At 44.9% G+C, this 72,089-nt stretch overlaps 1 long non-coding RNA gene across 2 annotated transcripts; it reads right to left on the minus strand.

Moving 5' to 3' along the window:
• Positions 1-22,771: 22,771 nt before the first annotated feature.
• On the minus strand, positions 22,772-38,849 carry LOC144367518 (uncharacterized). Of its 2 annotated transcripts, XR_013426980.1 has the most exons (8): positions 38,797-38,849; positions 38,504-38,596; positions 37,123-37,172; positions 36,622-36,975; positions 33,622-35,799; positions 29,292-29,410; positions 26,896-27,051; positions 22,772-24,147 (listed from the first exon to the last, which is right to left on the minus strand). It is a non-coding gene; the product is annotated as an uncharacterized LOC144367518 (long non-coding RNA). The 2 variants fall into 2 exon arrangements; XR_013426979.1 differs by having other exon boundaries at positions 33,622-36,975.
• Between the last annotated feature and the right edge of the window lie 33,240 nt (positions 38,850-72,089).

Below are 72,089 nucleotides of genomic sequence, written 5' to 3' on the forward strand. Positions count from 1 at the left end.
GTGCTCGCCTTAAAACGTGTAAAGTGATGGATATGCTAATTACCCGGAATTGATCACTCTCCAACGTAAACACGAATCAAAACATCACATTGTACTTCATAAATATGTACAAATATTATGTGTCAATCAAATGAGTTAAAAAAAAAACAAAACTGAAAAGAGATGGGAGATATTATTTAACCAGAGTTGAATCTGACCAAATCAAACAGAGAAGCTAATATTCTGGGTTTTTTTTTGGTTTGTTTCAATGCTTTGGCAAAAAGTCCCCAGTGGGAGTTCTCCAATAAAACAGCCCGATGCTAAGTGACCCAAGGATTTAATTTGAATGTAGATGCACCTGTTTTTCAGGAACAACGTTGCCGTGGCCCTGCCAACTGAGGTTCTGGTCTGGTTTCAAGCCAAGAGCAGGTACTGTGCAAACACGCTTGCCTCCATCAAAAGGGTGCTTCTTGCATAGACGGGCTTCATCCAATATCCTTTTTTTCTTTCCGGCTTCTGCTCCTTGAGATGGGAGCTGATTTAAGCTGTGAGATTGTGCAACCCAGCTTGCTCTGATGCTCCGGGGAACTCGGGGGAAGAGACCGCTGGCAGCTGATTAGGTCAGAAATGCAGCCGTATCAAACATGCCTATTGACAATCCGCCTTGAAAGCCAAGAGCTTCCCTCGCCTATTAGGCTGCCCCAGTCAGCCTCATTGCTGTGCAGACCTAATGAGGAGAGAGACTCAGGCAGGGCTCAGGGAAGGGAGCACCTCCCTCTTGCAGATAGCACCATCTGATTTACTTAGGGGCAGAGAAGTGGAGTGGAAACAGCTGCAGGACCCAGGAAAGGAAGCAGCCTAACTAGGCTCTCCTGTAGAAGCCCGGGCTTATTAGACTAAGGAGCAAACCAGATCCAGGATAGAAAGTGTAATCCTCTCGGCCAGTGTTTTTTATATAAGAAAAATAAAATGAGTTTAACTCCTGATTTCTCAGCTCTGTTTGGTGGATTTTTTTTCTTTTTCTTTTTAGGTACCGGAGATGGAACTCAGGGGCCCTCGACCACGGAGCCCCATCCCCAGCTCTGTTTTGGATTTTATTTAGAGACAGGGTCTCCCCGAGTTGCTTAGCGCTTCACCATGGTTGAGGCTGGCTTTGAACTCACGATCCTCCTGCCTCAGCCTCCAGAGCCAGCCACTGGGGTTACAGGTGTGTGCCACCGTGCCTGGCTGTTTGTGGGTTTTTGAAGTTCAACACGCAGTGCAGTCTGTCCCAGCAACTAACCCAAGGGGCAAGGGAAACATGAGGAGCTCCGTTTGCAAGATTTGCCTAGAAATAAATAGCATTTTAGGCACGCGTCTCGGTTATAGATGAGGAGACTTAAGCTATGGAGCTATGCCATTTATCAAAAGTCATAGAGTAAATGATACGGATGAAATGGAACTTGAGCCCATTGGATAAATAAGCTTCTCTATAACACCAATGCAGAGATCCCACCCCAAACCCCACCCAACTGATCAGAATGAGTGGGGACTGGGCAGAGGTATATTTTCAACCATTTCCCCAGACGGGGCTTACATTGATTTTTGGCAGAGAGAAAAGCGGGATGAGTGTGGAGATTCTCAAACTTTAATGGGCATGGAAATCAGTGGAGGAGAGTGTTCAACTGCAGATGCTGACTCCGTGGGTCCAGGGTGGGAGCCGGGATGCTGCATTTCTATACAGTTCACAGCGGGGGCTGATGCTGCAGGTTGGGGACCACACTTTGAGAAGCAAACTTTGGTATGTGAAAGAATCAGAGAATAAAGAGAAGTTGGGAGGGGGGGAATAAGAAAGCAGAATGAATGAGACAGAACTTTCCTCTGTTCATATATCAATCCCCAGACAATACAACTCCACATCATGTTCAACCACAAGAATAGGGTCCTACTTAGAATAGGTCACGCTCCATGCATGTATAATATGTCAAGGAACACTCCACTGTCATGTATACCTAAAAAGAACACATAAAAAATTATTTTAAAAAATCAGAGAATACGCTCAGATTTGTTCAAGTAGAGTAGGGCTGGGGCTTCTGCACTGCACCAGTGTTTAATGTGTTGGTTCTCAAACTTGACTGCCTATTGCAACTATCTGAAAATTTTAAAAATTCCAAGTTTTACCCCCCAGGAGGTTTTGACTTAACTGAACCAGAGAACCATCACTGTGAGCTTTAAAAGCTCCCCAGGAGATCCAGCATTCAGCTAAGTCTATGAATCACCCCCAGAAGCAGCTTTTACAAACTTGCCCAAGAAGAAGAGTAGTAGGTTCCCTTGGCATTACCCCAGGCACTGTCGATCTTCATCAGCGAGAGAGGAACCTGAGAATCTACCATTTTTACAAGCATCACAGGTCATTTCATTTATTTATTTATTTGAAACCAAGATGTCGAATTCAAAACACTGAGTGGGGAGCAAAAGGTGTCCAGAAATCATTTTTCGCTTTTCTTTAGGTCCAGAATGAATTTCGTCTGTCTCCTTGAAGACTGGAAACTTAGATTCCATCTTTTAAAACTTGAGCTATACTCGTGGTCAGGGTTTGGTTCCTGCTACTAACTAGAGTGGTGGGTTGAAGGATTCTTAGAACCTGTCTCCTTCTTTTACAAAATAAAGGCAGATATGGTTTGAGGTTGACTGTCCCCCAAAGGTTAAAACTTAGTTCCTGGAGTGACACTCTTGGGACATCCTTGGGGACATGCTCTTGAAGGGGACAGTGAGATCCCAGCCTCTTCCTGGTTTCATTTTGTTTCTTGACTCATGGTAAAAGCAGTATGATCCTGCAACATGTACACTCAGAAAAATGAGAAACTATATCCCATCTTCGTATGGAATATCAAAGTGCATAAAGGCATTTTACTAATTAATTCATGTATAGCTAATTAAAACAAATTTATTTTTTTTAAAAATAAGCAGTTTGCCCCACAATAAGCTGCTTGCCATGATTTGCCACCCTTACAAGAGACCAAAAGCAATATAGTCACCTGATCTTGGCCTGGACCCTTCAGAACCATGAGCCCAAATAAACCTTTCTTCTCTTTATAAGTTAATTGCCTCATGTATTTTGTTACAGTAACCCAAAGCTGACTAAAACAGGGGTTATGCCCCTCTGAAGACTCTAAGGACTTTCTTGAAGACTCTAAGGAATTTCTGTAAATTGTTGTAGGAAGAAGGTTAGCAAAACAGACTTCTATTATTTACCTCTTTGTATTTGAGGAATTTTCCCTCTCCTATTCTCTTACCCAGCTTCAGAAATTGACGTGTAAACTAGAGGTAATTCAAGAATGGGCATGCACGTAGGCTCATGATCCAAATAGAATGAAAAAAAAGAAAGAAAGAAAAAAAAAGAAATAAAGGGCCTAGTGGTGCTAGAAGACAGGCACTTTCTTATTAGTGTTGAACCTGATACCTTCGGAAGAGGAGCCATTATCTGTTCCTTGCCTTACAAGGGAGAGCCTGGATCACTGAGCCTGAGAAAGAAAGAAACATCATAGTGAAGCCAAAAGATGGAGACAAACCAAACTGGTTTCCCTGCTTAGCACCTAGATTCAGCTATGCCTGAAGACATTTGTTCTCCTGTGATGCGAACCTACTTGGATTTCCCACGGGCCCTGTTTGTGGAGTTGAATGTCCTTTTGCTTAGAATTAAATATGATTTCTCTGACCTCATACATTGAAGATGTACAGGAGGGATGATGTACAGATACACCCCCATGAGCACATGGAAACTGACTTAAAACCTAAACCAATATACATAAAATGGGTACATTAGAGAAGAACCAGGGGCTCTTGCATCCCCCGGGGACACTCAGCAATTCCTGGGGACTTTTTGTTTTCTGCTGTCACACCGGGTGATGGTCTCCAGTGGATTAGAACGTCCAAGAAAAGTACTACACAACTCATGATGTGCGCAAACACCTCCACACCCAGTACATCTGAACCCCCGATTCTTGAAAACTCCCAGGAAGAGACACACACCCTCAGCTCGGGGGTCTGACTGCGTTTGCAACATTTCGCCAAAATGAAATCTGTACGGGTGAGGTTCGGCATTCAGATCTGTTTTCATCCTCTTCCAATTTAGAAAAACCTGGTGCACGGTTAAAGATGACTGGAAGTCATATAAAATATGCAATCGTTCTATCATGTAACAGGGAGATTCGGAAAGTAAAAATAGACTTAGGCAGCCACCTGGGAGCAAAGTAAATGAGAAGGCTGATTCCTTTTTTTTGAATCCCAAGCCTCTCTGGACTCTTATTCAGGATACTGCTCTCTTCTCCATATCCGCTCGACTCTCCTCTGCTTCTGGTTGGGCAACGTCCTCCATGTTTGTTGGGCCAGTGGGTGAAGGTCATGGCCCCGCCAATCGTACACAGCCAAGCGTTAGTCTTGAGAGTCCCCAAAGAACTCATCAGTTCATGTAACTCACTAAGAATGGTTTCTTCCACTTGAATACTTCTTTAAAGTCACCAAAATGTGTTTACATACATCTTTCTGTTGGGCTGAAATGTGGTCATGTAAACAGGAGAGGTATCATTTGAGGGAACCTATCCATAAGGAGACAAAGTTTCAGGGTGCCTACGTCACTTTTCTGATATCCATTGGCTACTAGGAGAATGAACCAGAAAGAGAGCCTGGTATCTACTTCTGTTCTTATCCCATTGAAAAAAAAAAAATTCCTGTCTTCTTTTGTTTTAGATTATAGAAGAGTTTATGTTCTTACTAACTAGTGAAGCCATGAAAGCATATGAGGAAATACTTGGAATGCTCTCTCTGTTTCTAATTTCTGAAACATGGACTCTCAGTGATCCCTGGGGATCATTGAAAATATAAATGCTATGGCTTTACCCTCAAGGAACTGGGAGGGACCCGGGTTGGGATGCAGGTATCAGTGTTTTTTTTTAAAGTTCTCCAGGAAGAAAAAAAACATGTTAAGAAAAATTGTTCTTAGGAACTTCAGAACTGGTACACGACTTGAAACATTACGTCTAAAGACCAAAGGACTTCATAGAAACCCTGAACAGTGTTTTGTAGGTTTGCTTTTCACAAGGGTATTGGTGGGCAACTCCCAAAGGACTTGGCATCTACACGAGGGATAAATGCATATCGTCTGGATAGTGGAGAATGAGAAACGAATTTCTTACCATCAGAGAAAAAAATCACAAATAAACCTTGGGATATTGAGCTAACATCAGAGACATCACTATGCAGATAGATAGATAGATAGATAGACAGATTATAGAGATGAAAGCGTGCATGATGTGTCCATACGCCTTTATTCCAAGCTCTGTCTCTTGAGCAAACCCAGAAGTGGAGACAACTTTATAGCAATGAGAACATCTCTGAGGACCTTGGCCTTCTAAATATCATTCTCTGTGAAATGACTGATTCTCAAACTAGGTCAGGAAATATGCAAGGTGAAGTTGAAATGTTTTACAGTGTGGAAATTAAGGAAGTGATAAATAATAACAATAATGAAATGGGATACTGGGGACATAGCTGAAAGAAATCCCAAGGGCACAGAGCAGAACAATATGAGCCAAAAAATAAATAAGGTAGCATCGCATTACGACCCAGAGCATAAAGTGAATAGACCCAGTTTCATGCTGATATAAATAGATGATCGAATAAATTAATTGATTGATTAATAATTAATTAATTAATCCAAATGTTTTACAAACATGTTTTTCTATCCAGGAGGTCGAGTTAGCCCCTCGCCCCCTGAACATGGGCTGGACTTATCGACTAAGTAGAGTTTGAAAAGGGAAAGAAAAGTGTCAACTTTACAGTTGGAAGAGTTGGTAGACACCACCTTAGCCAAGTCACCCACTTAAAGTCACTGTTTAATGCCTATCTCCTGATAAGAGGTGATGAGACGGACACGTCACCTCTTCCAGTCTTTCCAAAGCCATAACCTCCATATGTGAGAAAAGCATCCGACAAGCCCAATTTGAGAGACATCTAACTGAACATCTGAGCCACGCCCTTCAAAACTGCCAAGGTTGGAAAACAAGGGAAGACGGAGAAATTGTCACAGACCAGAGACTAAGCGCGTCTGAGCACTGGAACAGCCACATGGCACTGTTCATTAGACCCAGAAGAGGAGCACCAGTGTGAGAAATTAATAAAATACAAATAAAGCCTAGAGTCGGTAAGTAGCTGCATTAGTCAACTTTTCGCCTCTATAACAAAAATACCCAACAGAAACCACTTGGAGCAGGAACACTTTATTTCGGCTCATGGTTTTAGAGGGTCAGTCCCTGGTGGGCCAACTCCATTGTTTGGAGTCCAAGATGAGGCAGAACATCATGGTGGAAGGCACGGTGGTCACTGCCCTGTTCAAGGTGTCCAAGAGACAGAGAGGGAAAGGGGAAGGTACTGCAGGAAGATGTAATGTCCCAGCACACACCCCCATGACCCAGCTGCTCCAGCCATATCTCACCTGCCTACCCCTATAGTCGTCACCCAGTGCATCCTTTCAAACTAGAATGGACTAATTCAGTTATGGCTCTCACGATCCAATCATCTCACCTCTCTCTATATATATGAACACGGGAGCTCTGGGGGCACACTTCATAGCCACAGGATAACAGCAGTAACGTACCAGTGTTGGCTCCTTAGTTCCGGCAAAGGTACCATAATTGCACAAGATGCTAGCAATAGGGGACTGGGGTCCTATGAAACCCATACAAGGTGGTCTTTACTGTCTTGATGTCTTGCTTCAGATCTAAAAACGTCCTACAAAAAACTCATAGGTTAGGCAGTGCAGCAATGTTCAGGGGTCAACGGACTAGATTCTGAAAGCTGTAACCCGTTAGCCCATCCTGGTCTGAACAGACTACGGGATGGTGACTGTAGGGAGGTGGGCCTGGCTGGAGGGTATAAGCCACATTCCCTCTGCCATGTTTTTGCCTTGAAACCTGCCAACCACAGACTGAGGCATCTGAAACCGTGAGCCAAAATAAACTTTTACTTCTCTAATTTTTTTTTATCAGATATTTGGGTCCCAGCAACAAAAAGCCGACTCATGTTCTTGGAAAAAAAAAAAATCTTTCCAAAAAATCTAAAATCATTTCAAAATAAAAAAAAAATGCAGTTTCACGCCAGGTACGGTGGTGTCTATTCCAGAGGCTCCGGAGGCTGAGGCAGTAGAATCAGGAGTTCAAAGCCAGCCTCAGCACCTCATCAAGGCCCTAAGCAATTTAACGAGACCCTGTCTATAAACAAAATATAAAAAGGGCTGGGGAAATGGCTCAGCGGTCAAGAGCCCCTGGATTCAATCCCTGGTACCAGAAAGATTAAAAAAAAAAAAATCAAATACAATTTCCCAGTATCAGCCTTTGTAGCAGCTGTGGAGACAGTAGGTCCCCAGTTGATTCTAATATTTGGTCAACGTTGGAAAAATCACCTCCGCAACCTGGTTTGAGAAGTTAACTTTTTAAACTGGTTTTTTGGAATTATAGGCATATGGATGAACAAATGGACACAAACTGGCTTTTTAAAATCATCTACTTGCTTTACATAGATCCCGCTCATCTGCCAGCATAACATCCCATAATAATATGAGTGTGCCACCATTTTTGGGATCAATCACTCTTTTCTTGATAGACACACAGTTGGTCACATTCTGTTTGGGACACGTCCCGCTCTTTGTTCTCCCAACCTGTGTGATGTCAGCCTTAATGCTCTGGGCTAGTATTCTCCTGGCGGGGGGTGGGGGGTTGTGATCCCTCCTCTGGCAAAAGATACACCTCCTCTTTGTGCCTGTTGGAAATCCTTTTCTGTTCCTAATTGAAGGGCGGCCCACACTTCTGCTGTTGGATTGACTCTTCACCCTTCTCAAACCTCCCGCTGAAAACCATTGTGTCCTGGGCACTGAAGTGTGGGCTGTTGTGGGTTGCCCAGCAACACAGGATGGAGAGCCTGGAGACTGGGAGAGGAAGCCAGGGCTGGTCAGGAGCCCGGGCCCGGCGCAGGGATGGGATGGGGCCGCAGAGAGGTCCCTGGCTGCTGGGGGACTCGATGGCCCATGTAAATCAGACCCTGCCTTTCCCACTGCCCGCCGACTCCAACTCAAATTTTGAGTTCCATTTTTTGCTTGGAATAAAATACATCCTCCATACCATCTCAAGGACTGTGTTTCTACTACTTGTCTGGCCTCATGATCTGCTGCTATCACTGGCCTTCCTCGATTGTGGTCACCTGGGTCACCTGCCCATGGAGGGACAGTCTTGGGCTCTGCCCCACCCAAGTTCCTTTGACTTCTATTTTCTTCAATATTTAAACAGTTGATGGGGCAGGGTCTCATCTCTCAATTCTCACCTCTGCGGTCACCGTATGCACAGTTCCTATCTCACCTCCCTCTCCTAGTAAACTAGGATCCGAATTCATCTCGTCTCTCGCACGTTATTTCTTCCCTCCTGACTGCGGTTTCCCAGTCTGTAAAGACCTCCGTTTTACGTGCCTTCGTCACTACGGGGAAGATCCACGAGACTGGGGGGGGGGGCGGGAACCTGACTCTTTGGTTGATTTCTGTCTCCCTAGGATCTGACACTTAGTAGGTACTTAATCAATATTTTATTAAATGTAAAAAAATAAATGTTTCAGGGACTGCGAGATTCTGAAATATTTCCCTATTTGCAAGCTAACAAGTTAAGCTGTCGGAGTTTTATGGATATTAATAGAAGACAGAAGGCTGGGCCAGGAAAAGCACCTTACTCGCAGAGAATAGTAATAATCGGAGCATCAACATATGGAAGGGTTCTCCGAGCCTGGCTTTGTATAGGGTGATGCAGAGACGTCTGCCCATGTGGAAGGGGGCCTCGTTCCAAGTGAGGAACCCTGACTCCATTTCAGGGAATCCATTTCTCTGATTCTCTGAGACCATCCAAGGACCCAATTCAACTCTGACACTAGCCGTGTTAGCACAAGCCCCCCCCCCCCCCAGGTTAAAGGTTCCATCCCACAGAGCTGACCTCCAGTTAGATGATGGCCACAGGTTTCAGAAATGACCCGTCATGAATCTGAGGGCTCTTGTCACCCTCTCTCCAGCCTGATGCATGGCTGAAATGGCCCACCAGGACTCAGGAGAGCAGCTCTGTTCACTTTTGAGTTTATTACAGAGGACACCGTTCACTCTAGTGGACAGGCTGTGGAGACGAAGGTAGAGGGTGGCCCGTGTCACAGAGCCCTTTGCCCTCTCCGGGGGGTGCACCACCCTGCCAATTTCTTTGATGCATTCACCAAACAGAGGGCTCCCTGAACCCCTTTGTCTAAACAAAGGAGCCTCTATTATGTGGGCGTGATTGATCAAACCCTTGGCCTTTGGTGATGGAACTCACATTCTGCCCCTCTCCTCTCCAGGAGGTCGGGGGACTGGGGCTAAAAGTCCCAACTCTTTAGTCCCTGGTCAGTTGCTATGGCAACCCCCCCCCCCTTTCCTGGTGCTCACCAAACTCATCTCATTAGCCTAATCCCAGGTATGGAAAGGGGCTCCCGGGGAATCACAAAGATGTTCCTACAGCTCAGGAAATTCCCAGGGTGTGCAGAAGCACAGAGTCAGGAACAGAAAGAAGACCCTAGATATCTATTAACCTTATGGCATCCCAGGATTTCTATTTTTCAATACCATCAACAAAGACACCCTAGGCACCAGAGAGAAATGCTATTTCTCTCTTCCAAGGCTGAGGACGATACAGACGGCCTTGGAAAGAGGTTCCAAACAAAGCCAGCCAGTCTTTCTGCTCCCAGGACTCGCAGAAATGAAAGGCCCAGGGAGAGCTCGCTGGCTCCCAGCAGAAGCCGGGCAGGGGCGGCCTTTCAAAGCCTGGGACCAACCTGTTCTGAATTATGTTGTTTTGTTGTTCAATTTCTATGTCTTTTTTAAAAATGCATCCGCGTATTGTAATAGTACACAGGTGTGGGCTTCTTTGTGATGCGTCTTACAGGCACATCACTCCATTTGGTCAGTTTCTTTAATAGCCCTGGAACGATTATAGTGAGTCCAGACTTTGAGTATTTCCCAAATATTCACCCATCTCCTGTGGAGTTTCTGCAGCAGGGATGGAGTAACCAACCTCAGAGATGCAGAGATACTGTCAGATGCACCGTCTGTGGTTCACACGACCAAGTTCTTGGGAGAGGGGTGAGCAACAGGTGATAGAAATAGAGAAGACCAAAGTGGACTTTTGATCCTGTCGCAGGTAGAGGGAGCTCTGTGGGGAGGGGATAGCGTTTCACTGGCTCTCTACTGAGTCCCCAGCACCTGGCCCTGTGCCACTGCACACAAAGTTCTTGTTTTAAAAATTATTATTATTATTACTATTATTATTATTATTACCATTATCATTGGTACTGCAGATTGAACTCAGGGGCACTCGACCACTGAGCCCCATCCCCAGCCCTATTTTGTATTTTATTTAGAGACAGGGTCTCAATGAGTTGCTTAGGGCCTCACTTTGGCTGAGGCTGGTTTTGAACTTGCAATCCTCCTGCTTCAGCCTCCCTAGCCACTGGGATTACAGGGGTGAGCCACTGCACCCAGCTATTAAAAAAATTAATAATAATAAAATATATATATATATATGTAAAATATATTTGTAGATGGATATGATACCTTTATTTTATTTACTTATCTTTTTATGTGGTGCTGGGGAAGGAACCCAGAGCCTCTCATGTGCTAGGCAAGTTCTCTATCACTGAGCCACAACCCCGGCTCCACAAAGTTTTATTCAATATTTGTTAAGCTAAGGACTGGCTACTGGAATTTAAAAATAACCCAAAGACCAGAAGGTTTTGAATCTGCTTCTAACCAGGTCCGGTTTTCATCAAGGGGGGAATCTTGCAGTTTAGAATTCTCAACAGCTAAATCACAGACCCTGGTTCCCAGGTCTCAAAGCGGAAAAACACACAGGAACACTCTGTTTTTGCCTGGGAACCAAGGGAAACCCGGATGTGGCCTTCAGCAGGCTCTGCTGCATGGCCCCAAAGATGGCGGGGGCCAGCGACATGGCCCAGGTGCTACACCGGGCAGCCTGAAGGAGAGAACTATATTTTTTTACCTGTATGGGTATAAAAGGTGGCTGGGTCTTTTTTCCTTTTTTCTTTTTTTTTTTTAAGTTTAATTATTAAAAATGATGAAAAGTCTAGAAAAAAAAAAAGCTGGGTTTAAGTACTGCTGTGAAGAAGGTAAATCGGCAAAAATCTGTCCAACAACAACCACAAAAGAACCCTAAGTGACTTCAGTTCTGCTACTTGCCTAAGAGAAAACTAGCATGTGAACTGCAACATTGTTTAATTTAGTGAAAAATTACCAACAACCTAAATATCTGTCAAGTAGGAAATAGCTAAAAATAAATAACAAATAAAAAAGAATAAAATGTTACATAGTTAACAAAATGGAAGATTTTTGAATGAAAAAGTAGTTTCCAGCATGATGTCCTTGATTTAAGACATGAAATGATTGTGCTTCATCTTCGCACAGGCGATGAAGGCAAGCTGACGATCATGGCTGACTTTGGTATAGGGAGAAGAGACAGGTACTGGGTTAAAGGCAGAAGGAAACTTTAGCATTATATGGAAAAGTTCCAGCTTTATGGGAAGAAAGCATAGACGATGCTCAGTGAAACCTGATGGTTAGGTGGATACATAATCTTTTAGTGTCGGGTATCTGAATTTGAACCCTGGCTTTGCCGTTCACGAGCTGTGTGACCTTGGTGATCTCTCTCAACCTCTCTGTGCCTTACTTTTCTTAGCTGTAATAGGATAACAGTAATAGCCCCCTCATCCTTCTCCATAGAATATTACAAGCACTGATGTATGTAAAATGCTCAGCACAGTGCCTAGTGCACAGGAAGCCATCTCTAAACGTTAGATCTTAATATCATGTCTTTCTAATATTATTTAAATTCATTTAATACCATTCAAGGAAAGGAGAGAAGAAGAAAGGACAGGAGGAAGAATGCTTGATGCTGCTCTTTCCAAAGTAAAGGCAGGCTTTGATCCGGGGTGTGTGTTGACAAAACAAAATGTCCTCTTGTATCCTCCCAGATGTCACCCTCTTCCTCCCTGGGTCGGTAATTATCGCGAGCTGGGAGCTGTTTCTTCAGCGCCTACCCAATCATGATGCGGCAGCCCAGAGTTCAGAGACAGGGGAATGTCTTTCTCTCTCTCTCTCTCTCTCTTTTCCTTTTTAACATAATCTAAATTTAACAAGCCCATTAAAGCAAATGTTTCAACAGACGACACTGAACGGATTACAATATTTAATAAATCCGACTCCCAAACACGGGCTTCTCCACACCAGGGAGGGGTCCCCGCTCTGCCACATTCGTTCCTTTTGTGCCAGGATCTTGTGGGGGTGTCATATGGGGGACCCCCCTTCGGGCTCCATCAGAGGGAGGAAAATAATTGGGATCACCTCTAAAAGTGCCATTTCTACTTCTCCTGAGGATGCTTGAGTTCCAAATTCAGGTCTTTTTCTTCATTTTTAAAATCCCCCTTGTGCCCCAAGAGGCCAGCTCAATGCAGAGGGGACCCCGCTCAGGGGGTTCATGGTCTCAGAGGCCCAGCCCACAGATGGCTGGCTCTTTGCTCAGGGCCAGAGGCGAGGCAGAAAGTCCTGGTGGAAGGGAGTGGTGGTAGGGGAGCTCAGGAGGTAGCAATCCAGAAGGAGGGAGGGAGAGGGGAGGGAGAGGGGGAGGGAGAGGGAGGGAGGGGAGGGAGGGGGAGAGAGTGGATGGGAGAGAGGGAGGGAGGGGGAGAGAGTGGGTGGGAGGGAGAGGGAGGGAGGGGGAGAGAGTGGGTGGGAGGGAGAGGGAGGGAGGGGGAGGGAGAGGGAGGAAGGGAGAGAGTGACTCTTGGGGACAAAATATACACCCCAGGTCAGGGCCCCAGTGACCTGCTCCTGCGGCCCTGCCCTACCTGCCCAGGTTACCACCCTATGGGGTTAACCCCTAAGGGCGGATTAATCTAAGGGTTATTTCCCAACTCCCACAACCCAGTCCTTTCCCCTCTCAACCTTCTTTCATGGACTCTCACGTGAGCTTTTGGGGGACACCTCACATCTAAACCTTGGCACCTTTGCACATTTTGTCGGCTCAGCTGTAAAACAAAGAGGTCTGATGGAATGAGGATCTGGCTCTGACTCCGGGGTCACAGTCCTGGAGTCACAGCTCTGCTGAGTGACAGGGAAGGGAAACGTCCCCCTGAGCGCTGGCCCTGCGTGTGCAGGATCTTCCTGGTGCAGGGGCTGAGCTCCTGAGTGCAGTGACCGCGGCCTTCCTGCTGGGGTCGGTGGGTGGAGGCCTCAGGGTTGGGGGTGTGTGTGGAGGGGGTCTCTGTGCTCAGGAAAGGTGGACTCTGGGAGGAGGAAGGGGGGACTGCAGACCGGAAGGGAAAGCGTGGCAGTGGGCCCAAGGAGGGTGACCTGAGCACCTGTCGTGGGGCGGAGGTGTGTCCCTGCATCTCTGGGAGCTGGGTCTCCTTTCTTGGCCTCCTGTGCATGACAACATGCAGCCCCCTCAGGGGGTCTGTGTCCCTTTCTAAAATAGTTGGGGCCTTTAAAGATCCAAAATGGACAGACAGATACAAGAGAGGGAAAATCAGCCTCTGAGAGTCCCAGTGCCGGGAAGCAGCCCCAGGAGACTCCCTGACAGCCAGCCTCCACCCAGCCTCCACCCTCCTGGGGCATCTGCCCTCCTTCCTGGGCCTGATGGGAGGCACAGAAAGGAACCTGCCAGGACCGACCCGGTTCCCCAGAGGAAGGGAGAGGAAGCAGAGAGCAGTGTTCCCTGGGGTTCCCTGCCTCCTGGTCCCCAGCTGCTTAGAAAACAGCCCAGGGGGTCCCTGCATCACACAGGCCCTGGCTCTCCCCCTGGTTCCCAGGGAAATCCAGGCGTCAATGCACAGGGAGGAGGGGTACCCTCCCTTGGGACTTAGCCACAGAACCATCTCTTCCCCTACTCCAGCTGCACAGGGGAGGGGCCAGGGGATGGGCTCAGGCAGAGACACAACTGGGACTGGACCTGCTAAGGCCACACAGGCTCCTGACTAGCCCAGCGGTTTGCACCCCAGGGTCTGATTGATGATGACTGGGGAATTCAGGACAGATTGAGAGCCCCCAGGAGAACCACAAGGAGGTCTCCATCCGGGCAAAAGACATTCGGCTGTCCCACCCAGGCACTGCCCTCCCCCAGGGACAGCTTCACAGAACAGCACACAAGGATATTAAAAAAAAAAAAAAAAAAAAAGGCGGTTTCTGTGGAAGCGGTAGTTTGCAGGAGTAAAAAGGAAATGATTCAACCCTTATAAAAATTGCCTTTTACTATTCTATACTTTTTATTTTGGGAGGCATACTAGAGATTGAACCCAGGGGTGCTTCACCGCGGAGCCACATCCCCAGCCCTTTTCATATTTTATTTTGAGACAAGGTCTTGCTAAGTCGCTGAGGCTGGCTTTGAACTTTCGATCCTCCTGCCTCCGCCTCCTGAGCCGCTGGGATGACAGGTGTGCACCAACCCACCTGACTTTTTTTTTGTTGTTGTTATAATCACTTATAGGAATTGCTCCATTGCATATCGATACAGTTTTAAATGCTGAACAGGTGACACCACACATGGTAAGACATTTTTTTAAAGCAGGACTCTACCCAGTCACATTGACGTTTCCATTCTGCTCTAGGGTAGGCAGAGTAGGAGTCTCCAGAGATGCCCCTCAACCTGTGGATACGCAGCCTCACATGGTCAAAGGGACTTTGCTGATGGGATTACCCCCCAGGACTTTGAGAAGGATCATCCGGGTGGGCCCAGCGTCACCACACAGTCCCTTCCAAGACAGGTAGGAGGGCCAGAGTGGGAGGAGAGGTGAAGATGGAAATGGAGGCTGGAATGACGTGGGAATGACAGGCAAGAAGCCTTCTCCCCTCCAACCTGCCATTGGCAGCTACCTCTGCTGACTCACTGGAGGACTTCCGGCATCAGAACCGTAAGAGGACGCGCACTCGTTTTCATCCACTGAACGTGTTAATCTGTTATAGCAGCAAGAGGAGGTTCCTACATACAAAATGTTAAGGATGCTAAATCTGTGGAGGTAAGTGCATGCGCATTTGCTCGGTTCTGTACTAATACCAAATCTATGCGGCTTTCTATTCCCCCCCCTTTATCTCCTAATAGTCTAATAATCCCCTAATAATGGAGGCCTTTCCATACCACTCTGTGCAGATAAGCTTTAATCTTAAATTTTTTAAAATATAAAATATAGGAAAAAAATCGAGAAATTCTTGAGACTCAGTCTGTTTTGCATTTTCGTTTTGAGCCGACCTGCTCTGTGAGGGACGCTTGCTGCCTGGTTTGCTCTGTCTTTGGTTCCCTGAAAGACCTGCAGGTAATTCAGCCACTGGTGACTGAGGGGGAGAGGGCTGCCTTCCTTCTGATACTCTGTGCACTTGGCTCTACCTTTAACAGGAGGAGGAAATAACTGGGCCATAAGAACTGGTGACTTGGTACCTGGACCTCACACACTTGTCCCATCTCTTGGTTAATTCAGAAATCATCAGCCAGGGCAGCGTGGCTGTTTCTGAATCCCAGCCATCCCGGGGTTCAAACCTTAGCTGAACCTTTACTAGACGGATAAACCTGCCTCTCAGCTTCGTCTTGCGATAGCCTCCGACCGTATGAGTCTCGTGGCTTAATGGCATTGAAGATTCAATTAGATGTGACGTCATGAATAAAGCACTCAGCACAGTACCCGTGCATTAAGCTGAACCCCAGGGGAGAGGATTCCCTAGGACTCCAACCAACCCTTCTACCTCGCCCCCCCCCCGTTATGCTTTATCCAGGTGAAAGGATGCACCTTAGCATCAGCAAAAGAAAAATAAATATATATCAGAGTCTAGAAAAATCCAAACCTGTCCACTGCCAGTGGATTAACACAAAGATCACTGAATTCTCCCCAAGATCCGTGACAACACCTGAGTCCTGTTGCCACCCAAGGAAATTCACTTGAGCCTCCATTTCCAGGAGTTGACAACGTCATTAGTCAACGCGACATGAAGCACCCACCCTACACGACTGGTCTTGAGGGCTGAGTATCTCGTTCCACCCCCCCGCCATATGCACACACATGATATGGAATTTATACAGTATGTCCCCAAATCTGCCATATGTAGGTGACCACTGCAAATCACATTGTTAGCAGCATAAACTAGCAGACAGGGCCCAAGATCTCAGGTATGCAGAGACTCGCTTACCAGGCAGGGTATTCCAGAAGCAGGTCAGAGGGCCACCCTGCATGTGTAGGGTTTGGGCAACTCAGGTCTACGGAGTTCACTATTTCAGCACCATGCTATTTAGAGTAGGTGAATAAAGTTGTTTCTCTGCTGTAAACTTCCCCGTTGACCCAAACACCATCGCTAGTAACCTAAGAATCAGCTGTCAACGTTGAGTCCTGCCTTTGGGTCAAGGGCTGTATTCAACATCATCTTACTTGGCCTTTACCATAATTCCACACGGTATCACCTGTTCCTTATTTCACAGAACGGGAAACCAAATCCAAAGAGGTTGAGTAATCTATTGTATGCTGTACCGCAGGTGTATTCAGACAAGATTTAAGTCAGGCCCCCAGCAACAGAGCGTGAGGCTATATCACCTCTACCTCACCCCCCGGCGTGTACTAAAATCGGCACCAGAGCGTGTGGCACTGCACTTTGGCACGGATGCCCAACATATTCACGAGGCTTCTCGTCCCTTTCTTAAAGATCACCCACACCAGGAAGAATTCTCTGGATCTTCACGTATAATTCAACGCAGCGCTCAGCAGAGACACAAGTAATCTGCACTAAGGACCACCAGCAAGGAATGGGGCATGAAGTCATGAAGTAGTGAATGCAGACGGGACCCCCCCACTTGCTATATTAGGGCCAGTGGACACTGTGCCCTTGGACAAGAGAGTGGGCACAGCTCTGTGTGCCAGCTGTCAAAAAAGCTAGACAAGCACCTGGACAAGCACCCAGATTCCTTCCAGGACTGAGAAGTGACACCCGGAGGTGGGGACAGGAAGGAATTACTGAGGGAGAAAGGGCATGGCATTTGTACAAGCTTTTAAATCGTTATTTTAAACGTTAGATGTTTGAACTTCTTGGACCCTGGGCCAAATTCCAAACCACCCTATCATTTAAAGTTCTCCTGTAGTGCATATTCTCACTTTGAAATACACAGAGAAAGTGTAACAGCAATTATTTCAAAATGCATAATAGCTGTTTTCCTACTAGGTATTATCAGCTGCTGAAAAGCTGAAATAATCTCTTATTCATCATAATCTCTCTTATTCATCATTTCCAATGTCCAAAATGGTACCTGGTACTTAGCAGGCTTTCAGTAAATATTTGAATGAGTAAATGAATACATTAATAAAGTAGGATAAGAGATGTCTTCTCCTGAAGCTAGTTTATTCACCCTCTGGGAACCCGCCCCCCAAAACACACACACACTTAAGGATGAAATGTTGTCTCATCAGATCAGGTGAGAAGCTAAGCAGACAGGTTTACAAACGGATTTACCTGATTATAACCTCCAACTCTGCAACTTACTAGTTCTCTAAACTCTACCATATGGATGAAGTATCCGTTATCCTAAATTCCTGGGACCAGAAGTATTTCAGATTTCCAATTCTTTTATATTTGGAAATACCTATATGTATGCTATGGTTTAGATGTGGTATCCTCCGAAATCTCATGTGTGAGCCAATGCAAGAAGGTTTGGAGGAGAAACGATTGGGTCATACTGGGTTATAGCCTTAACCTAATCAGATAACGGATCCCTGATGGGATTAACTGCGTGGTAACTGGTCACAGGTGGAGTATGGCTGGAGAAAGGAGTTCTTTGGGGGCGTGGCTATGGGGTATATATTTGTATCTGGAGAGTGGAGTCTCTCTCTGCTTTCTGGTCACCATGTGAGCCTTGTGCCTCTGCTATACTCTTCCGCCATGATGTCCTGCCTCACCTCAGAGCCCCGAGGAATGGAGCCAGCCACTGATGGACTGAGACCTCTGAAACTGAGAGCCCTAAATAAACCTTTCTTCCTCTTCAGTTGTTCTGGTTGGGTTCTTCTTTTAGTCATAGTAGCGAAAAAGCTGACTAAAACAATATACATAAAGATATTTTGGGGATGAGACCCAAACCTAAATACAAAATTTATTTATGTTTTGTATATACCTTGTTACATGCAGCCTGGAAGTAGTTTTATATAATATTTTTATTTCACCTACATTTTTTTACTGTGACCCATCAAACCAGGTCAGGGGTGGAATTTTCCTTTTGAGGCACCATGTCAATGCTCAAAAATATTTGGATTTTGGAGCATTTTGAATTAGAGATGGTCAACCTGTATTAATTATTGCATCTGTAAAATGACAATAGCATCTATCTATCTCACAGGGTTTGGAGAGTGAAAAGGCTTATTATTACATGGACTGTGTTTAGAACCGTGCCTAAGTCACAGGACCTGTGGCAGAAGTGTCTCCAAAGATGGCCACCACAACGTCTCCCATTCTACACACTCTTTTGCAAGGTGATCTTGCCATACCTTCATAAGGGAGTGGGGTCTGTGCTTCCTTTCTTTAAGTTTTGATTTGCCCTCTGAGCTATTCTGACCAATAGAATGTGGTACGAGAGAGCGGAGTAATTTCAATAGTGGGCCTTGGGGTATCTTCGGCGTCCATCTTTGCCTCTTGGAATACTGTGTTTCAGAAGCCAGCCTCCATGATGTGAGGAAGCTTATCCACCTTGAGGAGGCACCATATGACGTTGACTTTGGAGAAACAGGCAGTAAGGGGGGATCTATGAATAGAGGCCTGAAAGGCAATGAGAAAATCACTACAAAACGGTTCAGAAAAGGCTATATAATGACACAGCGTGTGGTAACACTTCACATATGGTTTGGTCCGGAGATGGAGAAAAATGGACTCAATAAATTCGTGAATCTCTAAGGAGATTTCCAAAAGAATGATGAAATTACTGGTTATTTCCTTTAAGTTGCCTATGATAAAGTATGAGGTCGGTGGTGGGGGGGGTGGCGGGGGGGTGGCGGGGGGATGGTCTGCAGAAGGAAATGTTCAATAGCCAAATTGAGAAGATACACTTTCAAACTAGGACTCATGGGTTTAGAAAGCAATTTCTATTTCTAGCTTCTCCTTTGAGTAAAGAAGTCTCAAAGTAAATAAAAACTTGGGGAAAAAGATCAAATCAAGGTCAATACCACTAAAGCCTGGCCTCAGGAACAAGATCAAGAAAGAGGGATGGCTGTAGGCTTCTCAATTCCTCAGGGAGGAGAAAAAAAACCTTGAGATTGTACATACTGGATTCTGGGACCACAGAACTCAGTCCCTTTCTGGTGAAAGGTCCAAAAGGCTAGTAGTTGTGTCACTTCCTGTCATTGAGCCTCGGTTTCCACATGTGCAAAATCTGAGCTGACTCTGGGACCTTATATGACCAATGAAATATGGTGCAACTTCCTTAATTGATCTTAAGGGGCCATAAGCACCAACCTATAGCTCTTGCAATATTGGCCTTGGCATCCAATTTCTACCCCAAAGAGCTGTGTGGAGAGTCTCTCACAGGGAAGAATGCAGTTTTCCATCGGAAGTTCTGCCTGAGCCCCCAGAGAGCATCCAACACCAGGTGCTTACCATCTGGGTGAAGCCATGTTAGAAAGTCTCGCTTTCCTGGTTCCTCCACCAATATCACATGGAGCTGAGGAAACATCTAGTCAAATCACAGAACGTTGGGAATAATAAATCGTCGCCTTTCGCCACTCTGTTTTGGTATTATGGATCTATGACGGTACTTTCGTACACAACCAAAACAATGAGGGATTGTTATTGTTCTTGTTATTATTATTGTGATTTCTAGTATTTAAAAAGATATTCCCACGGTGTTTCATTTTTCCTAGCCTTGGCTTAGGCCTACATTGGATTCAGGGATGAAATGGAAGCTCACTGTCTGCAGTTATCTCCTCAAATCCCCTCTTATGCAGTCAAGTCACAGATTAAGAGACACAAAGATGACACAAATACCCGTCAAAGCATCTGACGAAGTTTAACAAGGATGAATGCAAGGCCCTGAATTTGTATTAAAAAAATCCAGCTGCCCAAGGACAATGTGTCTTAGGAGAAATACACATTCTAAAAAATGTGGTGCTTTCTTTGTGACATTAAGCTTATAAGTATTGAGAGACTAATGAGACTGCCATAAAAATCTGAGGTTGTTTAGACTCTATTAGGAAAAGTAAGGCACCCCCAGATAAAGCAAGCTATGCACTTACTCTAGTGGGGTCAGACCATTCTTTACTCAAAGGAGAAGATGCCATCCAGCAAAGGCACTGGGAAAGTTGAAACCGACGAGCTGGAGTAGATGCAGGGGAGCGAGACAGGGCAGTTTGCAGAACTCAGGATAACACCTGTAATTTTCAATTAAGCAAAGCCTCAAGGCCCCTTTTATCCTTGGGAATTTTTTTTTGTAAGACATCCAGTGGATGTCTGAGACATCAGAGAGTATCAAACCCTATGTATGTAATGTTTTTTTTTTTCCTATCATACCTGTGAATACGTTTAACTCATAAATTAGGCACAATAATAAACTAGTAATAATTTACCTAGATCACAGCAACATCACCATAGGATTTATTTCTTTTCTTACTAAGTCAAGAACTTTCACCTTTTCACTTAAAGGAAGTACTTTACAGAGCCTCTTTGGCATATCTCAATGGCCAGCATCACAATTTTTATGCTTTAGGATCATTAATAAGCAAATTAAGGATGACTGGAACACAGACCTGGGATACTGCAGCACTCAATTTGAAGATTGAGATGGCTACTATGTCACCAAGGGAGGGTAGCATATACAGAGTGGATACAGTGGACAAAGGGATAATGTACATCTTGGGCAGAATGAAGTAGGATGGTCATGGCAATACTTAGAAGATCATGCAATTTAAAATTTAAGAACTAAAAAAGAAAGAGTATAAAAGAAAAGATAAAATAAAATCTTAAAACTTTTTGTTCCTGGCATTTACCATTTAATACTTTCAGAACATGGTTGACCACGGTCTGAATTCACAGAAAGCAAAACCACAGAAAAGAGAGGGCTACTGTACTTTCGAGTTAATGAGTGCATACATGCATAAATAAGTGACCAGGGGAATAAGCTTTAAAATTTGCAAATACAATTCTGTATTTTGCTTTCATCTACTCATTTAACAAATGCTAAATAAACACTGGATCTCTTGCACCTTTTTAAGTATTAGCAATGAAGCAATGAGTTGCCTACCATCTCGTATCCTGTATTTTAAGAAAACCAAGTAAATGAACAAGGTAATTTGGGCGATTGATTCATGTGTTGTGAAGCAAATAGATACGGATGATAGGATACAAAGTCCCCGGAGGATTGAGAAGTCTTTACTTGGTTATTCAAAGAAGGTCTCTCTAGGTAAATGACATTTGAAATGAGACTTAGCTAATTAGAAGAAAGTCACGCAAAAGAACTGGGAAGTATCTTCCTAGTAAGTAGGAACCTAAAGTAGAAAGAGTCCCAAGCATCAATCAAGTTAAAAAAACACGAAAGTTCATGTTGACCGGATCATGCATGGCATGAGCTGATATGGACCAGGTACATTTATGTGACTGTCCTGAATTTAAATGTCCCACATTCCTGAAATGTCCCCACGTCTGTCATGTTTCCGGTCTTGAAGACAAGTTTGGAGGTTGATGAGTGACTGCCATGCATGGAAGACGTGGGGGTTTAGACTTGAGGATCAGCCCTAGGAGGACCCTCGTTCCCACAGAAGCCACCTTTGGATCTCTGGAAGGCTGGCGGGTGGACTTTTGGGGGTAGGGTTAGGTTCAGGTTTGTGTGACCCCCAACAAGGTCACGTTCATGATCTCAACTGGCAGAAGTCACAGGGTGTCAGTCAGCTTAGCATAGGGCAAGAGTTTCTAATTCGTACCTAGGGCCAATGACAGGACCCACCTTGGTATTAATGAGAATCCCATCACAGGAAGGGTCCAAACACAGCCTGGGTACAGCCCTGAGGTCACTGCAGATGGACAGCTCACGGCTGATGCCAGATGAGAATTAGCGTTCCCCAGAGGGTGGGGGCATGCGCCACCGTTGGTAGCAGGGGTTCCAGCCTTAGATAACATCACATCAAGCAACGGAAGAGTTATTCCTTTCCATTTTCTTTCAATGATTCCATTTTTCGGGGTGGAGGGAGAACATCTCATTTGTCTTGAACAACTTACTAACACTTGCTTTGTAGCTCCTTTAAAAAAGGGGAAATAAATCCTCAATTGAAGAGACTTTGCAAGAGAGAGTACCTTGCCAGACTTTGGCAATGCTACTTGCCTTTCGCGTGTTTGTGCGTTCATTTGTGTATTTAAGGTGTTTGGAATTTGCATTTATGGCCGGAATATGATGATCACCTTTAAAAATAAATGATGTCATTAAAGAATCATGTTGACTTAAATTGAAAACACCGTGAATATAGGTCTGAGTGTAATATGCCGTGGAGCATAACCGTGGGGGAAATTGCCAGAAGAATGGTACGCAAATTCGTGACATTGAGAAAGCCCTGCCTGGGTCTTCAGTTCCTTCCCACTTTCTAGATTCTATGGAACAACAACAACAAAAAAGATAATCCGATCGCTTTACTTGTTTTCTAAAATAAATTCCACCCCTCTCAATAAAGCAGACAATCAGGATGTTCAGTTGAGAGGAATAGTTACCTAAGGATTTTTATTCCCATTCTTTACATTTTTTTTCTTTAGATATCAGGGATTGAACCCAGGAGCACTTAACCACTGGGCCACATCCCCAGCCCTTTTTATTTTATTTTATATTTATTTTGAAACAGTGTCTCGCTAACTTGCTGAGGCTGGCTTTGAACTTGTGGTCCTCCTCTCTCAGCCTCCCAAGTCACCAGGATTACAGGCATGGGCCACCACGCCCCGCTCCAGGTTTTTGACTTTAATTTCTGACTGTGGATCAGCTTCTATGAGGTGGCCCTTGGCGGCGACAGCTTCGAGGCCCTGGTCTTCATCTCCCAGAGGGGCACCATCTCCTTTTGCTAGAGGCAGGATGAGGAGGTGGTGAGATACACACATCCTGTAGCAGGACCCCCCCACCCCCGGGGGCTGTTCGGTCTTGCTCAGGCTGAGAGAGGACAGATAAAGATGTCCCTGTTACCCGCATGCCTTTGTATCCGAGTCTGTATGCCTCGAGATTTACACAACTCACCCGTTGGATCAGAGAAAACAGCCCAGAGCTGCTGTTTGCATTCTAGGTGTGCGACTCACTGGAGAAAAGCAGAGGTCAAGGGAGAGTCATATAATTTCATGGTTGAAGACTTTAGCCCAGACCGTCTACTTCTCGAATAAGGTGTTTATTGCTGTAGGGGAAATTTGAACTTTGTTGGACAAAGGAGACCAAAAGTCTTTTACTTTTTTTAAATACCATGTTAGTCTTTCAGCTGAGGGCTTATGGAGTCAGCCTTCTGAGTGTGGCTTTTCAAGAGTACAGGATTCAGGAGCTACCTGCCAGGAGAGAATCACTGAGGCTTAGGGAAATGTCTTCAGTCGGATCAACTGTTCCAAGGTCCTGGGCCAGACAATCAATAGCTAAGGCAATCAGGATCGATCGTAGCTCGAGCAAGGAATGGTTACATTGTTGCCATTAGGAAAATCGCAAGAATCTTTTCCAATGGTTGATTCTGTTCTCAGCTATTGACCACAATGATCATCAAATAAATAAGTAAAATAAGCACACCAAAAAAAAAAAAAAAAAAAAGAGAGAGAGAAAGATTTTGTTATCGGTATTTGTAAAGGAGCGGTGATTTAGGTCCTAGAAAACCGGCATCACTTATCATGGTACCATCTTGCCAGATTTCACAGAAAACAGGCAGAAGAAGCAGGTATGGTGTAGGGGTTGAGGGACTCATGGGCTTCCCTGTATATGGAAAATCAATCTCCCTAGGCAAAAGTAGATCAATGATCATGGTGTTTTCTTTCTAAAATACCTTAATTTCATTTAGTCACTTGATTTTTAAGTTTATGCCTGTGTTCACGTATTGATTTCCAAAATGAAACTCCATCTGCAACGGAAAGAAAATGGAATCAGGGATATTGGAGTGTTTTCCTTGTCTGAATATTACTTCCCATGAGGACCGAGAAAGTCGATCGACCGGCATTGATACCTGCAAAGGAGATGTTGACTGTATGATATAAATAAATCCTAAATAAATAATACGACATGACATAATGTGCCAGTGGATTAAAATAGCTGGAAAGACATATTTTTCTTCTCCTAGAGTTTGACTTCTGATAAGAAAAAAAAATGTGTAAGGAAATGAAAACATGCACAGAGGAATGGAGGTTAAAAAAAAGGTGGGGGGGGTGCCTGGGGTGTTTCCGAAGATGTGGTACAAATCAAATGTTGAAATGCAGAGCGGGGGATGGTGAGAGATGTGTATAAAAAGGAAGGAGGGAGCCAGGTAATGATGTAGATTTGTCAGGCTCCTTTATTTGTAAGTGGAAAAATACAATTCAGATTAGTTTAAGCCTACAGTTAATTGTATTGGCACATGAAAGTTCTTGATTCAGGTATGGCTGCATCCAGGTACCCAAAGGGCACCATTGGGAATCTTTCCTCCTGTATATCATGGTTCAACATCTCCCAAGTTTTTCTCGTTTTCAGACAGGCTGTCTGCCAGGGATAAAAGGGTGTGCATCAGAAACCCCATGCTCATGTCTATCATTGTACTTGAGGAAGCACCGTGGAAACAAATGCATTGTACGCACTGCTTGAACCAAACCTCAGACCGATGTGCTCATCAGCTTCTACTGGAGCTCAGGTTTGGTCGCCTACCCATCCTTTGGCCAGTAGAAGTAGCTCAGGTCTCACCCAAATACATGGATCAAGTTTGGGAAAAGCTGGGATTATTAAAGAAAACCTAGGAAAAGCAGCAAGAAAATAATTTTGGTCTCCTCTACGATCCCATTTATATACAATTTTACGAAATGGGAACCAATCCACAGTCAGAGTGGTTTCCTGCCCGGGGAAGGAAGGAATAGAAAGATGAATTACAGAGGCAGAAAGGGAAGCCCTGGAGGCGGCAGATACGTTCATTACCTTGAAGGAGTCCCGAGTCTATTCATATGTCAGGGTTTATACAGTTCCATGCCTACGTAGTGGTAGGTCACACCACGTATTAGTTTTGCTTCGAGAGCACAAAGGGCAGGAAAAGTCCTGTGGCCTGTGGTAGCCTGTCACCAAGCGGCCAGGAATGGCCCCCTAGTTCTCATTCAGGAGAATAACGGAGTCAGTGGTTTCAAGATCATTATGGAAACTGGGTGGAAGAACATGCTGGAATAAAAATATGGGAAATCCATCTCCCTCGGTGGAATAAATCTAGAATCCTGCTGGTTTCTTTCTAAGGTGACTTAATTTCATCTGATCACTTGACCTTGAAGTTCAGGCATGTGTTCAAGGACAGCAGCTGAGGGGCACCCTGAGGGCTTCCTGCGACCCACGTCCTCTCTCAGGACACCTTTCCCTGGAGCTGTGCTGTGCAGCCACTTCAGGCCGGGTGTCCCGGACAGCACCCCACCTCAGGTCCGCCACCCTCTCACCCGCTGCCACCTTTCACCTGGCCAAAGCTGGGGAGCCCAGAGCACCCAGCCCAGCTTTCAAGCAAGACTCCCCTAGAAGATGCAGGAGCTGATGCCCAGACGTGTGGAGCCCAAGGACAGAGGCTCCCCTCCTCCTCCACCCCTGGTGGCCAGTTCCTGTCGCGCTCTGATCACGTGCTCAGAAGGACACAGCACCTAGCCCTAGTCACCTGCAGCAGTGACCACATCATCGATTTCTCTCCCTTTCCCCCTCCCTGGTCTTTTACTTCCTGTTCCCTGAACCACGTCCCAGTTCTCAACTCTCTGTGAAAGTAGCAAACTCCAATATCTAGGGATTTGGGGGTGTCCAGAGAGGATGATCCGTGATGAGGACAATCTGAGTAATTCCCAATGGTGCCATTTGGGTACCTGGATGCAGCCACACCTGAATGACTCAGACTCCGCACGGACCGTGTGAGATCACGTTCATTTTCTATTGCTTCTGTACAAATTCGCACAGATTTAGCAGCTCAAAGCAACACACCTTTAGTCTCTCACAGATAATGCCAACCAGCAGGAATATAATGCAAGCCACATAGTCACGGTTAAATGGAGAATTAATTGAGAGTCTGAACTAAGGTTATTCTGTCAACTGGAGTGAAGTGGAGGAAGGGTTATCCAAAGAAGAACTGGTGGGGTGTGGTGATCGGCCTTGAAGATAGTGGGAGTCACACACACACACACACACACACACACACCCAGCTTTCCAGGAAATCAGTGGTACCTATATAGGTATGTATATGTATGTGTGTGTGCATGGAGAAAGAGAGAAAATGTGTGTGTCAGTCTTTGGGAGATGCCAGGATTATTAAAGGAAAACTAGGAAAAGCAGCAAGAAATAACTATCATGTAGTATGATCCAACTTACATAAAATTCTACAAAATAAGATGTATTGGTGGATTGATTGATTTGGGGGCACACATGAAGTGATGTATCTAGGAGACACAATTCTGAAGAGCTAATATTTTAATTCTCTGGACATTTAATTATGGAAAAAAAACTCTCTATATTTTAAAAAAAAATGCCACAGTGATGATATTCCACTTATCCCAGGACATTCAACAAGTCATCTTCGATGCACATTGATATGGAAGGTTGTAATGGGATGGTGGGATTCAGGCAGAGCAGTGGTGGACAGTTCATCTTGGCACTATGTCGTCTACATCCTCACCTGCAAGGGCCTAAGGCTGGGTCTAGTGATCATCTGTTGGCTCATTTGCTCTGGTGGTTGATGAGGACTGTCGGCTGAGGGCTTCCTCCCATCATGGCCGTGCTCCAAGGCCCTTGGGGAGACAGCGCTGCATGCAGTATCTTTTGGTCAGGAAAGCTACAAAAAACCCCACTTATGTTTAAGTGACTTATCACAGACTCCGTATTTTCACAGAGGCCTTTCAGTATCACATCACAAAAAGACCATGTGAGATCATGTTCATTTTCTATTGCTTCTGTACAAATTTGCACAAATTTAGCAGCTCAAAGGAACACACCTTTAATCTCTCACAGATAATGCCAACCAGCAGAAATATAATGCAAGCCACATAGTCACCGTTAAATATTCTGGTAGGCACTTTGAACACAGTAAAAATAGACAAATAAAATTAATTCTAATAATTTTTGTTTAATCCAATAGATCCAAGACTCTTATCATTTCAACATGAAATCAATACACCAGTTAGCAAGATATTTCACATTTTCTACACTCAATCTTCTAAAATTCGTGTTTTTCAGTTACAACACATCTGATATTGGGTTAATGGCCATCAGATTGGGTGGCTAGACAACTTGTTGTTTGAAGTTTTTCAGGTTTAACCTCCAAAAAAATCTAAATAATAGTGGGACATCACATACACCATCAAATCCCAAATTCTCCCCTCTCAGAGAGATTTGTTTTTTTAATTTTAAAGACTATTTTTTCCTGCTTCTCCCTTGGAGCACACTCTTCCTCAACCGGAGGTAGGTTTACAGGTAGGGAAGAGGCGGGAGACAGGGAGCTCTTGTTGGCTGACTTTCAGTGAAGGGTCCTGTATCATTTGCCTTAACTCTTCCTACTTGTGTTCCGACTCTACAGACTGCGTCGGGTAGAAGGTGGTGGATCAGGTGTGAACAATAAAATTTCTCTCCTTTTTTTTTTTTTTCTAACTCTTTGTTGCTGGTCCCACTGATTGAGCACCCCTAATCCCCAAATTCAAAATCTAAGAATACTTCAAAGTCTAAAACATTTGGAGCGCCCACGGGACAGAACAAGTGGCAATTTCCACACCAGGAAACATTTCTTCATGCCCCAAATGACTTCAAATACTGCATGAAATTACCTTCAGGCTGTGTGTACCAGTGACATAGGAAACGTAAATGTATTTCACCTGGAGATTTGGATTTTATTCCCAGGATATCTTATCATGTCAATGTAAATATTCCAAAGATCTCAAGAATCTGAAATCCAGAAATACTTCTGGTTCCAAGCGTTTCAGATAAGGGATGCTGGACGATGACATCCTCTTTGAAGGGCAGGTCCTCAGGAGGTTGTTTGCTGGACAGGGTTTTCCTTATCAGCTTAGTGGGCTGCCCCAGGGCCTTTGAACATCCACCTTTGAACATCAACCCTTCTAGCTGATCCCACACTGGAAGGATTGAGTTCTGGAAGGTCAGTTCTTTTCCCTTGTTTCTCTCAGGTGCTTCCTCCTCTGGCTATTTGGAAAACCCCCTACTCATTTTAACCTGATACAGATGGTATTTTCCTTGGGAAACCTTTCCCGGCCCTGCTAATCCCTCTCTCTGATGTCATTTCCGAGTTCCCTTGTACCACTTCTTACAGAGCCCCTGGTGCTCTTCGCCATGATGGTTAATTCATCTCTGCGTCTGTCTCCCCTCTGCATTCTCCATGGAAAAGCCCAGACTGTTCATCTCTTTATTTTCCGGTGATTGAAAGGCTTTCCCCCACAGTAGATGCTCGGTCACAGAGGCTGCTTTGGTTCATTGAGGAGAGAAAAGCTAATTGGGCCATGTGGGAGGATGACTGTGCCACCTTGGGTTCCTCTGTCCCCTGAGCTGGAAGACAGGATCTGCATGCTTTGTGGACCTGGGTCAAAGGAGCCACATGCAGTTCAAAGTGGATCGGGGCTGAATGCAGGGCTGTGGGAGGTATTTGAGGACACACCTCTTTAGTTAGATAAAGGGGGCCTGTTCGGATGCAGTGGGGAGGGGAATCCATGACAACGTTCCTGGCCCCTGAGCTTGAACAATAGTCCTTTCTCACAATGGAAAGACGGAGCCCTCTAAGAAGTGATTAATGTGAGCTCCTGCTGAGAACTTCCAATTGATCTTGGCAAAGAAAATGTCATTTCTCTGCCTGTCCCTGGGTTTCAGAGAGAAGAGACGGGAAGGAAAGTTTCAAACGAACCAAAGAGTCGACACAAGATGTTTTCAAAGGAGGCAGAGGGTCCGGCTGGCCATCCCAGGGTAGAGAGAGGCACACCTGTCCCCTGGGTCTTACCGGTTCCTCCCCACGCTTTCATTGTCTGCACTACCCTGTCATCTGGCCGCCTGTTGTCATCCTTAATAAGGACATACCTGGTCCTCCGAGCGGCACTCTGATCTCACAGGCTGTTGATCCCGTGCTATGGTGGCGTTCAATCAATTTTCTAGGTATTTGCAGGGTACCTGCTCCTCTCCCGACACTGTCTTCAGCCCTGAGAATGTGGAAATAAATCTGACAAGGTCCCAGCCCGGAAGAAACTCATATTTTAATGAAAAACCCACATATGAAAATATAAAAATTATTATCTACTGTCAGAGACACAGTAATAAAGATGCCTATGAGACATATTGGGATAGAGAAAATACACGTATTCACTGCGTCTCTGTGTTCACGCACTCAGCGCCTGGGTATTAGCAGCAATCTCGGGGTCCGTGGAGCTGTGGGGTGGCCACAGTGAAAAGAATACTCAAATTTGAGGCGTGAAAAGATCCCTGGGCTGATGAATGCTTGGACGGTTCGGAGATCTAAGGAGATACGGTGTGGCTGGAGCTCGGGAGACAGAGGGCACGCGGCATAAATTGAGGTTGCAGAAGAGAGCAGAGGGCACATCCAGATGAGCTCTGCAGACTGCACCAAGGAGTTAGCGTTTTTTGGGTTTTTGTTTGTTTTGTCCCAAGGACTAAATCCAGGGGCACTTAATCACTGAGCCACATCCCCAGCCCCCCACCTTTTAAATATTTTTATTTAGAGACAGGGTCTCGCTAAATTGCTTAAGGTCTCCCTGAGTTGTTGAGGCTGGCTTTGAACTTGCAATCCTCCTGCCTCAGCCTCCCAAGAGCTGGGATGACAAACATGCACCACCACTCCCCGCTAAGCCGTTGGGTTTTTATTTTTTGGTTTGTGTATTTTTCCTAGGTGGAAGGTTGTAGGTCCGGGAATAACAGCATGCAATTTATACTCTTGAATGGCCATCCTGGCTGCCGTGTGTGGAGAACGAATTTATTGTTGGGACTTCAAGTTTAGAGATAAGTCAAGACTGGAGAAAGTTCAGTTGGGAAGCGGTTGGAGTAGTTCAGGTGAAAAGTTATGGCGCGTTAGTATAGGAAGTGACGGGAACGAAAGAAGGAAGTGGGAAAGCACGCTCCAGACCTGCCCTAGGGCAGGATGAGAAATCACAGGATAGAAGGAGGGGAAACAGAAGAATCCAAGAGCCAGGTGTGGTGGCCCACGCCTGTCACACATCCCAGCAGCTCGGGAGGCTGAGGCAGGAGAATGGTAAATTTGAGGCCAGCCTCAGCAACTCAGTGAGGCTTTAAGCAACTTAGAGAGACTCTGCTTAAAAATAAAAATTAAAAAATTAAAAAGGGTTGGGAATGTGGCTTATCTTACCTGTTTCCAAGTCACCGGGAAAAGCAGAATTACACCAGAAATATCACAACCACTACTAACACCATCTTTACCACCACTACCACCATCTCCATCGTCGACATCACTGACATCACCAGCATCATCACTAACATCACTATCATCACCATCACCACCATCACCATCACCCACACCATTACCACCATCACCATCATCCCCACCATCATCACCACCATCATCATCACCTTCATCATAATCATCACCATCACCACCATCACCATCACCATCATCCCCAGCATCATCATTTTCCAACCATCATCACCACCATCACCCACACCATTAGTACCATCACCATCACCACCACCATCATCACCATCACCATCACCATCACATCACCATCACCAGTCACCATCATTATCACCACCACCACCACCATTATCATCATCATCACCACCATCACCACCATCATCACCACCATCACCAGTCACCACCATCATCACCACCACCACCATCATCATTACCATCATCATCACCACCATCATCACCATCACCATTACTATCACCACCATCATCATCACCATCACCATCAGTATCACCACCATCACCACCACCACCACATCACCATCACATCACCATCACCACCATCACCACCATCACCACCACCATCACCACCATCACCACCATCATCACCATCACCACCATCACCATCACATCACCATCACCACCATCATCACCATCACCATTACTATCACCACCATCACCACCACCATCACCACCATCACCAACATCACCATCACCACCATCAACACCACCACCACCATCATCATCATCACCATCACATCACCATCATCACAATCACCATCACCATTACCATCACCATCACCACCATCACCTCCATCACCATTACTATCACCACCATCACCACCACCATCACCACTATCACCACCATCACCAACATCACCATCACCACCATCACCACCATCACCACCATCACCACCATCACCACCACCATCATCATCATCATCATCATCACCATCACATCACCATCATCACAATCACCATCACCATCACCCCATCATCATCACCATCACCACCATCACCTCCATCACCATCACATCATCATTATCACCATCACTATTTTCATTTCATCTTCATCACTTTCACTCTGGGTGACATCATAAGGAATAATAATTTACAATGCATTCTAGCTTGAGGGTACCATTAACTCACTTGAATTTCTCAAGTAGACTCATCAGTTTGAATTCTCAGCCTCTAACTGCGACTACCTGATTTTCACATCTTCCCCCTCAGCTGTCCCTGGATGGTCAGTTCCTGTTGTCCTTCCGATCTCCTCTGTTTCCGTGGGCCCTGCTTCCTAGTTCCACTGCGTGGCGAGACATGGCCCACCTCTCTCCTACAGCTCTGGTGTTTAATCATGCCTTGAGCATCCCCTGCATTCCAACCAGCCCTTAACCTTGGATCCCCTTGAGGATTCAGTTGTTCTGATTATGAACGTCACCAAATCTTGCAGAGGGCAACTGCTGTGATTCCATTCTCCGTGTTTCATCTCCTGAAGAATAATCATCCCTCGCCTTCGAGCCCCTGTGATATCTTATCCTCTCTCTATTCAGCAGTCAGCTCGGTGAATAGCCTCACCCCCAACTTCAAAGAAAAGACAAAGAAAACCTCGTAGTGTTCCCGCACCTCCTCTCTTCAGCAGCTTAAAATCTTTCTTTGCACCATTCTTTTTTATGAGCTCAGTTTATCTTTGTATCCAACTGGCGTCTTTTCTCAGTTATCAATAACGGATAACAAACTAGTTACCTGATGGTTACTTCTTTTGAATCTTTTACTAAGAGCTCATCCGAGACAGCTGTGTTGGGGAGGCTTTAAATTCTATTCCGACTGAATCTGGTATCGATGATATCTGCTCTAACGGTATTTGAGGTCACCACTGCTTTATGCTCTCTCTACAGAGTAGACTTTGGGGACTTGATCACTCATTTCTCAGTTCTGATGAAGATCATCCCGCCCTATTCCCTACGCAGTTCTTTGCTGGGCAGGGATGTATTCTTGTTAGGTACCTCTGCATCCCTCCCCTGCACAAGTGTGATGATAACACACCCTATACACTCACTGGGGACGTCAGTCTTTGAAATCACAGCAGCATGATTTTAATAGGTAACAAAGGGAGCTACATTGTTTTTTAAATGCCACCAGATATACTCTTATACTCAACTCAGTTTTTATCAGAATGCCAATTAAGAAAAATCCTATGCAGAGGTTACTTTAAAAAAAACACCACTTATGATTTTTAGAAAATTTCCAAAGATGTACGTGGGCAAAGCCAACCACTCAATTGCCAGGAATCTGAACGATGCTGTACAGATTCCTGCAGAACAGCTCTCCTCCAAGATGATGCTTTCGTGGTCTGACTCTAGACTTTGTTTGAGAATCATTAAAAACAAATGACCATATTCACATGTTCAAGTTTGCAATAATGGAACCTATTATTCTGCACAATTATTATGCACCAATAAAAAAAAAGGAATTTAAAGCGTTATTGTGACATTGTTCTTGAGACCACAGACACCTGCATTTTAAGGATCTCAGGCATAGATTCCAACTGGATCCCTACGTCAGGACGATTTTTACTTCTGAAAACTTGTCCTGCATTTTGATTTCTCAGCCTTGTGAGTAACGGAAACACCCAAGCTGTCCCCAGCAAGGCCCAAAGACAAATATGTGCCTTGGCCATTTCTGGGCTGCTGTAATGATACTGAGTTCTATGGCAAACCCTCGGTTATATATATTTTTTCCCCACTAACTTTCACTCCAACTGTAATCTGCAAAAACTTTATGGTGTTGCACGAACTGCGAGAGCCATCGGGGATCCTTTCTGGAAAAGACGGAGGCATAAATAAAGAATGTCTTAGTTTCCAGTGTCTTTGAAATGCTGTGTCCCCTCGATCGCCGTGGAAGGATACCGATAAGGCCCAGGAGAGGATGGCCCAGGCACGCAGAGGCCCTGGGTTTTGATTAGAACTCTGAACTCACCGTTGGCGATTTCTGGGACTGCGTCTGGTGATGACATCTCACTTTGAGATGAGAGAGACGTCCCGGATCCTGAGGCTCTTGCTCTGCATATGGATGTTTTCCTCTCGAATCGAAGGAAGCAGAGGTCATAGCAAGAGGGAGGGTTTAGACACTAAGTCTGTTGTAGCCCAAACAATGTTGTGGATCAAAGAATGACTCTGTGCTGGTGAGGAGGGACTCATCCAGGGACAAAGGAAGTTGTGAGTTTTTAAACCAGTCTCCCAAAGCAAAAACAACCGGAACCGGGCGTGGTGGTGCACACCTGTCATCCCAGCGACTCAGGAGGCTGAGGCAGGAGGATCAGGAGTTCAAAGCCAGCCTCAGCAATTGGCGAGGCCCTAAGCAAGTCAGTGAGACCCTGTCTCTAAATAAAATATAATAAAGGGCTGGAGGTGTGGCTCAGTGGTTAAGTGCCCCTGGGTTCGATCCTCAGTACAAAAGACTGCGAAGGCTGAGGCTGCTGCTCAGTACCTCCCGTTGGATAATGTCTTGAGTTGCAAGAACATTTTTTTTCCCCAGAGAGCCTAGTCATGATCTAGAGGAATCTCTAACATCTCACAAGCCACTCTTTGAAGAGAGGCATGCCGAGTCACACCAGGCTGTTGGTGACCCTGCTTTCCTTGGGCACTTGCCCCATGTTTGATGGCAGGGGGAACTCTCTGGTGGGCAAGAGGAAAGAAACATGAGCTACAATCACGGCGGTCGGTCCACAGAAGCCTTTCTGCGTGAGTGCCGTGGTTTGGCTGTGCCCTCCAGAGCGCGTGCGTTGGAAACTCAATACCCAGTACAACAGTGTGGGGGGCTGGGGACATTAGAGGCGGTTGGATCCCGAAGACTCTGTCCTCATGAACGGAATCATGCGGCTATGATGGAAGTGGTTCCTGATGGAAGAAGGAGCTTGTCCCATTTCTGTCTCTTTCTGACCCATGCCCTTGCCCCTCTGCCCTCTGAGATAGGACGATGCAGGTCTTGGCCCCTCGATCCGGGTCTTCCTGACCTTCAGAACGGTGAGAGATGAATTTCTTTTCTTTATACATCACCCAGCGTCGGGCACTCTCTTGTGGCAACACAGAACAGACTAAGACAAGGAGCAACTCAAATTCCTCTTGTCAGTAGGAAGAAAGGCTCTAGACTAAGTTAAGGGCATATTAAGGACAAACACGATTCCTCTGTATTACAAAGGGAGGACAAACCTGGGTTTGGATCCTGGTTTTTTTCCACTTCCTAACTTTGTGAATTTTTAGGAGAACTTGACTCTACTACTCTTCAGCATGATCATTTTTGTTGGTGTTCGTTTATTTGTTTGTTAGCAGCACTGAGAATGGAACCACCAGGCTTGGCAAACACTCTATCATCACCGAGCCATAGGCCCAGCCCTTTTAATGTTAATCTGAGAAAAGGTCATCGCTAAGTTGTCCAGGCTGGCCTCGAACTTGCGATCCCACTGCCTCAGCCCCTTGGGTGGCTGGGATCACAGGTATGGGACACCATGTCTGCTAACACCACCAGTTTTGAAATGGAAAGGGCGACAGCACCCGCCTCCTGGGGTACGTACACTTGCTATAGCACAGCACCTGGTGTGTGCTGAGCCCACGTGCGTGTCTGTGGCTATAATGTTGAGAAATCATTTTTAATCTTTTTTTCAAAATTAGTAACTGAGGCTCATCAAATTGGGACAATGTTTTTCAAGTTTTCTCTGCAGCCCAGAAAGCCACAGTTGTTCTTCCCTCTGTCTTGAACCTTCCTTCTCCTTATCAGGTCTCAGCTAAGGACTGTCCCTGACCACGTCTCTGGATGAACCCCAGCCCACCCTGCCTGCCCCGTCGGTTTCCCTCAGTGAAAACCCAGAAGCTTCTAGTTACTTCTTTGTTCTCCGCTGGGTCATGGACATATCTTTTCTTTAGAACATGGACTCCATGAGGACAGTCGCATTGCACTGTGTTGACCGCAGTCCTCCCATCGTCTCTTGTGGAACCCGGAAGGTCATGGAATTTCACTGTGTGACAAGAGTAACCCTAACAGGGGCTCTTGCGGGGTCCTTACCCACCTCGTGATTCTGCACGGTTTCCGTATATCCGGTCAACCCTCCCCATGGCCCGGGGAGTGGAATGATGATTGCTACGGCCACGGCCATTATTCCTGTTGGACGGATGAGGAAACAGGTCCGATCCTGCCCTGGCTGAAATGCCAGTCCCACGACTTTGGTCCAAGATGCCGAGCTCCTGCCCCTCATCCACACTGGCATCCATCCCCCACCCTCTTCCCCTTAGGCACGAGGGAGTGAATGGCCACTGCAGGAAGGGTCCCGAGACAGAGATGGCCTTTTCCAAGTTCCAAGCTACTAGGGATTGAGTTTCTTGGTCCCTCTCCAATTCAAATACCCGAATCCTGGCCCCTCAGGGGATGATACTGAGAGGTGGGGGGCTTTGGAAGAGGATGCGGTCAGAGGGTGGAGCCCTCGTAAATGGGATCAGTGCCCCTATAAAAGGGACCCCAGAGCATTCTTCCACTCTTTCCAGTGTGTGAAGATACCCCGGGAAGTTGGCATTCTGCAACCTACAGGAGGGTTCTCCCCAGACGCCCTGGCAGCCTGGTCCTGAACTTGTGGCCTTGGGAATGGAGAGGAATGAATATCTGTCGTTCCTAAGCTGGATCAGTCTGGGCTACTTTGTTACAGCCACCAGAACATGGAGAGTGGGCACTTTCACTTGGGATAGAAAAAAATTCATCACAGAGACCTGGCCGGCAAAGCTCGGACTCTCCAGACTTTGGCTCCCTTTACTGTCCCAGGATGGAATATCACGTCCCTCCAGGGCTCAGCCATCGGGCCAAGTCAGCCCTGGGACCTGACAGGTACCGTTCTGCCAAGAGGCTGCACGGTCCGTGGTGGGGCAGTGCATCCTCCGGGGCTTGGCTATTGACAAAGTGGTCAGCGAGGCCCTGGGAAATCCTCAGTCCTACCTCCTTATGCCTGGAAGTTGTGGGGGAGCAGGGTCAGAACTGCCCCATGTTCCCTTCTTTCTCCTTGATCCTCCTGGATAGTCTCGGAACCCCACAGAACTCAAAGACCTCGTGAGGGACGTGTCCAAGCGTGGGCTGGTTGGTTTTATCCCCTCATCACCACTCTTTTCTAAATGCCTCGTGGAATTGCTGGCCTGGACGCTGTGAGTGGGTTGCGGAAGGATCATCTCTTTTCCCTTTCAAGTCTTGGACGTTTTATTCCAATCGTGTCATCAGTATTGATGAAGTGTCGACTCTGTGCCTAATGATAATACCAATCACCTGCGTTTAGACAGTCCGTATGAACCCTTGAGCCTGCAAGGAAGCGCCAAGGTCACCAACGCGGACGGGCCTCCCGCAGCCTGCCCGTGCCCAGTATCGATTTCCTCTTATTGAATCCTCAGCCTCATGGGAGGCAAGTGGAAGTATTAGTTCTGATGTAAAGACGGAGAGATGACTTACCTAAGGTCACGTGAGAATAAGTGACAGAGATGACACTCCAATCACCGCCCCTGTAAAGTGACACCATGTGATGGATGGCTACAACCTGCCAGCTCTACCTGGGGTGTATTCGTTTGCTTTTACTCTATAATGAACCTTTTCAAAACTTAGTGGCTTAACATGGTGTCTTTTATTTGGCTCACTGTACTGTGAATTAGCAAATTAGGCTGAGCCCCATAGACGACCCTTGGGGTTTGGCTGAGGTCCCTGGGAAGCTGACCAGCCCAGGAGGGGCTCGGCTGATATGGTCCGTCCTCCAGTCAACTAGCCTGGACTTTCTAATGATGACTGGCAGAGTCCAAAATAGAAAGGTCACTGTAAATTCTTCTGAGACCGAGGCTCAGAACAGGGAGTCCATGGTTTCTGCAAACATTTATCTGCCAAAGCAAGTCACAAGGACAGCCCAGATTCAAGGAGAAAGGGTACCAACTCCATCTCTTAACTGGAAGGGAATACAAAGTCCTCTATTAAACAGTGTGGAAACAAGGAGGGGAAACATGTATAACCCTTTTCCAAAAAGTTGACTATAGAATTTTACAAAAAAGAAAATATTTTGTAAAAAAAAAAAAAACATGATTCTTACATTCATAACTTTTATATTATAAAGATTAGTGGATAAAGAAAATGTGGTATATATATATATACAATGGAGTATTACACAGCCATAAAGAAGAATGAAATGATGGTATTTGCTGGTAAATGGGTGGAAATGGAGACTATCATGGTAAGTGAAATAAGCCATACCTAGAAGTCAAAGGTCAAATGTTTTCTCTGATATGCAGAAGTTAGTTTAAAATAAGGGGGAAAGAGAGAGAGAGAGAGAGAGAGAAACCAAAATATGGGGATAGAGAAAGAGAGAGAGAGGAAATGGAGGGGTATTCCATCAAAATAAAAGAAGATTCAGGGGAGCAAAAGAAGGGGACTGAGGTGGGGGGTAAGGACTGTGGAATGGATCTGACCGACCCTTCCTATGTACATATATAAAATTCTACAGTGAATCTCACCATTAAGAATATCCAAAGACACTCATAAAAATGTAAGTAAATAGCAGAAAGATCTGTAGTAGAAGAAAGAGAACGGGGGAGGGAGGAGGCAGACTGGGTAAGCACTGGGCCCTAAACTGGAGCAAATCACACTCGGTGTAATTACACTTATATCAAAATTAATCCTTATATATATAGCTAATATGAATCAATAAAAATGGGGGGGAAATTTAAATGAACAAGTCCCAAGTGAGTATTACTTAAAAAAAAAAAAGATTAATGTGTTGGTGAGCTTCCCATTACTATTTAAAAAATACCAGATAATTAATTCATAAAGAGAAAACTTTATTTTGACTCACCGTTTTGGAGGTTTCCATCTAAGATGAGGGAACATTGTTGCTTTGGGCCTCTGGCAAGGCAGCTCATCACAGGGGAGACACATGGCCAAACATCTGTAACACCATCCAGTGAGCAAAGAGGAAGAGGAAATATTGGGGTCTCCCCAATCACTTTTGAGGACCTGCCTCCAAAGACCTAAGCACTCCCCAGTTAGGCCTCAGCTCCAAAAGGTTCTGCCACCTCCCTCCCTATGGTGCCACCCTGGGGACCCAGCTGCTATGGTTTGGATACGAGGTGTCCTCCAAAAGCTCACATATGAGAAAATGCAAGGACACTTGGAGGTGAAAGGATTGGGTTGTGAGAGTCTTTACGGGATCCGTGAATTAACCAGCTGACGGATTAACTGAGTGGTGACTGCAGTGGTGGCTACAGGGTACATATTTGTGTCTGGCAAGGGGAGACCTTTCTGCCTTCTGACAGTCACATGAGCTGCTTCCGGCTGCCACAGTTTTCTGCCACAATGGAGCTGCCTGTATGCAGACTGACACCTCTGAAACCAAGAGCCCTTACAAACTTTCCCCCACTATAGTTGTTCTGTCTGGGTCTTTTTTTTTTTGTCACAGCAACAAACAAACAAACAAACAAACAAACAAAAAGGTGACTAAAACACAAGCCTTCAACACATGGGTCTTACGGGGGACATTTGTCCAAACCTAGCAATCACATAAATCTCCCCAAATAGATGGAAATGACTCACCTATGAGGCTCTCTCACTCTGTTCAAGGACTAACTCAAACCGGGTTCAAGGAAAACAACAATAAAAACGAATTTAGTGGCTCACACAGAACACGGGCCATCTTGCCTCCATGGTGCCCTGGTGCTTTAAAAAAAAAAAAAAAATCTCCCACCTCTTGCTCCTGGCGCGCAAGCCACTAGTTTAGGGAAAACACCTGAATGAACCATCTGATTCTGGTAGCACTGGTGAAATTCCAGGGAGGATCCTCATTGGACTAGCCCGAGTCACGGGACCAGGCCTGGACCAATCACAGTTGTCAAAGGCCCGCAGCCCTCTGATTGGTCAGAGCTGGGTCCTGTGGCTGGTGGGGTTGGAGCAGGGGATGGGGTGGCTCTTTCAGAAATGCTCAGAAATGATTGTACAGAGGAAAATCCATTCAGCAAAGGAGGGGGACCAGGAGAGGTCAAGGGTGCCACCGCAGCCAAGAAGAGAGGGTCATATGCATGAAGCTGTTTCTCTAAGATGAAGTGACATAGTCCAAAACTCCAACTTGGAGGTCATGCACTAACCCCTGTTGTCACCCACCACAGGGCTGTGTGTGTGTGTGTGTGTGTGTGTGTGTGTGTGTGGTGCTGGGGCTCAAACCCAGGACCTTGTGCATGTGAGGCAAGCACTCTACCAGCTGAGCTCTATCCCCAGCCCTTCCCACAAGTCTGGATGGTGTCCTGATTCTTGATTTAATAACAGCAAGTTATAATAGAAGCAATAAGAGTCATCACAGTAATATGGACAGATGGGCGTATGTCTAAGCTCTTAGATAAACATATTTATCTTCACGGAAAGATGATTAGGTTGGTGCTACTATGATGCCCATTTTCCAAATCAAGAAACCAAGTCAAGGAGATTTTTTTTAAAAAAAATTGTGTACAAAAACACTTCTAAAACAGAGAGGAACAAATACTCAAACACTTGCCCAGTCAGCAGTAAACGTATGTAAGATCTCCTGTTGTATGTTTAAAAGTGTATGAATCTACACACTATGCTAAGTATGAAAACAGCTCAACTGGAATGATATTTATATAATATTCTGAAACTGGCAGAAATAAAGAGACAGAAAATAGATCTGTTGTCACCAGGGGTTGGGGGGGGGGCGGAGGTAGAGAGATTGATGACAAAGGGCACAGGGGGCTTTGGAGAATAATGGAATTTTGTATCTCATTTGTCGTGCTTGTGACCCAATGGAATATGTTTGTCAAAACTCACAGAACGGTGTACTAAAAGGTTGAATTTAATATATGCAAATTGTACCATAATAAAAAAACGGAAAAGAATAAGCATTAGAGACTGATCATTCTTCTCTATATTCGTGTGCATTTTTCTAGAAAACTAGTATTTTAATATATTTACCGAGAGATGATGAAATTAGCCCTGTAGGAAATGCCCATGGATTCTTGCCAACTTCATGTAAGGATTAAAGCCATTGACTTTGGACTCCTGCTGACTTTAGGTCAACCGTTGGCACAGTCACCAAAGAGTGCCACCTGTGGGCAAGTCACTTAATCTTGCTAAGCCTCAGTGTCGTTGCTACAAAGTGAGTGGGTGATGTGGTCCGGATATGAGGTGTTCCTCCAAAGCTCCTGTGTGAGTGTAGGAATATTCAGAGGTGAAATGACCGGACTGTGAGAACTGTGACCTAGTTTGACTGGACTGAGTGGGTGGTGACTGTAAGCGGGTAGGGCATGGCTGGAGGAGGTGGGACATAGCGGGTATGCCCTGGAAGGGTGCATCTTCCTGTGACCCCTTCCATCTCCCTGCTTCCTGGCCACTGTGTCCAGAATCTTCCCTCCGCCATGTCTTTCTGCTGTGTTGAGTCCAGAGCAAGGGAATCAACCCATCATGGACTAAGCCTCTGAAGCTATGAGCCAAAATAAACTTTTCATCCTCTAAGTTGTTCTCGTCAGGTATTTTGGTCAGAGTGATGCAAAGCGACAGGGATGGTGGTACCTGTATAGTGGGACACTTGCCTGAAAGAATTTTGTTACCAGTGGCTATTGCCATGGTATTGCATGTCTACGATCGATCCATGATCGAAAGTTAGCCGTCTGCAATCTCCCGTCAAAACATCAGTGACATTCTTCACCAGAGGAAAACAGTCCCCAAATTCATTTGGAAGAATAAAAAGACCCAGAAGAGCCAAAGTCCTTCTAAGCCAAAAGAACAATTCTGGAAGCATCACAATGCCTGACTTCAAACTGCATGGTTTTGGCACCCAAACAGACACACAGACCAGTGGTGCAGAATAGAAGACACAGAGACAAACTCCCAGAGCCGTGGCCGTCTGATCCTTAACAAAGGTGCCAGAAACGCACACCAGGGAAAAGACGGCCTTTTTAACACAGGGTGCTGGGAAAACCAGTTGTCCACATGGAGGAGAAGGAAATTAGACCTTTATCCTCACCCTGCCGATAAGTCATCCCCTTCCTCTAGCCCTGCTCTGTATGACCCTGGGGTTTCCCAGGCTCCCAGGGCACCTGGCTTCCGATGGCCCTGACCAATGGCAGGCAAGGACCAGAGACTGTGCACCAATAAGAGAAGGAGAGGCAGGGCCCCTCTGCTCTGTTCAGGTGGCTTCTGGGGCAGGGACTGTATTCTCCGTGGCTTTAGCTCTTCTGGGACAGATCTGCCTTGGGCATTCCTGACCTCTCTGAACAAGAGTTGGCAGCAAGCCTAGTTGCTTCTCTCTGGGCTACCACTTCATCCATGTTGGATTTTCACTCCTCAATCACATAGGCAAGGGGTTCTCCCTAAGAGCCCCTTCTCTTTTAAATCCTCGAAGTCATATCTGTTCTCCTGCTTAGAAACGCCCTGACACAATCCTCACGGCTGAGAGGTTTGCAGGCCTCAGTTTGGAAAGCATAGATCTGACTTGTGCTTTCTGGTTCACCATGAGCTCACTGGGGGGTCTTGGCCATGGTGGTCAACAGTCCTGTTTTCTCAGTTGTAAAGCCAGAGCGTTCTGAGTGGTGGTCACTAAGATCGGCTACTCTGCAGATCGGCTCTTCTAGAACTTTGCACAACGGCTTGGATGAACTTTTCCACCACGACTCTCGGGAACATAGGCCCGCATTCTCTTTACTGATAGCCTTTGATGATGTGGTCTGTCTGGGTGGCTCAGCCAATTGCTGAACGAGCTGGTCTAGATCCGGGTGGTGAGAACCTGTGCAGTGCTCGGGATGAGGGAGACCATCTTCTCACTGTTGCCTTGAGCAGAACCAGACAGACAGAGCATCCTCATCACCCCTGCCTGACACCTGGCCTGTCCTTCCTGCAGCCACGGGCACCAGACCTGGGCAGTGGCTGGTTCCTCAACTCCCGCATCACGAGGCACACGGCCAGCAACCCTGCTGGCTCAGCCCACGTCGCAAGTTGCAGAGGCCTAGAAATGAGGACATTCCACGGTCTGGGTTAATTAAGATCTCAGCTTCCAGCAGATGCTCGGGGGCCTGAGAAAGAAAGCCATTTCCTCCTTCCCAGGAGCTCCTCTTTCTCTTCCCGTCAAGACTTTCCCTGGAGACTCTGGGGGAAAAGAACACGGGTCCTCACTCTGTTCTCAGACCACGGCAGCGGCCATGGACCACAGCCAATAACAGTAACAGTGACAGCCTTCTGCGTCCCAGGCACCTGTTCAGGAGCATTCAAAGTTCGCACCTCATTTCATCTCCACCACCACCCAACGGCTAAATCCTGGGTTCCACATTTTTTTCAGCTGGTAAATGGCTTTAGAAGTTATGTCCCTGCTTAAATGCCTGTCACCTCATCAAAGAGAATTTTTCTGAGGACTCAATATAACATACATGTGTACTCAGGCACGCATGTGTGCACACGTGCGCACACACACACACACACACACACACACACACATTTCCACCTCACTTGCTTTGTCTGGGCGGTTTTTATCACTACTCCACCTAGAGAGCCATCCACTTTTTATTATCTGTCCTTCCCCCAAATTCCACTGGGGTAATGTCTCTTTTCTTCTTCTTTTGTGTCTCTAGCACCTATTACAGCTTCTGACACACAGGTGCTCATATACACCGGTTGCATGAACTCCTTGAGTAAACCAGTTCCCTCACAACAGCCATTATTTTTGGAAAGCATTCTAATCATTTATGTCAACTGTTACCATCTGTCCGGAGTGTTGGATCCAGGAGAATCGAGGCCTTGCCTAAAACAGTGCCTTCCATCCAGGAAGGGGTTAATAAATGTGTCTTTGGAACCGAGAGCTGGACTTGAACTCTGTTCTCTTTGATTCTCAGTGTCTGGTTTTGGCCTCCACTTCCAGCTTAGCCCTGGTCATTGGCATCACAAACACCCTGGAACAAGAGCCAGAGGTGACAGTCCAGTGTTCTTCCGCACAGGAGTCCAAGGAGTGTGTCCTGGTCTCTGTGCATCTTCTCCTCCACCAGTTCACAAAGCCCCGACAACCTGGCCCAGCTGGGGAGAGCGTGGACCAGGACTCACAGCTAACACTGTCCAGTCCCAGCTTCGTCATGCTGGGAAAGTCCGTGGAGGGACTTCCTAGTCTTAGTGCAGGATAGATCCAGGTGTCAATAAGGGTGGAAATGTGTTCATTCATTCCCTTAAGTTAACTGAGCACCTACTCAGTGGAAGATCCTATTCCAGGTACTAAGAGTCAAAAGGGGAGAAGGAAGACAATGTCCTCTTTCCCTTCCTGAAGTCTAAATCCCAGCAGTGGGGAAACACGCAGGTACATCCTTTTGGAGCAAAGGTGAAATCTGAAGATTACAAAAGTCAAAAGACATGTGCAAGTTCACACGGCTGTCTATCCAGGTCCCAATCCAGGGTCCGACACTCCTGACACCTCAGACCCGAGGAAGAGCGAGGCTGGAGCAGCCCATCCCTCATGGAGATGCCAACTAACACCCCCCACCCCAGAAAATAAGGTGGAGGTGAGGAAGGAAGGGAGAGAGGAAGGCAGCAAGCAGGAGAGAGACTGTGGGCATGCAAAACGTGCAAATGCACAATCTCTCAGAGCCCTGCCCCGGGGGATGCTGCCTGGTCCCATAAGTCGGAGAGTAAGGATCACCTCTCAGGAAGAGGCCGCTCACCAGGGAACCTCTAACTGCAGTCCCCCAAGTCTTAAGCCCAAGTCCACTTCATGACCCTCAGAGCTCGGGTCAGCCCTCAGTCCACTCCAGCTGTGGCCCCTCTACCCCTCAGGTTCCAGGATGCCCTGGTCTGCGAAGCCCCGCAGGGCTGCCCAGAACCTCCTCCAAGTCAGGCTCACTGCACCCCCGTTGCCAGGTTCCCAGCAGACAGCGCCCACAGCCAGCTGTCTGATCCAAGGTCAGACCCTGCTTCTGAACCATGCTGATTTTTGTCCTAAAAGGGGTTGGCGGTCCTAAGACCCTTTGCCCCCGAGCCTAATGATGTTGTCAAACCAAAACTCCAGAGACTCAGAAATCTCTGAAATGAAGGGTTTATTGAGTCATTCATTCCCTGCCAGAAAAAATGTTCCCATGACTTCCAGCGAGAGGTGGAGAATGTTGGCCAGACATGGAGCTAAGAGTGTTTTTGTAAACTTGGGGGGAGGGGGGAAGCGCTGGTTCCGTTGAACCTTGGACATAGATAAGAGGGGTGGTAAAACCTTCGCTATAGGAGGGCCATCACCATAGAGCATTGTGGCTTCTGTACCCATCGGGTGAACCTTCTGGAAAGCTGACATGTGAACAGGGGGGCTGGCCCTGGTGGTTAAGGTTTTAACACACACTCAGAATGTAAAATTCCCTTCTGTTCTTTGTGGCCTGGAGCTTGTAACGGATTAACCTCCTTTCATCTCTCCTCCTTTCCCTTCTCTGGCCATGTGTAATTAAATTTAAGACATCTCAAAATGTTTCTCTTATCAATCCTAAATCTGCAGAGATCCCTACAACCTTTGAACTATTTGGAAACAATTTGAGATTCGTAGACAGCTCTAAAAATCCTAAGAGCAGAATCCTGAAACATCTTTCATGCAATTTCTTGCAACAATAACCTCTTCTGAAACTGTGGTTGGATAGCCCAAGCAGAGTATCGACACAGCGAAGTCGAGATGCAGTGTGTATCCTTCACCGTGAAGATCCCAGCGCTGCTAGTCATATCTGCACCCACCCTCCCCCACCACCTCCTTCACCCCTGCAACCACCAATCTGCTCTCCATCTCTATCCAGTCGGCATTTCGAGAATGTTCTCTAAATGGAATCATACAATACGGAACCATTTTTTTTTATGATAGGTTTTCATCACTCACTCGGGGTATTTCTTTCAAGATTCATCCACATTATCACGTGCATCAAGAGTTCATGCATTTTTATCACGGGGTATTTTAGTATTCAAAGGCATAAATGCATGAAAGTCTGTTTGCATTTAAACACTGAAGGACATCTGGGTCATTCCAAATTTGGCTATTATCAATAAATTTGCTGCACACCTGCATGCACACAGGTTTTTGTGTGAATGTAAGTTTTTATTTCTCTGGGATAAATGCTCCGCTGAGTCATGTGGTAGGGTGCTAAACTGTGTTTAGTTTTTTAAGTAAGTGCCAAAGTTATTTTCAGAGTGGATGAACCATCTTACGTTTTCACCAGTTTCTCCAGGTCCTCGCCAGAATTGAGGGTTGGAAATTTTTTTTAAATTTTAAATTAGTCATTGTGACAGAATACGTTCATCATATCCGATTGTTTTCATTTGCACTTCTCTGATTGCCAAGAATGTGGACATCTTTCCATGGGCTCAATTGCCACATGTCAAGACCCCCTGCCCCATGTCTTTGATCCATTTTGTAGTTGGATTTCTTTTCTGTTCTCACTCTTTAGTATTGCAAGTTCTTTGTATATTTAGATACTAGTCCTTCATCCGATGTGGTATACAAACAGTTTCTTGCATCTGTATTTTGGGTTTGACTTCCTCTTAAAGGGCTTTTGCATAGAACAAAGGTTGTTAATTTTCTATGAAGTACTCTTTTTCTTTTAAGGATGTACTTTTGATGTCAAGTCCCAGATAGATCTGTTTGCCTAAACCAATGTCCCAAATATTTTCCCCTGAATTTCTATTTTTTAAAAAAAAATATCTTTAGCCAGGAGTAATGACACAAACCTATAATCCCTGTAGCAGCTGGGGAGGCTGAGTCAAGAGAAATCCCAAGTTCAAAGCCAGATTCAGTAATTGAGGAAGCCTCTAAGTAACTTAGTGAAACCCTGTCTCAAAATAAAAAACAAAAAAGGGCCGGGGATGTGGCTCAGTGGTTAACTGCCCCTGGGATCGACCCATACATAAGTAAAATAGCTTTACCTTTTACATTTAAATATATGATCCCATTTAAATAAATTATTGTGAAGATATGATACTTATGTAAAGCTTTTTTTTTTTTAGTTCAATTGCCTTTTCATAGAACTTACAGACTAATGCTATCTAAAGGTAAAATGTATGTAAAAAATATCTTGCTAGAATTTTGCTAGGAATTATATTAAACCCACATATTAATTTGGATAGAATGGGTATTTTTACCACCAGACTATAGGCTTCTTTGGGGGGTACTTATACAAATTCACTTTCTCCCGTGGTTACAGGGCTTTTCAAATCATCTCTTTTCTATTGAGTGAGTTCTGTTAGGTGGTGTCTTTCCAGGGACTGTTGACTTTGGTGTAAGAGGTCACGTTGCTGTTTCTGTGAAGTTCTTCCTGGTGTCCCCCATATTGTTCTGCTCTCTGTACCGTCTGCAGTGAGGACCCCTGTTTCATTCCTGATATCGAAAAATCATATCTACTCTCTTTTTTTTTCCTTGGTCTGTCTTGCTGGCGTTTTGAATCCCACCCATCTCTCCAAATAGGTAGTTCTTTTGTTGATTGATTTTCTCTTTCATTTTTCTGGGTTCAGTTTCATGGGTTTCTGCTCTTCTCTTGATTATTTCCTTTTTTTGCCTTAGACTTATTTTGCTTTTCTTTTTTCCATGTTCTCAAGATGGCAGATTAGGGACTTGAATCTTTTCCTCTCTTCTGCTCTGTGTACTTTGTTCTGTAATTTTTCCTCTCAGCATTTCTTGAACTGGGTGCCATGAATTTTGATGTGTTGTATTTTTATTCCACTAAATATATGTATTTATATTTCCCTTGAGAGTCCCTCTTTCATTCGTGACTTTATGACTCAGAATTATGTTGTGTATCTTCCAAGCATAGGAAGTCTTTTGTGTTGTTGTTTTTTGGTTTGTTTTGCAGAGCTGGGGATCCAAACCAGAGCCTCGCCCGTGCTACATAAGAACTCTACCATGGAGCTACATCCTCAGCCCTGTGTGAGCTTTTTCTGTTGTTTCTGTTATTGATCTCTAGCATCAATTCCCTTGTGATGAGAAAACATGCTCCGTAAGAATTAGATTATTTTGAATTTTTGAGATTTATTTTATGATTCAAGATGCAGTCTTGGTAAACATTCCATAAACACTGGAACGAGCGTGTATTCTGTGGTTGGTTGGTGGGATGGCCGGCAAATGTTGAATAGATCCTGTTGGCGGATGGTATTATCAAATCCATCTATAACCTTGCTTGTTCTCTGCCCTATTTCTTTATGAATTGTTGAGACCTGGTTGTGGAAACCTTCAGATATAATTGTGCACTTGTCTCTTTCTACTCTCACGTCTGTCAGCTTTTGCACTATATATTTTTGTAGCTCTATTTAAGGAATACATATTTAGGGTTGTTACTTATTAGTGTTCTGCCACAGTCCCGCTGCAGCAAAATAAGGGGGGGGGCGGTGACGAACAACTTGTGTAGATTGATACAGCAGGAGTGGGAGCCGTTTATTGTAGGACAACAGAGGTATTTATACATTCCACACAGCTTATCTAATTAACATAAACTAGATACAGCAGTCAACCAATAAGGAATCTCCACACTTAATGGCTCGCTGGCGCCATCTCACAAGCCACTCCCCCTGGCAAAATGCCAGGCGCCATCCTGACTTGTTTACATACTCTAACAGTGTACTAATCATTTTATCCTTGTACAATAGTTTTATGATATTTAATACTGTATAATATTACTTTCTGTCTCTGCTGAAGTCTACTTTATATGATATTAATATAGCTATCCCTGCTTGGTATTGTTTAATGTTTGTATGATATTTCTTTCTTCCATCTTTTTATTTTAATCTTGCTTACTGCATTGTGTTTAAAACTATTTTCCCATAGATGATACATATTTGGGTCATGAATTTTGTTTAAGCCATACTGCCATTCTCTGTCTTTTATTTGGCATATTTAAATCATTTATATTTAATATAATGATTGATATTTTAGGGCTTAAATTTGCCTTTTCTTTTTTCTATTTGTTTTTCGTGGTACTGGATATTGAACTTGGCAAGCACTAAGCTACATCCCAGCCCTTCTTATTTTATCTTGAAGCAGTTCTTGCTAAATTTTAAAGCCTAACCTCAAACTTGCAGTCCACCTGCCTCAATCTCCCGAGTAGCTGGGAATACAGGTGTGCACCACTGTACCTGGATTGTTCTCCATATTTTTATTATCCTCTATGTACATAAATTATCAGTCTACTGGTGATATTATTCTGCCAATTCAAATGAAATCTTATCTCTCTATAGGCTCATTTACCTCTCCCATTCATTAGATAATTATCTTAAATATTTCCCTTTTATACATTTAAAATGTTAATGTATGTTACAAGTTTTGCTTCTGTTAAATATAATTCAGAAAACTCAAGAAGGAAAATTTGTGTTATCCACTCATAATTTCACTTATCACAACTTTATTTTTTTTCTTATAATCTCATTCTTTATAGTTTCCTTCCTGATTAGATAACTTCCTTTTTTAAAAAGGTTCAACTGCTGTTGATAAATCCTCTTAGTTTTCCTTTATCTGAGAATGTCTTCATTTCTCCATTCCTGAGCAGCATTTTTACTCGACAGGATTCCAAGTTGACAGTTTTTTTTTTCTTTTAACTCGAAAGAAAATTTTGGGCCATTTCTGTCTGATCTCCGTGGCTGGTAAAAGAGTCTCTGTGGTTATGATTGTTTCCTACAGATAAGGAGGCAGATTTTTTTTTTTTTTTTGGTTACAAATTCTTTCTGGCTTATTCTATTTGGGGTTCACTCAATTTTTTGAATTTATAATTTTGTACCTTTGGCCAAATCTAGAAAATTTGCAGCCACTGTTTCTTTGAATCCTTTGTGCAACCCCCACCTGGGTTCCATGCACCTTGCTCCCTCATGATGGTCTCACACATCCTTGAGGATCTAGTCATTTTTTGGTCAGTCCTCTCTCTCTTGCTCAGATTTGGTCATTTCTCTTGTTCTGTTTTCCAGTTACTGATTCTTCCTGCTCTCTCCATTCTGATATTCAACCTATTCATTGAGATTTTTATTTCAGTTACTGTGTTTTTCAGTCCGAGGTTTTACATTCAGTTTTTCTTTGCATCTTTTATTCTTGGCTAATAATTTCTATTATTTTTTTCCCATTTGTTTTAAGCATGCTGTTTTTTTTTTCTCTCAATGTCACAGTATCTTTATGGAATGTCTTTAAGATCATGTGAGGCTCAGCTATAATTTCATATTCCTGAATCATTATAAAGACTCACACTGACTGAAGGAAGGCAACCTATTAGGACCCAGATTCTTATGATAGACAGAAAAAACAAAAATCTCCTCCCGCATTGTGATCCCTGAATCTGTGAAGACGGTACCTGGTTACTTGATATGTCAGAAGGGACTTTGCTGATGTGACTGATTTCGGGAGTACAAGATCAAGCCTTATCCTGGATTTCACGAGGGTCCTTATAAATTAAAGTGGGAGGCAAGCAGGTCAGATTCAGAGAAAGAGGTGTGAGAACGGAAGCCGAGGTTGGAAGGAGGGGTCTCCGCACTGAAGATGGAAGGGTCCCTTACCTGAGGAGGGGGATTTGGAAAACATGGGAGTTGGATTCTTTCCTGGGGCTCCCAGAGGGAACATGGCTCTGCCAATACCTTGATCCAGGCTCAGTGACCACCGTACTGGCCTTCCCACCTCCAGAAGTGTAAGACAATGAATGTTTGCCGTTGTAAGCTGCCGAGCTGATGGTGATTTATTCCAGCAACAATAGGAGACTAATAACAGTGCACCTTGACAACATTAAACGGGCAAGCTCTCTAAGAGACCATGATGAAGAGTGAGTGATTCACTGTCCGTTTGTTTGTTCAACAGTCATTGGCGATCCAGATACAGTCCTGAATGAATTCACCTTGAATCACGGGTGAATTCAAGCAAACATCAGTTTCCCCCGAATCTGCGCAGTGAGGAGGAAGCAGTGGGCTCAGGGAGGATGGCTGAGCGATGGGGGGGACTAGTGGCATTCATGGAGCAGCAGAAACTCCCAGAATCTCTTTCTATGCACTGGATTCATCTTTGCCCACGACCAACGTGTCCCTTTCTATTCTCCTTTCAGAATGACTTAGACCAGAGTTGAAGGACCTTCCGGAAGGTTCTAGGACAGTCATCCAGATGCCTAACAGGGCATCAGAGCCACCGTGCACCTCCCACTGCGTTCAGTCTGGTTCCACCATTTACAGCCCACGTGACCTTGAGCCCATGACTTGACCTTGTCGCCGTCCTGGAGAAAACAGGAGCACTTACCCTTGGGGGTTGTTGTGAAGAACAAACGAATTAATAAAATAGCCTCTGACCGATGCTAAGTGGCATCTGTGAAATTGCTGAGGTTTGAAAGGACATCCTGGGTCTGACCCTCCATTCGAATTCCTGGAATTTCAGCCACTCCACAGGGGGGTTGGGGTTTGGGGCCTTTAGGAAGGTTACTCCGTCAACCTTTTCCTTCCCAGACTCAGGAGGGAGAAAGTAGGGAGAACTTTACCCACAAGCTAGCTCAGAATTAATCTGCTATTAATTCACCCCTCTTTTTTAAAAAAATACCTGACGTTGGTGCTTCATCAGGGAAAGATCAACGAGAATCTTGTGCATGTGCACTGTGTGCCCAGCTGCTCTTCTGTCACAACTGTGTGTGTGTGTGTGTGTGTGTATCCTTGTCCCGCCTCCTAGTGAGATGCATATGTACCCCACTGTGAATCTGTCACCTGCTATGGCAGAAGGGACTTAGCAGGAACTTGTGAGTACACTGGGCCCACACAGATCATCCAGGGAATGGCCCCATCTTGAAACTCTTCATATATATAAATTGTGAGTCACAACGCAAGATGGTTTACACTAAAATAGAGGAATAATAAGACATCGTGATAGCAAAGGCATGTTGCAGGGGTGGGGTGTGTGTGTGTCGCGGGTGAGCGTGGTGTCTGATGGTGTGAGTGTGGTGTGTACGGTGTGTATTGGAGTGAGTGTGTGTATGGAGTGTGTGATGGGTACATGATGTGTGTTGGCGTGTGGGGTGTGGGTGTGGGGTGGGTGTGGACAGTGTGCTGTATGTGTGTATGTGTGTGTGTGTGTGTGTGTTGGGGTCACATTCACTTCTGGGGGAGGCAGAGTATTTAATAGAAAACAACCCAATCAATCAAATATGTGGAAGAGGAACAGGGAGGAGAAAGATATTCTAGGCACAGGTTAGTCTTCCTCTCAGAAGACTCCCGACCTCAACTCTTTCTGCCCTGGGGGAAGGGGAAACCACGCTCTGTCCCTCATGGGAGCTGTCCTGCAGGACACACACAATGAGGCTGGGATCAAAGCTACATTCGTGGCTGGGACCTGGGCCAACAGATTCTCCATCCATCCAGGCTGCAGGGAAGAGCCGCGTGGGAGACGGGGTGGACTCAGAGGATCAGGAGAGGCCTTAACTCACCAAGACAATCAGGACCCAGGGCTTGGGGCCCAGAGAGACTGGGGGTCAGATGCTGATGCTGCTACTTATGGGCTGCGTGGGTTGGGCAATTTATTTAGCCTCTTTGACCATCCCAGTACAATACAGATCAAAATCGTGTTTTTCTAAAGATTCTTGGGAAGACTCATGACATAATGCTTGTAAATACTGAGGCTCAGGCCTCCTAACACACATTAAAAATAAAAATGGTACTCGTTGGTAGAGGTGGCTTTGGGGTTGATAATGGCACCGCTGGGTATTTTTGTGTGTTTGATGTTGTGTGTGTGGGAGGCCAACCTGACGGGTGACTGAGTTACACTCCCCAGCTGGGTGCTGAGGCGCTCAGTCACAGAAATGGGTGTGTCTTGCTACAGCCCCATGGGTGAAGCTATGCTCACCTGTTCCTTTGTAGTATAACCCCTTGCCCTGTTTAGGATAGAATCTTCCATGGAAGTGCCTTGAGTGTGTCCCCTTCTCTTACTGTACCCTTGGGTGTGGCCTACCCAGGTGTCAATCAACCTGCTGACAGCGGACATCAGGAAGATAGACTCAGCCCCCTGAAACCTGACCCCTTGCCTCATTTGAATAGCTTCTCCTCCATAAAAGGGGTCAGCGCATGCTCTCTCTCTCTCTCTCTCTTTCTGCGGACCCTTAAGGTCAGAGGAGCTGTCACAGCGACCCCAAAGGAAAAGGTCTTTGTGTCTCTTGTGTGGTTATTTGGTGCAGCCCAGTTAGCCCAGTTTAACCAGAGTGACCCCTGAGCCTTTTAGTCGCGAGAACAGCAACCCGGCAGTGTGTGTGTGTGTGTGTGTGTGTGTGTGTGTGTGTGTGAGATCAAAGTAGTGAACATAACATGAGTTCCTTATCAGGCAAGAGAATGCCCGGTGTGTATGTTCCTCCTTGGCCCCGTCACCTGTCACGGTGGGTGCTTCTGTAGCGCCCTGGGGCTCTACAGCTAAACCACAGAGATGCCCACAAAGGCAGCCTTGGTGATTGGCTCAGGAAGGCCCTGAATTCTTTTAAACCAGTGGCCCCCTTCTCCTAGGCTGTCCTGTGAGGATGGGGTCATCTGACTAGGGACCTCTTGATGGGACTTTGGTTAAAGGTAAGTCCTTCCATTCCAACCCTCCAGCGTGGTGCATGGGTGAAGTTTCCAGGGACTGGACAGAATGGGTAGAAGCTGCCTGGTCCTCTCCATCGGTCCTTCAACACCGGGAAACCTTTCCCTCGCTGGTCCTAGAGGGTGCGTCCGCCCTTTTCACGGTTGTATAGACCATTAGCCGTTGGTAAGCTTGGAGGTCTTGGGGGCTGTTGAGGGTCACGGTCTCCCTGTCTCCACCTCTGCTCCACTCATATCTGGGTTGGTCACCTGTGTGTTTTTGTGACCAAAACACCCGACTAGAACAACTTGGAGGAGTTGATTCTGAGCCCTGGGTTTCAGAGGTGCAGTTGGTGGTTACGGACTCCACCGCTCTTGGCCTGAGGTGAGGCTGAACATCATGGCAGGTGGGGCAGGGCCCAGGAAAGCTATTCAGCTCTTGGTGGCCTAGAAAGAAAGAGCAGTATCCAGGATGACATATAAACCCCCAAGCGCATGGCCAGTGATCTCCTTCCTCCAGGTACGCCCCAACTGCCTACCAGTTAGTCCATTCACATTATTCATCCACCAAGTGGATTAACCCACTGATGAGGTTACAGCTGATCTCTTTCATCTCCGAAGATTCCTGGGTTCACACAGGAGCTTTTGGGGGACACCTCCTATCCTAACCATAACCTACCTATGCCGTGTGCCATACTGAGGATCAGGCTACAGCAGATGGGCAAGATTCACTGGAGTGAAGTCATGCTTCGATCCATCGAGCATCTACCACGGTCCGCGCTGTCTTAATAAATAAGTGGTGGATAGGTGGAAACTAGCCCAAGTGGTGTATTTGTCTACAGAAGAGTGTGCAGATATCAGAGAGAAGTACAACATGTAGGTGCAGGTCAAGATGTCTAGCCAGAGCATTGGGATCAATTTCTAGCTCTACCACTCACAGCCGGGATGCTCTGGGGATGATGACAACCATCTTGTTTTTCTCATCTATAAACAAGGAGCGTATTGTCATCACCCAATAAATAGCCTATATTTCACAAGGATGTTGTGCAGTTCAAATGAAGCTTCTTTGGGCATCCATGGGTTTGATTTTTCTTTTTTTTTTTTTTTTTTTGACTCCTATTTGAGAATTCCCTCACACACTGGTCTCTGGCATGACACACACTTGCTTCTAGCCAAAGGTTTTTAGCAACACGGACATAAATAAGTTCCTGAGCCTCAGGCTTCGAGAGAAGGGAAAGAAGGTAAGAAATTACAGAAAGTCAGAGGAAAGAGCTCTCGGAGTCTATTAAGGAGTTCCCATATATTGCAAAGAAATAGATATTTGGCCAAACAAGAAATCAATGGGCTGACTGAATTACCCGATAGGTTCGCTCACTTCTCAGAGCATGGCCGTGGCTCTTGGCGTTTGGAAGGAGAATGGATTTTTATTGCTTAATTCTCTGTAAGTGAAGGGCTAGTGAATTGTAAAATCCCGTTGCTTAACATGTAACATTAAGTAAGTATTGAACTTGCAAAGGAAAAAAAAAAATCAATTTCAGGATTGGTTGCTTTTCGTCAGGAATTGAGAGCAGAGTGCCAATATCGCTCTTCTGCTTAATTTATAAAACACTGTGCGGGAGACACTAAGCAAACATGCTCGCCACCCTGGGGCTCAATTTCCGATCGGTGGCTGGCACAGAACCTTACGTGGGCTCCTTCATGACAAGGTCCCACCAGCTGTTCTCAATGATGGAGAGTTCTAGAAAAGGTCACTTCCCTGGTATGGACACGCAGGTCACTCACCATTGAGGTGACTCCAGCTCCTTGGAGGTCTTCTTTGAGCATTAGACCCTGGCCTTTCCCCAGTTCCCGTTAATCTCAGATTTAGCCACCTCACAGGACACAGGACTCCCACGTCCACCCACAGGTAAACCTGCATCTTCTAAGCCCTGCATGGGTGGCTAGACTGTGTGCATAAGCGTCTGACCCCGTCTGCCCATGGACTGGCCATCTTCAAGCCTCTGAAGCAACCCAGTTCACCTGACCTGGTTAACTCTTGATTGTTGTTTGTTTGTTTGTTTTGGTACCAGGGATTGAACTCAGGGGCACTCCACCACTGAGCCCCATCCCCAGCCCTATTCTGTATTTTATTTAGAGACAGGGACTCCCTGAGTTGCTCAGCGCCTCACTTTGGCTGAGGCTGGCTTTGAACTCGCGATCCTCCTGCCTCATAACTCTTGGTTTCTTGTTCAGTCATCTGTGTCAGAAATCAGCATTATGATAGTTGTTTAAATTATCATTAGAAACTCTGTAATTACTAGTTGTTTATAATCACTATTAAATACGGCGGTGAGTGAGGGACCAAAGAAAATTGGCCAAAATTTTTGAAGCCCAAACCGATCCCAGTTTTGTGACTTCCAGAGGAAGTCACCCTAGGAGCTGAGAGTCCCCCTTCTCCCACAGACAATCCCCTTTCCTCTTCTTCCAGAAAGTGCACCAGTGGATCCCACTACGGACATATTCTACCTTTCCGATCACTTTTTTTTTTCCCTTGGAAATCACACCTGCACAGTTCCTCGCTGTGTTTCTGCGGATGCTGGTCTCTGCCTTTGAGGCCCTGTCTTCCCTCCCTTCCTTCGTCTCTGAAAACACTTGAGGGCCGAGTATATGCCGGTCCCTGAATTTGAAAGATGAGCCTGAACATGATCTTTGCTTTTAAGGATTGGCAACAAGAGGATCATAGATGATCAGGGTGTCGAATGTGGTGCTTTAAGTACCAAAGAACTGGAGCTGGGAAGGGTATCTCCACGCTACCCTGCGAAGAGCGAGAAGATTCTGCAGGAGGAGAAGCTTGATGTGAGTCTTGACAGAGGAGGAGAAACCTCAAGGATTCTAGGCTGATGAGAAGTACCTAAGGAAGGTTCGCCACATGCAAGAGACTGCAAGGAGCCCATCGTGGATATTATCCTGAGCTAGGACTGAGAGATTGAAAGTAGGCAGGGCCTGGTCCAAGATGGGTCTCACCTCCACTCTGAGATTGTTTCTTGTCCTGCAAATGGCAGGGCCCATTGGTAGGTGCTGTAGCTGGACACGAGGATACGTGGGTTCGTTTTTAAGAACATTCACTCTGGCAGCAGCAGGGAGAATGTTTGGAAGGCCGGAAGAGATTCTGGAAGAAAAGGAGGCACAAAGAGAATTCATGAGGGTGATTGGAATGAGGATGGGGCAGCAGGTGTAGAGACGAGGCAATTGATGTTTAATGAACTTGGGATGGAGAGCATCTTTTTCTCTACCTTATATAGCTCCACATGGGTACGTTTATATGTGTACAGATTATACATCTTTGCTTTATATTTGCACATTACGATGCAATTTGGACTTTGTGCTTGACAGTTATTAAAAGACAAAATTTTTTCAGATATTAATTATTTGTTTTTTTGTGTGTGTGTGTGGTTCTAGAATCAGACAGTAGTTAGGACCAAAAAACGGATTAAAATGCCTCATTCCATCACAGGGATAAGATATATTTATAGCTAGAGAAAAAGGAAGTGAGACATACAGAGAATGGAAGTGAGGTTCAGAGACAGTCCCTGGGTACAGTTCATGCTGTCTTACGTGAGCATGTTTTGAATAGTAGGCTGTTTGTGATTGGTTGAGCCTTGACTACTTGTTACAAGAGTAGGTTACAGGTGCTTTACATATCAAGTTAGGTCATACTTCACTGTGCACCGCGAAACCTTTAAGTCAGTCTTAAAATATGGAATCTGGGTGCCGTGGCCCAACGCCTGTAATCCCAGCAACTTGGGAGGCTGAGGCAGGAGGATTGCAAGTTTAAAGCCAGCCTCAGCAACTTAGTGAGGCCCTAAGCAACTTAGTGAGACCTTGTCTCTAAATAAAACATAGAAGCACTGAGGATGTAGCTTCATTGCAAAACCCTCTGAATTCAATCTGAAAGAAAGAAAGAAAGAAAGAAAGAAAGAAAGAAAGAAAGAAAGAAAGAAAGAAAGAAAGAAAGAAAGAAAGAAAGAAAAAAGAGATAGATAAGCTTTAGACCAAACTTAACACAATCTGTCATGGACATTTTTAATAGTCAACAGCTATGAATCGAGTATTTTTTCTAATTTATTTATGCACATGGATGCGGAGATCTCTTGTGCTCTCAGAATAAATACCTTTTTGGTTTCCTCCAGTATCTCAGCACAAGCTCCTAAACCCTTTGGGATTTCTGAGTGCTGGGGCTGAAGAGTGCCTCTTTTGTCATTCATAATGAGCCCCTTTCAACCAGGAGGAGATTGCTGGAGGATGGGATTGGTTGCCAGAGGAACAGCCCTGTGGTTGGATGATTGACACTTTCATCCCCCAACTCTAATCTCCAGAGAAGAGAAAGGAGTGGGTGATTGAGTTCAATGGCCAATGGTTTAATCAATTGTGCCTTCATAATGGAACCTCTATTTAAAAAAATTTAAAAATAAAACAATAAAACAAAACAAAACGAAAAACAACTCAACAGCAGTGCTTTAGGGAGTTCTAGGTTTGATAAATCTTCACACTCTTTGGGAACAAAAGCCCTTGCACCTGATTCCTCCTTTCACCTCCTCATTTGTATCTTTTGTAATACCCTTTATAATAAATGGATAATAATAGTAAATGTTAGGGAGGGGAGGGGTGACAGGGTCCCTCATCCATCAGAGGGGTCACGGCCAACATCTCCATAACAAAAGACAGGTTAATGAGGGAGAAACATAACAAATTATTCCATCAAAGTTTTACATGCAGGAGAGCCTTGGGAACGAAGACCCCAAGACCCCGGGTGAAGTGCTCATTTTGATGTGTAGGCTCAACAAAGCATGGACGGCTGTGTAGAGACGGGATTGGACGGGAAGGTAGAATCTGGTGGAAGGAGACGGAGTGGGGACCCAGCCGGGCCTCTCCATTTGGGGGGGGGTCCTCCTGTGCTGCTATTCTTTCCTTCTGGGTATGGGGCAGACGCTCTCTGCTGTGGGGGTCTTATGACCTACAGTGAGACAAGGCAGCTCAGAGAACCTCTGGATGGCCGGTGGTCACCCAAAAAGGGGCCAGAAAGTGAACTCCATGGCTGGCTTTGGGGAAAGGAGTTCTTGTTTCTGCCATCGTAAAGGAGATCCAGCAAGGCGTAGGCAGTCAGAGCAAGGTGGCAAATGAGAAGGTCAAGGGCAGGGCCAGAGCAAAGGAGGACGGAGAGGGTCTTCTGATGAGGTCATCTTCCTGTTTGATGTAGGTGCTTATGGACGCAAGCCGGGGACCCAACCAGACAGACACTTCTGTACTCCTGCTCCTAAGTGGGGGACCCAGGAGAGAAACTATAACAGACAGACGCATGGACATGTGGGGGGCACCAATCAATCATAGCGAGAAGCCTGTGGACAGGGGAGGAGGAGATCAGGAAAGGGGAGAACTCGGGAGACCATAAAAAGAACCGGCCCAAACTTCCCCCACCCCACCAGATTCCCAGCTCTGGGGCCCCTTCTCTTCTGAGAAGTCTGTCTCTGTCACATCTGCAATCAACGTCCTTGTTGCTTGTTGTCCTGTTGTTCCATTCTGTGCTGCTCAGAGACAACAAAGGCCACCTCCCTAGATGGTACCAATCTGCCTTGGGGGAAGGGGAATTCTAGTTTCTCTGGCCCGCTGCAAGAAAAGGTGAGAAAGAGACTCTGCTTCGGAGGCTAATTCTGAGGCCTTTACTTTGGGCCTCCTTTTCTGAACTGCAACATGGGCAGCGTCTGCCTGAGTTCTTTGAGCTACTCCAGCAAACCATTAAACCTAAGGAGGCTGGGGGGACCCCCCCCCATTTGTAGCCAGGTCATTCAGAAGTTATAGGTCACCTGGGAACCCCACTACTTGCAGTTGGCATCTAACATAGGCGCAACCTCAGGAGACTGAACCCTTAACTGAACCCTCATTCTGCGTGGTCTGTGCTTACTTGGGTAAATAGAGTCAGAATTGAATTCAGTTGTAAATCCCATCTGCCTGGTGTGAGAAACCCTCAAACTCGGTGTCAGAAACACAGTGAAGAGAGGAACCCTTTCCTTTACTACGATACCTAAAAGGATCAGACCCTGAGCAGGTTTAATTTATATTTTACTATTTTTCTGGCCCTACATCCAAATCCCATAATCAATTAGCCTGTGCTAACAAATCAGCGGCAATTTCTTCTCTTTCTACCTTTTCATGTGATTTTATTTTTGCAAATTTGCACACACACACACACACACACACACACACACACACACACCTTTTCTTGTCATTGTTAGCTTAATAAAAATGTTATGCTATGGAACATTCCTGCATTCTTCCCACTCAATGCTACTCCATAGAAACCTTTCTGTTGCAGCCATCATCGTTCATACTTTTAAGGCGCTGCAAAATAGTGTTATATAGATTCCGCCACACTTTCTTTGTCACCAGCATTTCATTTTGTTACTGGCTGGTATAAACATCCTTGTGTATGTGTCCTAATATATTGACGCTTTTATTGCTAGGGGTTGGATTCCCAGAAGTGGCATCCCTAGCTGAACAGCATGTGTTTTAATTTTAAGAGATATTGCCGTTTTATTTTCCAAAAGCACGATAAAAATTTATATGGCCTCGGGTTAAGTTTTGAGAAAACAAATTTCTCCTTATGTCCACTGGAAAAAAAAAGAGTTATAATTCTTAACAATAATTTTTTTTTCGGTCCAACTCTTGAGAATCAAGTGATTCTTCTGTGAATTTTAATTTTCCTGACTTTCAATGGGTCTGAACCCCTACCTCACATTGCATACAAAAACCAATTGGGCATGAATATTCATAGCCATGTTATTTAAAATATCCCCCAATTGGAAATATCCTGAATGTCCATCAACTGGAGAATGCATGGACCTACAAATAAAATAAGATATTGAAAATCCGTTGAGACGCCTACATAGACAAATTGCCAGGATAATGAAGTTTTATTGTAACAGGGTCCACCTTCTGCTTTGCATACAGCTCTTGTGGCTCTGCCTCTCCAATTTATTTCTAGAATAGACAGGTTTCTTCCTCTTCCTCTCTTCCTGCTCCTCCCTAATCCCTCCCCCTCCCTCATCTCAAGAAAGACAGGATTATTTTTCTTTCCCATCCTAAACAGAGTATCTGTCCTGAGCACCCCTCCCCCCATAGGAACAAGTCATGCGACTTAGGGGATGGCACCCCAAGATCTCAGAAATGACTGTCCCCTAAATGAACAGGTGAATTCCCATCCCAACCGAGAACCTGTGGAATATAGCTTTGGAGTCACCTCTTTAAAAGCACCTCCCCCCCCCCCCCCCCCCCGCCCAATTCCTGCTGGTGGGCAGAAGCACAGTCTTTGGGACAGAGGTCCCCTGTGTTTCTCCTTCGCTAATAATAAACCTTCTTCTTTCCTTTTTCTCAAAACCATGTCCTGGTTACTGCCTGGGCATGGGGGATGAGGACCGCGCTTTCAGCAGCATTATCAGTTGGACCAGCAGACCGGAGGCTACATGTCTACCTGAATGTGTATGTAATTTGACTAAATGTAATTTTGTACTTTGTATGTCAGAACAAGGTCTAAATAATTAAAACCAGAAGACAAATGACAGATTTGACGAATATCTTTATACAAATGATTTGCAGTGGCTAAAAACCTGCGATACACAAGGAACTCTTCTTACACACTGACATAAAGAAGCCAAGGATTCCATGGCAGGATGAAGGATGCTTCTAGAATCACAGAAGAGCAAATCCAATGGGGGGGGGGGGGGCGACTGGGTGGGCAGGGGGAGCATGAAAACTTTTTATTTCTCCCAAGCTAATCGCAAAATTAATATGGGATTCTTATGAAACTAAAAGGAAACCCACCAACACTACAGGAATATGTACCACATCGTGTGCCCTGTGAGACAGGGTCCTGGCGTGAAAGCAGATGACCCTGTGAGGAGTTTAAACACAGAGGGTAGGTACAGGCGCAATATGCGGACAGGGAGAGGTGGGCATCAACACAGAATGCTGACCTAAGGGCCATCAGCAGCAGCAGGGGGCAGCTGTGGCCACCGCTGGATTAAAGTGTCCTTAAGGGAAATTCTGCTTTTCTAGATCAGCAGCTGCATCTGTGGGGAGCAGGGCCATCTGACACAGGCTGTGACCACCGAGGAATGGAGAGCCACACAGCAAGACACGCAGGGAAGGGGTGAGGACATAAATACCCGCCACACTTCTGTCACCCTCTGATCTGTTGTCAGGGATGCCCTTTAGCCAAAACCAGCTAGAAAACAGAGAGCAAAGTCGTGCTAGCAATCAGATACGCAGAGGACCGTCTCCTGGGCACAGAGTAGAACAGGAAACAGCTGGGGGTGGGGGGTGGCCCCGATGGGGCTGCCAACTGAGAATGCCTAGCTCCACCCTGATCCCAGAGACGGGACATCCATCATCCATAGTTGGGAGTTGATGCTATGAACGTGTTTTCTATGCACGTTCTCATCACTGTATTTTTTTTTTTTACCCAAAAGCTATATATTTGATATTTAAATAACTTCAGTGGATCCATAAGGTTTAAAAAAGAAGAGCAACCAATGGGAAAGAATCCGGTGACATCAACTGACATTCACGGATGCAAAAAGGAAAAAAAAAATACATATGGATAATAGAGACCTGAAAGAATCAGCCTATTTTGCAATGCAATGGATGCAAATTAAAACAACAATGAAATGTCATTATTCATCTATCCAACTGACAAAGAATGAAATTACATACGGAATACCTCCTGCTGTCAAGTGGATAACACTGGCACCAGATGGGAGGGGCCTAAGTGGTTGGATCCTTTCTTGAGAGTAATTTGACAAGACGTAGCAAAAGGTTTTTTAAGTGCCAATATCCCTCCCGAGGTAATGCTAGGAATTCCACCTCTGGAATTTTTCCAGAGAAAAGACTCAGAGATGCACCCACCGATGTTATCGCGTGTGATCTATGGTAGGGATGCATCCCAACAACAATAAATAATCACCACCGACGACCTGTGAAATAAATCATGGTATGGCCGTACAATGAAATATTATGAAGCCATTAAAATCATGTTGCAGAACACTATTTACAGACATGAGATAATGCATATGCTAATTCTATTACGCAGAATCATCTCAATGTAAGCCAGGATATATGATATACCCTAAATCTTAATTTTTGTAGGGAAAAAAAAAACACCCTTCTATCTGTGAAGTTAAGATCATACAGATTTTTTTTTATATTCTCTGTACTTTTCTGTATTTTCCACAATGGATATGTTTTATTATCTATATAAATTTCATGAAGACAGGCAGAGTTACTGTACCCATCCACTCGCCCCCTATTGGCCACATACAGGGATCATTTCTCCCTAAATTAGTAGCTATCTTCAACTCCCAAATAAGAGGAAAATTTTCCAGAATCTGGAGAGGAAATGGCAGTGCTCTTTCAGATACAGAAGCTCTGTGAAGTCACTCCTTGGATGATTTTTGTATGGATGCAAAAATAAATAAAGAGGTTTTTTTCCCCCCCTTTGAATCTGTCTCCTGGAAGATAAAATGAAATAATCGCTCGGTATGAAATCCAACCTCAGAGTCCTGACAACTGTCTAAACTGTGATTGGTAATGGGTGAACCAGATCTCTAATTAATGGAAAAGGATTTGTCAGAGAGAATTTGAGGGTAAAAACCCTCCCTCTTCAGGACAGGCGGTCCTTTTGTGGGTTTGAGTTTGTGAGTACTTAAGAAGGCTGTGTGCTACAACATACAGATGAGGGAGTCCACATCTCCCAGGCTTTGAGGAGGAGCATGGTTGTATTTTAAACAGTGGGATGAAGACAGGTCTCTATATCCAAATATCCAATCTCTCTCTCTCTCTCTCTCTCTCTCTCTCTCTCTCTCTCTCTCTCTCTCTCCTTTTGGTACTAAAGATTGAACTCAGGGGCACTTGAGCACTGAGCTACGTCCCCAGCCCTTTTAAGTTTTTTTTTTTTAAATTTTCAGACAGGGTCTCACTAAATTGCTTAGGATCTTTGTACATTTGTAAGGCTGGCCTTGAACTTGGGATCCTCCTGCCTCAGCCTCTTGAGTTACTGAGATTATAGGCAGGCACCACCACACCTAGCAGAAACCCATCTTTACAGGTATCAGTGGATCAGTTGTGATCAACTTAGGAGAAAAAGAAAAAGAGTTAAACCTAAAAAACAGTGTGAATTTGAATTTAGCACTGTTTAACATTAGATTCGAGTGGCAAAAACGATTCAATAATTAAAAAAAGATTTTCTACTTTGAAGGATGAATTGATATTATTAACTTTTATAGTTTAGAATGAAAGGCTTCAAATCTGCCCCCCCCCATTTGGTATTATAACTATTTGGGTATCTTTATAATCTGGAGATGGTCCACTGAATAGGGGCTGTGCCTTCTGGTCCTTGGGAATTTGTCGTCTCTATAAGGTTGTGGCTGAAAAGAATCACATGAAGCTTTGGGTGACTAATGGTTAAAAAGCAAGGCACTGGAGCCCATATCCTACTTAACGACTGTATAATCTAGAAAAAATTATTTGACATCTCTTTGCTTTAGTTTAATTGTAAGATGAGAATGGTTATAGTACTCATACCGCAGCACTCATTACTTTGAAGATTTGATTAATTACACTTGTAGAACTATGTCCAATATTGTTTTTATTTTTATTTTATTTTTTGAATAATGTGTAAATACTCTACAATTCAACCTCTGCAGTGGTTGACCATGGGTAAATGTATATGGCCGTGTAATCAATACCACAACCAAGACATAAAAATGTGTGTCATTTTCCAGAGTTCTGGTGTCTGTCTGCCTAGGCAGCTTCTTAAATCACAGATGCTTTTCTTTTGTTTTTATCTGTTTGACTTTTCCAGATGTTATGCAAATGGAATCAAGTAGGACGCAGACTTTGATTTGGGCTTCTTTCCCTTGGCATGATAAACCGAAAGGTCTATCTGGGCTATTACATACATTAGGATTAGTAATCCTTTTTTATTACTGAGTAGTACTCCATTGGGTCAGCTGAACATAGTTTATTTATGAATTCATTTGCTTAAAGAGGGTTGGTTGTTTCCAGTTGGGAGCAATGAGAAAGAAAGCTATTATCAATATTCTCATAGAATTTTGTGGGGAGTTTGTTTTGATGTGTGTGTGTGTGTGTGTGTGTGTGTGTGTGTGTGTGTGTGTGTGTGTGTGAGAGAGAGAGAGAGAGAGAGAGAGAGAGAGAGAGAGAGAGAGAGAGGACCTAAGTCTACTGTACTTTGAGAAATGCGTGGGTGTGGGACTCTTGACTTCCTCAGTAAATGTTTTATAAATTTCATAAGAAACCTGCAAACTTTTTTGTGCCAAGTGTCTGCTAGGGTTTGGATATGAGGTGTCCCCCAAAAGCTCACATGTAAGACAATGCAAGAAGGTTCAGAGGAGAAATGATGGGGTTGGGAGAGTCTTACCCCAATCAGCAAATTAATCCCTGATGGGATCGACTGAGTGGTAACTGGAGGCAGGTGGGGTGTGGCTGGAGGAGGTGGTTCATTGGGGGCGTGGCCATGGGGTATATGTTTAGTATCTGGGGCTGGGGTCTCTCTCTCTGCTTCTTGACCATCATGATGGGAGCTGGTCTCCTTCGCCACACACTCTGCCCTGATGTTCAGCCTCTTCTTGGGCACCAAGAAACAGAGCTGGCCATGAACCAAGACCTCTGAAACTGTAAGTCCCCAAAGAACTCCTTCTCCACCACTGTCCTTCTGCTCAGATCCTGTAGTCACAGCAGCGGAAAAGCTGACTAAGATGGAGTCTCTCACATTTGACATCCACCACCAGTACCTGGGAGCCCGTGTGTGCTTCTCACGTCACCAAGTACTGCCATGGCTCCACTCACTCATGACATTCTAGGAGTTTGTTGTGATATGTCCTTGTCAATCTTGATGACCTTGAGGATCCTTTTGTGTGCTTCTGTGCCAACTTTATATCTTCTTTGGTGATCGTATGTGGAGCTATTTTGCTATCTGTATTTTGGATACACATCCTTTATCAGCTACCTCCTCCGCAGATAGGTTCTTCTCCTCTGCGGTCGGCCTTCTCCTTTGCTTCCCAGTGTTACTGAAGAACAGAAGTTTCAAATTTTGGTTATCTTTTAGTTACGTGTTGACTCCCCTAGAGAGAATGACGAGATAATAGAAGAAGTTAATAAGATACAAATAGGTTGAAAGTGAAAGGGTGGGAAATACATTTTGCTGATACTGTAACCAAAAGGCGCCTGAGATGGCCGTGATGATATCACACACAGGAGACTCTAGGTCAAGAATTGTTCCCGGAGGACAGCGGGTGTACCTCCGTTGTAGAGCACTTGCCTCACATGTATGAGGTGCTGGCTGGGATCCCCAGCACTGTGACAAATAAAACAATCCGGAGATTGTTTCAAGAGACAGAGAATGGCATTCCATCTTGGTAGATCAATCTATTCAGAATATATCAGAATTATCAACATGCATGCACCAAACAATAAGGTCCCCAAACATACAAAGAAAAAGCCTCATTAGATATAGATGCATGAATTCATCAGAACAATGATTTAATTTGGTTGAAGCTAGATCCTCCTGCCTCAGCCTCCCAAGCCGCTGGGATTACAGGTGTGCACCACCATGCCTGACAGATAGATTGTTAGAGAGAAGCAGGGGGAGGAGAATAGCAAATGTAGAGAGATGGACAGTGGACAGTGACTGTCTGGGGCAGGGGGCAGGAGGGGGAGGATTAGCTTTGGGGTAGGAAAGGGGAGAGAAATAGGAATGGCTCCTAATGGTCCTGAAGTTTCTCTTTGGGGTTTTGAAAATGTTCCAAAATTGATTGCAAATTGCGCAACTCTGAACATGCTCAAAACCATCAGATGGGTGCACTGGATGAAATATATATATATATATATATTAAATCTCAATAAAGTCATTTAAAAAATCTATAATTCCATATCCTTATTTTCCTAGAATTTTAGGAACATTCAGTTGATAGAAGCACAATCTATTTATATATTACCAATCAGAAAGAGACCCTTTTTAAGAGATTTTATGCTTGGATGTGTTCGTGCCATTCAGAGATAGGAAAATGCTAGAGTTGGCACTCTGTATCTTTGGATTCCAACTAGATGTGCATCAAAAATACTGAATGTACAGATCTCCCCCTTGTTATATTCTCTAATCAACACACTCTAACTACTATTTACATAGCATTTACATTGGATTAGATAAAATAAGGAATCTAAAGAAGATTTGCTCAAAGTGGGAATTTACATCAAATACTGTGCCATTTTTTTGGTAAGGAATTTGAGCACTAGAGGGCTCTGGTATCCATAGGGGGCCTCAAAACAAACCCCCCACAGATACCAGACTGTCTCACTCACCCCTTCACAGGGAACGCATTTCTGAATTTCAGACACATGGACAGGCAGAGCTTATATGTTGCTTCCACAACTTTATCCATAGACTAAGAGTAAATAAACCCAGAAACAGAAAAACTCACCAGTTCTGATATCAAAGAGCTACTCAACTCCTGGTTTAGGCCTGGAATTCCTAATTGATCTGAGCTAAAAGAAATTAGGAAGAATAATGCGTGAGGAGAGTCTCTGTTGTCTCCCACCCGATATAGACGAGATCTCTCTAAACCGCTGATTCATTTGCAGAGATCTTCAAGGGTCAGACCATAGACATAAATTCCTGACCACTGCTGCCCGCGAACGGGAATCATTTATCAGTTGCAAATATGCCTAAAACAAAACAGAATGCAAAATGAGCAGACAGAGAAATTTAATTTAGGAAAAACAGAAAGTCAACAGAATGCTGTTGGCACTTGGGATCTAACTCGGGAGGGTAGAAAACAAAAAGCAAGAAAAAGTGACACTTCTCAACTTGAGCCACCTCATACGGGGGTCACCTCTCTGTCCGTGATCTTCACCTGGCTCTCGGGGGTGAATCCATGGGTAGGGAAAGAATATTTTCAAGCAGGTTAATAATCATGACATGCATAGAGATAGGAAATGAGCATGTTTAAAAATATTCTCTTCAACTCATGAGGGCATGGCCTAAAATTATAACTGGTTTAAAATTAAAAATTTTAAAAATAGTCATGGGAATAATAATTAAGAATACGAATCCCAGCGGCTCTGGAGGCTGAGGCAGGAGGATCACAAGTTCAAATCCAGCCTCAGCAAAAGTGAGGCACTAAGCAGCTCAGTGAGCCCTGTCTCTAAATAAAATACACAAAAATAGGGCTGGGGATGGGGCTCAGTGATCGAGTGTCCCCGAGTTCAATCCCCAGTATTCCCCCTTCCCCTCCAAATACTAAAAGGAATACATAGATAGAGGCAAAATTGATTTTATTACATCATGAGGGGGAGACCCACACTGAAGGGGATATTCTACCCATCTAACAGCAAATTAAAGCTTAGAAGAAGGTTGTAAAAATGTTCAAAGACAGGGACTGCAGGCATAGCTCAGTGGTGTCACTTGTGCTTAGCAGGTACAAAGTCCTAGGTTCAACCTTCAGCCAAAAAAAAAAAAAAATGCTCAAACACAATACAATACCTAAATCGGATCATCTAGAAGAATCTCCTCTGGTCAAAGCAAAGCTTTCCATCGAAATACACGTTTTTTTCTATAATGTGAAAATCAAGTAGAAGAAATAGAGTTCTCTCTAAAAGAGTCCCACTCATTAGAGCGACCGGATACCTCTCGTGGACATTTCTCAGCCCCAGATCTAGAATCATGGCCAAGGAGATACCAACGACCAGTATGTGTCCTTCCCCAGAGTAACCTTGGTGGCACTTTCTCCCATATGGGTAGGTCTGGCCAGGTTGACTGACCCAAGTTGAATCTTAGGGTATCCTGGACCCTAAAGGAGCAAGTTCTCATTTCCATCCACTGTACCTCATGTTCTCGCCTCTCCTGGGTCTGGAACAGCGTTTGTGACATTGAACTTATGACACCAGATACAAGTATCTGACAGTTTACCTCCTGAAGCTTGAGAATAACAATTTTTTGCAACAATAGCTAGCGATGCCTCACCCTGGAGCCTGTGGATCCGGTAACCTGCAGTGATCCTAACCCTAGGCACCTATTGAGGATTCTGAGCATCTCCCAGGTTAATTAATAAAATGCCCTGATCTCATAAAGAACCGTCCACGTCTGGATTCCACACACGGCCTCCTTCGGCATCGCAAGGGCTCACAGGTGAGGGAGCCCCTTCCTTCTGCCATCAGGGAGCAGCATGACATCTCAGCGTGGCTAGCTAAGGGGGTGGGATGCGGGCTTTCTCATCGACTGAGGAACTCAAGGTCTGCAGGGGAGCATGGCGGCTGGGCGCCTCCTTTGTAGACTGAAGTCCCAGAATGAGGTTAGCAAATGGGGAGAAGCTGAAGACCAGGACTTAGGCGTCCATCACAGGAAACAAGGCCAGATGCATGGGGCTGAAATGGACAGGATGGCAGAGCAGTTCGCAAGAATTTAACTGGGCCGGGGGCTTGTATATGAAAATGGGGAAAAGATGGGGAAAATTAAGAAAAAATAATTACCAATTGTTTTACAACTTCAGCAAAATTATAGCTTGTCATATGTCCATCTAATAATTTTCTTCACTACCTATATATTTTTTTTTCACCAAATGGACCCATAACAATATCATTTACATCTTTCCACGGCACAGGCTGAAGGGTTACATGATTATCTTCATGAATTTTATTAGATGCATTTAATTTGATTATTATTATTTTCAATAATATTTTACTGTTGAAAGTAAAACAAAATGATTTTATCTGGGAAAAAAATAATACCATAATAAGAGCAAATTATAAGTTGTTACTCTTGTTTCCCTGGGTAAAGGCGGTGCATGCACAGTGGGACACTGAGGTTGACATTGCTGGCTCTGCTGTCACTTGGAATTTCTTCTTTACTCTTGACTTTGTGACTCTCAGGCCCGGAGACCACCCTTTGTTCTACAGCCTCCTTATTTCCAAGGTATACTTCTGTGAGCATCCCATGAAAACACCAAGCCCCACCCTTTCCTAAACTGCAACAAGATGGTATCCTGTGCCATGTTTTTCCTTTTAGATAACAAGCACATCATCCTTGCTTCGCACCAATGTTCTCAGCATTTCACAAGTTAGCAACCGTATCTTCCTAACCGCTCTGCAGTGTGAATTTTATTACTATCTCCTATTTTACATGTAGGGATCTCTGTGGCACAGAGAGGTTACTTTGCGCAGGGTCACCCAGCGAGCAAATGACAAAGTCAAGACAAGAAATCAGTGCTGGTCAGTGGATATCCTTATATAAACTTAGCACAAACTATGGGCTCTAATGGCGTGTGTGTGTGTGTGTGTGTGTGTGTGTGTGTGTGTGTGTGTGTGTTTGCAGAATAATTTTTTTTCAAACAGATGAGACCTCTTTCATCCTTATTTTCTTGAATGAGCTAAAAAATCAGCCGCAGCAGTGATGAAATTAAGGACCACAGAGCTATGACTTTTACAGTCTTGTTCCATTTAAAAGGAAACACATCCTCTCTGTTACACCATCCAAACTTATTAGGACATAACCTTTCAAACTTGAGAGAAAAAGGTCAATCTTAGCTGGAGAGCAAAAGAAATTTCTGAATAATTTTTTTTTTTGGTGGGGGGAAGTGGCCTTGCTTCAGATTGTCCATAATTTTCTTTTCCCCATCACAGTAATGTTGAAAATTCATCCGGGGTAGTAGGAATCCTATTACTCCTGCAGATTACACAAAGATTATCCAAGTTGTAAACAGCAGAATATTTGCCGAGATCGATGGAGCACAACAAAGCTCATATTTAACCAGAGGAATAAAAGTAAGAGTCGCTGACAGGGGATCCTCATGTCACATCATCATGCTGAAGGTGAAGGTGTGATTGAAATCAATGTTATGGTTCCGTGTATCTCCTAGCTCTCCTGCACCCTGACCCGCTCCTTCTAATTTCGTATCTGAGCAATTCATTTGCTTTAAACAGGCACACTATTAGGAGAGTGTTTTTATTATGCGGCCTCGCCATGAGGTTTGAATTCAGTTAGATTGTGGCAAATTAGGGCGTCTGTCAGCAAACAAGATTTTGATAGATGGTGCACAAGCCTACCGCATCCCTGTCTCCCCAGACATTGAGGAGCGGCACCCAGAGAAGGGACCCCACATGGGTTACTGTCGTGGGCGCACTGATGCTGGAGAGAGATGGGCTCTGGGCTCTGTTCTTCCATGTCTAGTTGTGAAACTTAACATCTGGGTCCAGGCTACCTGATCCATAAAAGGGAGATGTCCTTGGAGTTAAATGAGATGTCAGGCATTCATAGACGGTGTTTGGTACTTGGGCCAATTTGATTGATCAAGCATCATGCATGACACCTCTTCCAGGAAGCCCACCTTAATATCTAGAGCTGGAAACAACGTCCTCCTCCAATCTACACTGAATCTTTTATTAACAATTTTATTGAGGTCTAATTTACTCACTATAGGAATTATCTGTTCGCAGTGTGTCATTTAATGATTGTAAATAAATTTACTGAGTTGTGCAACTACTGCCATAATCCAGTTTTAGAAAGAGTCCCACCCCCCAGGAATGTTCCTCATGCCTGGCTACAGTTAATAGCCAGCCCCACCCCAAGCCCATGGAATAGCCACACATCAAATCAGTATAAAAGGGGACACTACTGCTGGGCATGGTGGCACATACCTGTGATCCTAGCAGCTTGGGAGGCTGAGGCAGGAGGATCAGGAGTTCAAAGCCAGCCTCAGCAAAAGCAAGGTTCTAAGCAACTCAGTGAGACTCTGTCTCTAAATAAAATACAAAACACACCTGCAAATATTCACAATTGAATTACATGTTCCCACTTACTATATAAAATGTACAAAAAGTACACTTCTTATATTTTTACCTTTTTTGACTTTTAACACACTTGTGAGTCCCTTATCCCTTCTAATTGACCTCAAGGAGGGAATTCAAACTCATTTCTATCTTCTGTGTCACCTAGTGAGGTGCTGTATAAAACAATAAGATGCTGAACCAGTTTAAAATCTATTGAGGAATTCAGTCGACAGAAAACGATCTAATCTCATTGCTATAGCAGCAAGTTTTAGTGCTAAAGTTGTGGGTCTTTTTGACATCAAGAAATCTCCCTGGTTTTCCACAGAAGACCACTTCATGGAGGAAGAAGCCAGAATGGCTCAATCTAAGCGGAGTGCAGTGGCACTCACCTGTCATCCCAGCGGCTCTGGAGGCTGAGGCAGGAGGATCGTGAGTTCCAAACCAGCCTCAGCAACAGCGAGGCCCTCAGCAGCTTAGCAAGACCCTGTCTCAAAATAAAATATAAAAAAGGGGCTGGGGATGTGGCTCAGTGGGTAAATAAACACCCCTTGGGTTCAAATCCTGGTACCAAAAAAAAAAAAAATCGCTCAAGGTCACCCAGTCATTAAGAAGGGAAAAGACAACTCTTGTTTCCCTAACTCTTCCCATAAAAAGTTAATAAAATGGAATAAAGAAACAGTAATTTCTCAGAATTAATTTTCTAAGACTTATTTGTAAAATAATAGCAGTAATGATACTTAATACTTAAATAGTGTTTACCATGAGCCAGGCATTATTGTAAGTGCTTTAGGAATATTGACTATCACACTCCTCCTCTCTGTATGTTACAGGTAGGGAAAATGAGATTATTTATCGTGCCCACACTTCTTGCTTCTAAGAAAGGAGAGTTGAGGTTAGAACCCAGCCGACTGGCCCTGGAGTCTATGTATGGTCTTTCTTGTTCTATAAAATAATAAGGAACTTGAGAGGGACATGCATTCTCCTAGTCCCTCCATCCAAGCACAGCTCCATGTAGGTGATAAATATTTGGGGAAGTGACC

This window comes from Ictidomys tridecemlineatus, chromosome 10 (assembly GCF_052094955.1).
Source record: "Ictidomys tridecemlineatus isolate mIctTri1 chromosome 10, mIctTri1.hap1, whole genome shotgun sequence".
Lineage (NCBI taxonomy): Eukaryota > Metazoa > Chordata > Mammalia > Rodentia > Sciuridae > Ictidomys > Ictidomys tridecemlineatus.